The 72089-nt window shown below is 39.4% G+C and overlaps 2 long non-coding RNA genes across 4 annotated transcripts; both read left to right on the top strand.

Moving 5' to 3' along the window:
* Positions 1-29251: 29251 nt before the first annotated feature.
* LOC127106666 (uncharacterized) lies at positions 29252-44267 on the top strand. 3 transcript variants are annotated; one of them, XR_007795441.1, is made up of 4 exons: positions 29252-29448; positions 29644-30483; positions 30593-30976; positions 44046-44267. It is a non-coding gene; the product is annotated as an uncharacterized LOC127106666 (long non-coding RNA). The 3 variants fall into 3 exon arrangements; XR_007795442.1 differs by lacking the exon at positions 44046-44267 and adding an exon at positions 31077-31403 and having other exon boundaries at positions 30650-30976; XR_007795440.1 differs by lacking the exon at positions 44046-44267 and adding an exon at positions 31077-31403.
* On the top strand, positions 41470-41896 carry LOC127106668 (uncharacterized). Its single transcript, XR_007795445.1, has 3 exons — positions 41470-41542; positions 41669-41769; positions 41869-41896. It is a non-coding gene; the product is annotated as an uncharacterized LOC127106668 (long non-coding RNA).
* Positions 44268-72089: the final 27822 nt, after the last annotated feature.

The raw sequence follows: 72089 nt of genomic DNA, 5'->3' as shown, positions 1-72089 counted from the left end.
GAAGAAGGGATATGTAACTTATGGTGACAACAACCGAGGAGCAATACTTGGTAAAGGTAGTGTAGGTAATCCCTCTTCCACTACTATTTCTGACGTATTGCTTGTCGAAGGTCTTAAACATAACCTACTTAGCATCAGTCAGTTATGCGACAAAGGATACAATGTATCATTTTCAAAAGATTGTTGCAAAATTGTGCATACTGATGATAAGAAGAGTATGTTTAATGGGCTTCGTGTGAACAATGTATATATGCTTGACTTAAATGAAGTATCGTTAACAAGTGACAAATGTCTTGTAACAATGAATGAAGATTCATGGTTATGGCATAGACGTTTAGCACATGTTAATTTCGACTTACTTAACAAAATAGTCTCAAAAGATCTAGTCCTAGGTCTCCCCAAAATTAAATTCACCAAGGATCACCTTTGTGATGCTTGTCAAAAAGGGAAGCAAACGAGGATCTCTTTTAAATCCAAAAACATCGTTTCAACAACGAGACCTCTCGAGCTTCTCCACATGGATTTATTTGGGCCATCTAGGATTAAGAGTCTAGGAGGAAACTATTACGGTTTCGTAATAGTGGACGACTACTCTCGATTTTGTTGGACTATTTTCTTAGTAAGTAAGAGTGACACATTCGCCGCCTTTGAACGATTTGCTAAGCTTTCTCAAAATAAACTAAACACAAATATTGTTGCAATTAGAAGCGATCATGGAGGTGAATTTGAAAATCACCTATTTGAAGAATATTGCGGTAACCATGGCATTGATCATAACTTCTCCGCTCCACGTACTCCTCAACAAAATGGGGTTGTGGAGCGTAAAAATCGAATTTTGGAAGAATTGGGAAGAACAATGATCAATGAAAGTGGCTTACCAAAATATTTTTGGGCCGACGCCATTAGTACGGCTTGTTACGTTTTGAATAGGGTGCTCATTCGCCCCATTCTAAACAAAACACCGTATGAACTTTTAAAAGGGCGAAAGCCAAATGTTTCTCACCTTCATGTCTTTGGTTGCAAATGTTTTGTGTTAAACAATGGAAAAGAAAACTTAGGGAAATTCGATTCTAAAGCCGACGAAGGTATCTTCCTCGGATACTCTCAATCTAGCAAAGCATATAGAATTTACAACAAGCGATTACTTACAGTAGAAGAGTCTGTGCATGTTACCTTTGATGAATCCAATCCGAGAAACGTCGGAAAGGATAGTGTTTTTCATGGTGCAGGTACATCTACCAAAGACATACTCAATGATGGCGAGCCGGGGATTGATCAACCCGACACAATCAAAATTGAGGAGGACAAAGATGTACACCATGATGAAACAGAAGTAGATCATCCGCCTTCAAACAATGATCTTCCTCAAGCTTGGAAGTCTTCCAAAGACCATCCAATCGACAACATTATCGGAGATATCTCAAAGGGTGTAACAACTCGGTCTAAGATAAGTAATTTCTGTTATCACTTCGCTTTCGTTTCGCAGATGGAACCTAAAAACCCTAAAGAAGCCCTACTCGATGAACACTGGTTTTTATCAATGCAGGAGGAACTTAATCAGTTCACCAGAAATGAGGTTTGGGACCTTGTCCCTCCTCCGCGAGATCATCGAGTAATCGGCACCCGATGGGTGTTTAGGAACAAGCTGGACGAAAACGGGGTAATAACCCGTAATAAGGCGCGTTTAGTCGCGCAAGGGTATAACCAAGAGGAAGGCATCGACTATGAGGAAACTTATGCGCCGGTTGCCCGACTCGAGGCTATACGCCTCCTCCTTGCCTTCGCTTGTGCAAAGGATTTTAAGCTATTTCAAATGGATGTAAAAAGTGCCTTCCTTAACGGTCACATAAATGAAGAAGTGTATGTCGCACAACCTCCGGGTTTCGAATCCCATGAGTATCCTGATCATGTTTATAAGCTAAAAAGGGCTTTGTACGGCCTCAAACAAGCTCCTAGAGCTTGGTATGAGAGACTAAGCAAGTTCCTATTAGATCAAGGTTACTCAAGAGGAAAGGTTGACACAACCCTCTTCATTAAACGTCAAGGAAAGCACTTGATTTTAGTGCAAATTTATGTAGATGATATCATTTTTTGATCTACTAACATGAAGCTTGTGAGAGAGTTTTCTGACCTTATGCAGGGAGAGTTCGAGATGAGTATGATGGGGGAGCTCACATACTTCCTCGGTCTACAAATCAAACAGCTCAAAGAAGGAACTTTCGTGAGCCAGACAAAGTATTGTTTGGACCTTATCAAGAGATTTGACATGGCAAAAGCTAAGGCCATAGACACCCCCATGCCTACGTGTACCAACTTGAACAAAGACGAAGACGGTAAGGAAGTAGATGTAAAACGGTATAGAGGTATGATTGGTTCACTCCTTTATCTCACTGCTTCTCGTCCCGATATTATGTTTAGCGTTTGCATGTGTGCTAGATACCAATCATGTCCCAAGGAATCCCATTTAAAAGCCGTTAAACGGATACTTCGATATTTATCAGGTACTCCGAAGTACGGACTATGGTATTCCAAAGGTAATGATTGCTCTTTGGTAGGTTTTTCCGATTCCGACTTTGCCGGTTGCAAATCGGATAGGAAAAGTACAAGTGGCACTTGTCATCTTTTTTCAAACTCTTTGGTTAGTTGGCATAGCAAGAAACAAGTTTCTGTTGCCTTGTCAACCGCCGAAGCTGAATACGTTGCAGCCGGTAGTTGCTGTGCCCAAATCTTATGGATCAAGCAACAACTATTGGATTTTAACCTAAAACTGGAACGTATTCCCATATTTTGTGACAACACGAGTGCTATTAACCTAACCAAAAATCCTGTGCTACATTCTCGCACTAAGCATATCGAAATTCGACACCACTTTCTTCGGGATCATGTAGAGAAAGGTGACATCGTGTTTGAACACGTAAACACTGAAAATCAACTAGCGGACATTTTCACTAAGCCGCTAGCAAATGAACCTTTCTTTCATATTCGCCGAGAACTTGGCATCCTCGATATTTCGGAACGGGCAGTCTAAACTGCTGTTTACATATTTCTGTACTTCTAACAAATTTCTGTTGTTGTAAGCACATGTCTAATGTTCACTAAGTCACTGTGGTATTAAGGTGATATCGTTCCTTTCTCTATATCTCTGCTAAAGCTCATGACTTCAAAATTTCATCTCAAAATGATGTTGTTTATATATATATTCCCTTAATATATCCATTTGGTTGTGTATTGCTGTATATACTGTTGCTTATGCATCAAACTAGTCATTGCATGTGGTAAACAGTGGAAAATGAAAATTTGTACAGTATGAGTCGACCGCACCAGGGTTATGGTCGACGCATGAAAATTAATTTCTGCATATTTTCAAAAATCAAACAGTATGCGTCGACGCATACAGGGGTATGGTCGACGCATCGCTCGAAAATTCCGTTTTTCTGCAGAAAAATTTGAATCATCACTCATGCATTTCATCATTAAATGTGCAATTACATTCCATTACCTTTCAAACTACCCACTACTTTGTAACTTGCACCTACCTAGTGGCTTCTGCTCTTTGATCTTCCATCTTCCCAAAACCCTAAACCTTTCCACTATAAATTGAGAAAAACCCCTCTCTTGAAAAATCACTCTCAAAACCCTCATTAAACCCTCTCTATACATTCAAACACTTGGCTTCAAAACCCTCTCAAATGGCTTCTTCATCACGCAGACCTTCCGGCAAGAGACCACGTGAATCATCCGGTGTATCTCTTCCCATATCTGCCGTATCTCTCGTTCCACCTGCTCGTGTCGAAATCTTCAACAAAGACATAGGTAAACGAGGAGTTGTGCCACAACATGCGTTCTACAAGCTTACCGCTGAACGCATGCAACTCGCTCGAATCGTGGGCCTATTGCAGCATCAAGGCTTCATAAATTTCTTGGAGTGCAACTCTCAATACAGTGAAGACCTTGTCCGAGTCTTCTACTCCGGTCTTCATGAGAATTTTCGCGGACACAAACTCTCCTCCAAAGTTGGCTCTGCTAAGGTATCAGTTAAATCAAACTTTTGGAATAGATATTTTGATTTGTCTGTGGATGATGCTGGAAACCCCCTGCCTGAGGTGACTGATTCTCACCACATTGATGGCTATGAGTTTAAGAGTGCATTAAATGACATGTTGGAAGAGCCATATCCTGACGAGTTTGTGCAGAGTGACTTGTTCCCACGAACCGTCACTGCAGGCAAACTGGGCGCCGGGGAAAGGATTCTCCACTGGATTGTCTCACGCATCCTGCGGCCCAAGAAGGGCGGTCTCTCTAGAGTCGAACAGCCCGAAGTTCATTTGCTTTACATTCTGAAAAATAAGATAAAAATTAACTGGCCATACTACATTGCCAGTAGAATGTATGGCCTTCGGGATTCCGGACGAGGAACCGCTCTTACCTACGGATCCTTCATCCAAGAAGTCCTCACATCTGCCAATGTTAGTCATCCATCCTTCCCGCTCAAATCAATCTCACCTGACAAAGAGTTTAGCACAAAAACCATGTCTATGATGGGCTATCTATGGTGCAAGGAGCAGAAGAAATACAAGTTTGTTAGAAGAGGATATGTTTCTCCAAGGGTTGATAGTGATGAAAGTGAAGAACAAGATGATGAAGTGGAAAGAGAACAAGAAGACGAAGACGAAGAAGAAGAAATAAGGCACAATGATGCTTACATTGGTGGAGATGAAAGTCCTTCACCAGTTGGCATGCATGACCACTCTGGCTCTGCTTGGGTACAGCAGACGGATACATATGAAGAAGATGCTCCAAAATGGGGTGGCTGGGGTGAATGGCAACATTCAGGTTGGACAACTCAACGTGAATTTTACCAGCCATATCACCAGGTTGAGGAAGAACTTCCTCCATCCCCTCCACGTCAAGCTGATTCTTCAGAGCTGTTGGAGATGATGCAAAGCATGCAACTTGCCCAACAAACATTCATGCAATCCCAAGATGACCGACTTGCTCAAATCAACAGTCAACTTCAAACCCAAAATGAGCGGCTCGACAATCTCTCCACAAGCCTAAATGAACGGTATGCAGATTTGGATCGGCAAGTCACCGGGAGTCTTAGGCATCTGGAAGGTGTTACTGATTACCTAGAAACTCTGGCTGACCCCAGCAGAAATCCAGGCGTATGCTACCATCCCGGACACCGTCACTTAAGACAATAGCCATTCATATGCACTTTACATGTTGCTTGTTGTTTTTGCATGTATTTTGTTGTTGTTTTGCCTGTTTATGCACCACAACTTCATCATGTATTTTCTTATTCTTAATTAATGACTACTGTTAAGAAATGATATTTGTGTGATATTATTTCGTTGGTATCTACTACTGCCTGTGAATTTATCGTTGCAACCTTGAATAATTACTCTGTCTCTCTTTTTGATGTTGTCAAAGGGGGAGAAAAATGCTGACATTGCTGACAAACTAACAGTCTGACAAACTGCAAATGGCCTTAGATTACAAAAGAAAGGGGGAGTGTGCAAAATGTGTTAATACTGCATGATGTTCGTCACGCTGAGTTATACGGGTTGTCATCATCAAAAAGGGGGAGTATGTAAAGACAAAGTCTCATACAACATACGATGTCAAGTTTCGATGATGACAAAAGACCACCATGCAAGTCTACGAACAAATGCATCACATTACCCACCATATCCTTTTTCACGTTATCCTAAAGCTACTATAATCATTAAAGACATATAAATAAAGCGTGATCATGACCAAATATGTGAAAATCACTAACCACAGCTTTTTTGCAGATTTAAAGGCTTTGAGTCGACCATAGGGGTCAGCTCAAGGCTCACGGGTCGGCGCAAAGACTCTGGCCAAACTGGAGGGAGTCAGCGCAAGAACCCTTTGCGTCGACGCATAGGGTCGACGCTTAACTCACGGGTCGGCGCAAAAATCCCTTGCGTCGACGCATGCAGTCAGCGCATGCCCCACGGGTCAGCGTGCGCTGACCCTATGGTCGACCGTTCGCGCGCAAACTCAGTTTTCTGAGTTATTTCAAAGTTTAAATTTCTGTTCTGTCTGTTTGGTTTTGTCTGTTACTATAAATAGAAGTAAAAACACTTCTATTAACCGACATTTGAATTTTTGAGTACAAGTGTTCAAGGAAACAAGAAAGAGTGAAATAGTTGTCAAAGATTCATCATCTTCATCTTCAACAGTCCAAAATTCATCAACTGCACACAATAACTTTTGATGCGATTTGTGATAGTTTGAAGGTGATAAGGTTCGAGGTAGCGATCGAAGAATCGAGTTCGAGTTGAAGTCTTGACAGGTTCCTTCTTGAATAAAACCATTAGGGTTTTATCCTCCAATACCGGTTTGCGTTTGGGGGTTTTTGGACGGATTGCTTCCTTATCATTCAGCTGAGCGAAGGTAACTGATAAGAGAGAGTCTTCATCAGTTTAGTAGCGGAGTCGGTGATTGAGCAGTGAAGAATCCGGGTTTGATTGTTCTTGTTCGTGATCAGCCGGGCCAAGGGATTGAAGAACGGAAGGTTCATCAACGAGCGGCAGGAAACGGAGGTCAAACATCAACAATCAAAGGTCTTGATTCATCTTGAATCAAGGGGAAAGGAGAAGAAGTATCATTCAACATATTGCGAAATTCTGTTGTTTACATACTCTGCACTCCTTGTAAAAACGATTAAACATCACAGGTTATATCTATTGATCATCTCAATTCTAATTTTAGAATTGAGGGCAGACGTACCCCGAAGCGAGGACGGCGGGGGAACTGCCTCATCAAATCTCTGTCTTCTTTAAATTTTCTGCACAAGTTAATTTTCAGCTTAAAATTTAAGTGATTTTAGTTTAAGCAATTTTCTGACAAACATTGATTTAAGTTGAGAAAGTGTTGCAAACTGTTGTTGGAATACTAAGTACAATAACATATTGTACTAGGATAAATCGAAACACTTACTCAACTCAAAAATCACTCGGAGTGTTTGTGCACACCAAGTGTTTGCAAAATTGCCTAAGCTAAAGTTGCCTTAAGTTTGCATTGTGTTTCAATTTGGTATTTTGACTCATTGGAACTAGGCTTGCAAATAAGTGAACTATATAATTGATTGTGCTTTGTGTGTAGTGAATTGTATCTCTTTTAATCCAATATCCATTAGCTTAACGCATATCCGGTTTTCCAATAACGGTTCGTTTTAGACTAATTTTCCTCGGCCGCTTCCGCATCTAAAAACAATTTTTAAAACCAATTTTTCTTTTAAATTGGTAGCGCCGACTAAAGTTTTTAATTGGGATCTATTCAACCCCCCCTTCTAGATCCGTGCCATAGTCTAACACTTTATTGACCAAAAGTTCTTTCTGCTTATCAACAACTGATACGGTGACTGCAGGTTGTGGTGGTCACAATGTCACAAAACTCAAAGATGTCGGCAAGCACAGATGCAGCAACGAGTCCGCTTATGTGAGCCATATCCATCATAAGGAAGGCACCTATGCTACCTGCAATTTTTTTCTAGAGCGGGGATAATCAATGTCTCGAGGGTGAGCACTAACTCCCGGAGTGTTTGCCGTTTTCTGGCCAACAGCTGCCAAAATGCTACAATTTGGGATAATTGCAACCTGAGAAAGACGCCCATTAACCAAAGCTTGACGAAATCTTGATTGCAATGCCTCGGCAACAGCTTTTACTTCCGTCTCGGGGACAGCAAAGCATACATAATGCTCACTACTAGCCTGGAACACCGGCCATTCCAGTTCCCTCAACATTTACAAGTGCCAAGTTGTCTATTGTTGCAAATCCTTTGACTAAATTTTGCAGGTTTGCCATATCTTCATTATCATGCTGGTTTTACTACTTCTGTTGATTTAAATTGCAAGCTATTGATTTTTTTTGCGACAATTGGTACTCCTGGGATCGCATTTGGCAGGTTGTTATAGCAGAACTTGTTGTGTTTGATGTTGTCTGCTGATGAGGATTGTTGCAGGTTATGGTTAGTCATTTCAGTGTAACAAGCCCCACAAAGCTCCCTGTTACCAGAAGTACCAGGTGGAACACACTTGCACCTCACACAACAAGTTCCACATGATCTATTACACAAGTTAGGCCTTGAATGTACACCGCATCTCGAACCGCACAAACCTCCATAATCTATGTCTTGCATTAGCCTTCTATTGTCGTCTCGCACAGTAAGCAACTCATTAGGTAGCTGAAGTTCTTCTTCATCTTCTTTTTTCATTTCTATCTCATGCTCAGATGAAACCTGCATCAGATTAGAGAGGCATACTAGAAGCAACAAACCCAGCACGAAAAGGTTACACAATGCCAATGCAGGATATTGTAGCAGTTATATGAAATGGATTATTGTTTGATTATTGAACGAATTGTGACTACATTTCCTTGCTTTGTTGTAGATTATGCCAACTTTGCGGTCCTGATTCGGTTGTTACGCATTGCAGACCGGCGCCAGCATACAACTAGCGGGCAATGTTGTTCTGCAGCATGTTGGCTTCCTGAATAAAGCAGAATTTATGATAGGCTCGTGGTTGATTAGATTGATGCATTGCAAACTGGTTTTGGCTCGTAAACGGCTTGTTGAGTATGACCATGGTTAGGATTGGTAGCTCTGAATTTGGTAGGCGGCAAAGTTGCTAGATTTAGGATTATTTGTGTTAGCCTTTTAGATTAACAGTGTACACATTTTGAATAGAAACTTCAGGTTTTTTTTGCCAGAACTTATTGCAGATTGTTTTGATCTATAAAATGATGATTCACTATTAATATCATTATTACTACTATGACAAATGTTGGCCACCAATGCTTCCAAAAGATGCTCTGGAGTTGATTGACTAGTGTTAACTACATCTGGCACATCCGCAATTTTCACATCTTGATTAACCCTTTGTCCAATATCATCCTTATTTTGCAAATCAGTTTCTTCTTTATTCCATGGCAAAAGTGAAAGGCAGCGAACCAACCCGGCAAAAGTATCCTTTAGTTTTTCTTTGTCTTGTAAATGGTATTGGTTCTTCCTTAGGATATCCTCATAATTCTGAAAAATCTTTTCTGTATAAGAAGAAAAGGAAGGAGGATAATACTCAAGAGTAAGGTCTAAGAAATCAAATGCCATGAACCGAATGTCATCTGCCAAATGAGTCATTGCATTAAATATGTAAGCCATCATTAGAGAAGTGATCGGCTCTTGATTATCCTCTTTACAACTAGGTAAAAATCACTAGTTTTAAAAAAATATAATAATTTCCGAACCACTTTATCATCATCACTAATACGCTCTCGGAGTTTTTCTACAACACGGTACTTGTGCGACGTCAGTTCTTCTGGATGTTTACTGAAGAAGTTCTTTTAAAGTCAAACCCTTCTTGTTTTTTTTTTATGATAACGGGCCTTCTAAACCCATTTTGCTTCTTCCTCCTGGTTTGAGACAGATTGTATTGGAGATTAACATCGGCGTCGGAGTCGGAGAAAGACGACGGACAGTTGGAGGTCCTGAGTGAATACTGAATTCATGAATTGAGTGTTGCTGTTTTGTTGCGGGACTGAGATAAACTTTTTTCATTTGAATTGCTCATGATGTATGCCATGAAGTTTGATGTATGTAACATAAAATGTATAGGAATAACCAGTGTTTATATATAAAAAAATGGATTTGGGAATGGATGGTTGCCTTTGGTTATGAATGTATGCAAACGAACCTTAGGCCAAGTGCCAAACAAAAATGAAAAAAAAAAATGGAAAAAATTCAGGATCAAAATCGGGGTATGACAGGGAGGATTTCACTCGTCCTGTGAATTCAGATGCAGTCAAGAGTTACTTTGCCTAAAAAAAAGTATATGCAAATGAAAAACAGAATAGCTCGCTAAGTTGAAAACCCGAAAGGGCGGCATAGGCAAAAATGAGCGTCTCGGTGGAGAACCCGTAAGGGTAATCCAGCAAAAATTAGAGACTTGGAAAAGAAGAAAATATTTGCATCCCGCTAGATTGAGTACCTCACTCTGGGGAAATCTAGGCAAAAATCAGGGATTTGGCAAGTAAACTGCATCCTGACAAGACTTTCTGTTCCACAGTCGTCAGTTCGTCAGAAGATTCTCGATTCGTCGTTAACTGAAGCTTCGGATACATCGAGATTCAAATTGGTAGAGAAAGGATCATTATGTTCAATGTAGCCCTCTTCCAATATATATCACTGATTTCAAATTTGTACAGATCTATGGGGTCTTGCCATTTGCAGGCTACCATTCCATCAAATCAATTTAAGCTTTTTATCCAATTATTTGCACTCTTATTTGTTTCAATTCAACCAATGTTTTGCATGTTTTAAATTGATAAGATGTCATTGTTTTAAACAAATAAATTTTTCAAAAATTGTTGTTTTAGACAAAGTGAAGATTCACAAGGTTGAAAAGATACTTAAGAATATCTCAGTGCTCTCCCGAGGGTGGCATGATCTCCAACAGGTAAGACATTTGTTCATATTCCTGGTTTGGTGGTGTCTTCTTTCTTCAGATCTTTGTTGAGGTTGTTCCTCAAACAAAGTTGTTGGTGGGGTTGCTCCCCAGTATAGTCGCAAGCAGAGTGTTGTTGAAGACTTCGTTTTCTCCAGCAGCAATCTCCCCCAGCATGGTTGATTTTCTTGTAGAAGTTTCGGCAGTTGATGGTTTGTCATCTTGGCGCCCCGTCACTTTCTCCAGAGGGTTGATATCCCCAGACCTTATTCGTCTCCTCAGCACGGTCACGAGTAGAGCTGTTATTGATATCCCCATCGGAGTCGCGAGCAGAGTTGTCTGTTTCCTCAGCACGGTTGCTTTCTTTTGAAGACTCGGTAAGTCAGTGGTTTGAGACCCGGTACTTTACCTTTCCCCCGGCGAAGTCGTCCGCGGATTTGTTGCTATCTCTCCATCAGAGTACTTTTTTTTTCTCCTCAGCAGAGCAGGATTTATTTTCCTACTCAGTGGTTGATTGGGTTGATATCCCAGTTTTTCAACCATCTTTTCCTCAGCGTAGTCTGTAGAACGTTTGTTGTGGCCGTTTTGCTTGTTGAATACTCCTTCAATCCCCAATATGGTCGGATGATGGCTCTATCATCCAGAGAACGGATTGATTTCCTGACTGTTTGTGATCCCCAGTAGAGTGGCTTATATTGCAGAATCTACTTGTTGTGATCAGTTTGTTATGTGTATTCTCCCTAAGTAGAGTGGTTTGTTGCAGAATCTACTTGTGTGATCTGTCCTCCCTCAATGGGTTGTTCCCAAGAGAGTAGCCGACAGTTTTCCCCAGTAGAGTTGCTTATGCAGTTAGATTCTATTTGGATGATGTCATTCTCCCTCAGCGGGTTATCCCCCAGCGGAGTTATGTGAAGTTGCTTCTACAGCAGTTCGTGCTCGTGCAATGCACTTTTTGTTCTCAGTTGACACTGGGATCCCCTGCAGATATTTTGGGACTTCTCTTGTTCTCCTACAGATTCGCCTTGGTGGCTGTTTTGCCCGTTGTGACATTCTGTACCCTGATTGGGTTGTTTCCTGATACCTCTGATCCTCTGCTTCTCCAGCAGTACCCGTAGATCTTTGCTTTACAACATGTAGATCTCCGCAGATTGGCTCTCCAGTTGGTTTTTCCCCTGGAAGTATAATACCAGGCGTTTGACTCCTGGACCTGTTGTGTTAGAATTGTCTATTTTGTCAGCATTCATCAAACATAAATCACGCATATTCATGCATACTCATAAACATTCAGATATTCATGTTGCATTTCTCGCCATATATCTTTTGTTTGTTGTGTCTCCTGCAATGGGTGATATAGATCTCTTTTAGATCTTCCCTAAGCAGATGTCGGGTGTTATAAATCTCTCCATATAGAGTCAGCCCCATAAGCAGAAAATGTCTGTCTTTCCTTCTGCAGTTCCCCACTGAGATATATCCTCGTGGATGACGGTTTCTTCCTTTTCCTTCCAACATATATATTGGAATGGATGTTCCTATTTGAGTTACATCCTCATTAGGACATGTCTTGATTCAGTTTGTCTTTTCGGATTATTCCCGAATTGGCTATTCGTCAAGTGTCTGGTGCTTCCTAGTGGGTTGTTCCCCAGCGGAATTTTTCGGGCCTCTACCCTCATACCGGTAGTTATAAGTCCTATTTCTCCTGGCTTTCTTGGCAGAATTTGTGGTTATACACCTTTTATTCCCCAGCCAGAGTTGTTGGTTTTCTACCTAACAGTCGGTAGTTGTAAATCCTATTTTCCTGCTCTCCAGCAGTTTGTGGTTCGTTTTAAACTCTATTTTGGTTTCCCGTGCGGATTTGTGATTCGTTCTATCCCCACGCGGAGTTGTTGGTTTTCTACCTCGTATTCGGTAGATATAAACCCTAATTTTTGTGGTTATCTCCATCTAATTCTGGATGTTGATTTTTCCTTTGCTTGGATAAGTTGCTCAGATAAGCACTTGTATCCCCAGCAAATCTTTTGTGGATAATTGCCGTATGCTAGCAATTTTATCCCCGGCGGGTCCTTTCACTTTTGTCAGTGATTGTGTTCCCCGGATCATTGATTATCATCAATGCATGCCAGCGAGTCTTCTTTCATTTACCCCCTTTGTTGGTAATGTCTGTTGCTCCCTTTGATCGGTTATCATTATATACCTAGTTTGGTATCCCGATGCCTTTCTTTTCGGTTAATCATCCTTTATTAACCCAGTAACCGGTTGTGGATAATCTTCCATGCGAGTATATTATTCACGGTCTGCCGGTAATGAATAATATATCTCATGCACTCTTCTGTTGAAGCCTTTTGTGTTTTCTTTGTTGAGTAAGATTCGTTATTTCCCTTTGTGGAACCGAATATTTCTTTGTTGTTGGATAATTGCCGGATGCTTGCAATCTATCCCTTTGAGTTGTCTTTCGTTTACCCGGATGCTTGGTATCGATTGTCTCTCTTTTTGGTTAGTCACCTATTATATACTTCGGTATCTCTGGTGTCTTTTCCTTTCGAGTATATTATTCACGGTCTGCCGGTAATGAATAATATATCTCATGCACTCTTTGGTAGGAGTCCTTTGTTGACCTTCCCCAGTCGAGTAAGATTCGTATTCTTTGTAGAATCGAATATCCATCCTTGAACCAATTTGTGTTCTGGATGATGAGTGTTTTGGCATATATACCAATTCACGTTTTCGGTAGATCACCTATTATATGCTTCGGTGTCTCTGGTGTTTTCTACCATGCGAGTTTACTATCTACGTTCTGACGGTAATAGATAATATGTCTCATGAGAGTATTCTATCCACGTTCTGAAGGTAATGGTTATTATATCTCGTTCACTCTTGGGTACATCCTTTGTTGTTTTCCCCGCAGAGTAAGATTCGTATTCTTTGTAGAATCGAATATCCATCCTTGAACCAGTTTGTGTTCTGGATGATGAGTGTTTTGGCATATATACCAACTCACGTTTTCGGTAGATCACCTATTATATGCTTCGGTATCTCTGGTGTTTCTTACCATGCGAGTTTATTATCTACGTTCTGACGGTAATAGATAATATATCTCATGCGAGTTTCTTATCCACGGTCTGCCGGTAATGGATATTGTATCTCATGCACTCTTTGGGTTTGTGTCCCTAGTTGAGTAAGATTCGTTTTCCCGTTGTGGATTCGAATGTCCATCCTGTAAGTCGATTTGCTTTTTTAAGCCCTCCTTTCGGATGATGAGTGTTTTGGCATATATACCAATTCACGTTTCGGTCGGTCACCTATTATATACCTCGGTATCTCTGGTGTTCCTTCCTTTCTGCTCCCTATTATGACTTTGGTCCCTTGTGGAGTCAGATTTTCCTGAGTTTTTGTACCTTTTCCAGGTCTTTCTCAGATGTTTGGTTGATTGATATCTCTCACCCTTATACCGGTCTTAGATATTCATTCTTCCTGAGTTTTTTACCCTTATACCGGTAACACCTCATTTCATTGGTGCTTCCTCAGTGGAGTTTCCTTTTGCTTCTCCCCAGGAGTCAGCTTGTGTCTCTCCAATGGATTTATTTTCCTTTGGAATTCGTTTACCCAGTGTGAGTCCTTCACTCCCCAATGAGGTCTCCAGTCTGATTTTTGTTCTTCTAATCAGAGTCGTGTCTTGTTCGCGCTGTATCAGTTTTGTCTATCCCCAATAAGAGTCTTGTTAGAGTCTCTGTTCCTGGTGAGTGTATTACTCCGACGGATCGTCTTTTCTTCTGTGTGAACTATATTCCCCACAGAATTTGTGTTCTTTGCATGCATACATTTGCATCATGAGGTCTCTTAGGGACCAAAATTTGTCTCATTACTGTTATTTAAGCCCATTCTACCGCGTTGAGATGAAGATTTCTAAACTTCACTTCTCCGGCTAGAATGACCTTAAATAGGGGCATCTGTAAGACCCCAATTTTGGCCCTAAGATCCCTCATGGCCCATATCATATCATATCATGGCCTCAAGGATCATTGCATGCCCTAGCTTCCCTCCTAGTGGGTGGGTCACCTTGTGAGTGTGGTTCTTGATCACCAAGCATGTATTGCATTTGTATATCATTGCTTTTCATATGTTTACTAACCAAAAGTACAAAAATATTGTCATCTAACCATGTTACTTGCAGTTGAAGCAATCAACAGTCAAACAATCAAATCAGTCGTTGAGCAATGGATGGTGGCTATTCTTGAAGAATTTGGGCACCATGATCATTTATCAAGAGTTCATATGAGTTGTGACATCATTTGGAATCAAGATCTCAAGTGATTAGGGTTTGGAATTCATCAGAACATGGTTCAGTCAACCAAAACCCTAGCAAAGTCAATTGTTGGTCAACTGTGCATTTAATCAGTGATTTGATGGTGGGAATTGGTTTGAGAGGTCTCATTCATGTCCATATAAGCCTCATATATCATGTCAAACATCATCATTGAAGGATTTTGAAGTCAAACAAGAAATTTCCAAAAATAGAAAGTTGACTTGTAATTGGAATTTGCCAAAAATGGAAACTTCTTCTCCTCAAACTTACATCATTATACAAGCTTCAAATGAATTTTTGCCCAACATGAAAGTTGAAGATATTGTTCCCCAATTTCCAAAAAGTCCAAGAACACTCAATTCCCATTTATGGTTGGCAAGTTATGATCAAATCATTCTCAAAAAATTTTGAACTTCAAAAGGCCATATCTTCCAAACCATTTGGCCAAATTGGGTGGGGTTTTTTGCTACAAGTCCCGTTTGATGCCCTCTTTCCAAATTTGTCATCACAATTCATCAAAAGTTCACCAATCAAAATGACACTTTTTGAAGTAGCATGAATTAATTCAAGTGAGGTGGAAAAATGACTTTGCAAAATAACCATTTCCAACATTTTTTACCAATTGAGAATGATCAGAAAACACATTTTGGACATGTTTGAGGCCCATTTTGGCAGCTGTAACCACACACCTTGCCATTTGAGTGAAAATTGGTCAATTAGCAAAAACACACTTCATTAGCAATTTGGATTACCATTTCCATTAACCAGCTAATGCAAACCTTAAACATATACATTCATCATTTTCTCTCTGAAAACCCTTGCCACACTATTCACAAACAGACCAAATTGCATTTTTCTCTCAAGCTCTCATTTTGCACATTGGAACTTTCTTCCAAAAACCTTCGAAGAACTCGTCCATTGCTTGTTTGTTTCATCACCTACTAGCCATTTGGGACCTTTTACAAGCATCAAATCCCAGCTGTAAGCAAGGATCCAACTCTGCTACATCAAAGCTCTTCCATGGTCATTTTCGATTTGAGCTGTCTTGAACATTCCTGAGCCAAACTCCCTCCTCCATTCACCTTCTAGAAGCTTGTAGAACCACTGTTTCAGCCATTCACGATCAAACAACAACCGCAACACAACTGTTCTTCAACTTTGGTAAATTTTCGAATCTCTCTATTCACTAAACCATGCTATGCTTCTTATAGATCTCTTTTCCATGATTGCAATGAGCTTTGAACCAAGGAAAATGGTTGTGTATTTTGAAAGTTAGGTTGATTTGAAATTTGATGTTCAAGTATGTTTTTGCATGATGCTTCCCTATTAGCTCGATTTAATGAAATTGGATGTTATAATGTTGATGTATGTGGTCTGACGGTTCGAATGCCATGCTTGTTATTCAATTCTGTGACAAAAAAAATTTCACGATTTGGGATGATGATGAACAGTGAATAAGAACCCTAATTGCCATTTCCAGAATTCACGTTGGCTGCTGAGTTTTCTTGTTTTGCATGTACTTACTGTTCCATTGCCCATGAGCGAATGGCTGAGTGACACGCCTTGAGTCTGTGCGCAGCGTTTCATTAAAAGTTCCACATACTTACCAATATGCCACTCCGTGCCCAATTGTTCCATTAATCCATGTTATTCTTCAATATTTATTTCATTTTGATGCTAATCTTACAAAAATCATAGAGCATTCATTTTTCATCCAAAATTCATGGGACTTTTTGCAAATTGTTCATCTTGATTTCTAGTTTTTAATCATGATTTTTCCAGATTTTTGGCATGAATGGATTTTTAATTGTGCTAGGGTTTTGTTCATGTGTTCATTCTATGTACACTTTTCCAAATCAATTGTGAAATGATGATGCTTTATCCAATGCCTTTGAAATTTTTTGTGCTTAAACTAGACACATTCATGGTGAATTTGGTATAGAGTTCGTGAATTTATCATTGCTGGTTTGTGAGTTATGATTTTTTGAATTAGGGTGTGACAATTTGTGTCACACCATTGATGTCCAACTTCATGATTTTCATTACCATGCTTCTTGAACTCAAATTGGCTTGAATTTTTGCATGAATGTACTTAGGAATGTCTAGTTTACATGTGATTTTTTGTGGAATTATTGATGGCATTTCCTAATTGTTTGGGATTTTTCTCCCCTGTTTGGTCATATGTTGACTTTTTGTGACACATGTTCTCATATTGTTTGTGAAATTCTAATACATTATTGGAAAAACTTGAAATTTGACATATGGAAGCTTCTACCTCTACTCACTACTCAGGTTGACGAAGGTTGATGAGTACCTTGGCTCAGTTCTACGATCCGTTGCATCACTACTTCTTATTTCCGGACTTCCAGCTGTTGCCGACTTTGGAGGAGTATTCTCATCTCATTGGGATTCCGATTCTGGATCAAGTGCCGTTCAGTGCCTAGAGGATATTCCATCTGCTCGAGAGATTACTAGTCTATTGCACATAGATGAGGATCTGATTAGAGCTAATCTGACTACCAAGTCGGAATTCAGGGTTTTCCTTCCGAGTTCCTCATTGCCAAGCTACGTTCTATGGGAAGGCCATGAGTGAGGATGCCTTTGAGGCTCTATTTGTGCTGCTCATCTATGGATTAGTGCTATTTCCCAACTTCGACAAGTTCGTGGACATGAACGCCATTAGGATCTTCTCAGTTCTTAATCCCGTTCCGACTTTGTGGGCGATACATATGTCTCCTTGCACCTGAGGAATACGAAGAATGGAGGAGTCATTGTCTGCTGTCTACCCCTGTTGTACAAGTGGTTTATTTCGTACTTGCCGCAGACAGTTGCTTTCAAGGAGAACCAGGGATGTCTACGGTGGTCTCAGAGACTCATGTCTCTCACCAAAGATGATATCACCTGGTATGATCGCGTGTATGATACCGTCCAGATCATCGACTATTATGGTGAATTCCCTAATGTGCCTCTTCTTGGCACATGTGGTGGGATCAGCTACAATCCCATTCTCGTACGACGTCAGCTTGGGTTCCCCCTAAAGGATAAACCTAATAACATTCTGTTAGAAGGTGTATTCTTTCAGGAGGGTAAAGATCCCCAAGGCCTGAAAGCCAGATTTGTCCGTGCTTGGCGCAGTATTCGCAAGAAAAGTAGGAACGAGTGGGTCCAAAGAACTGCATTGCTTTGGAGCTATACACCTCTTGGGTCCGACAGACGGCTGCCGTCTACTTGATGCCGTACGACTATCCAAGACCTACACCGTTGGATGTGGCTGGGCCATCAACCCTCCCTACCCAACGTGTAGAGGAGTTGAGAGAAGAACCTTTCGCGTGCTTGGATCCGTGAAAGGGAGGAGTTGCTGCAGCAGCTCAAGGAGAAGGACGCTATGATTGAATTCCTCGAGCACCGAGTGATCGACGATCCGAACGACGCTTGGACTTCTCTGCTTCCTCAGTCTTCCAAATTCTGGAAGAGGAAGTACGATCGACTTGCAAAGGAGAAAGCAGACATGGAGGCGGCCTATGAGAGAGAGATCAAGAAGTTGTGCACTTCTCGTCTTCCAGCATCCCGAGCTTCTTGGATCCATAGGATGTCATTTACCTTTTCTCTTTGTAATAATTAAAAATGCTGTATTTCTTTGTCTTGATGTATTGAATGAAATGTTTTTCCAGAAAAAATTAAAATGCTTTAATCCTTCAAATATTGCAAATAATACCCTAAGGGTTCCTTGAACAAAGCATTTGCACAAGCATTTCATGCATCATCTTTGCATAAACAGGTACTCCTTTTCTGGTCTTCTTGTCTTAACCTCTGTTCTTCATTTATTTGAAGACAAGCTGACTCACCGGTATTATACGCGGGTCAATTCTGCAAGAGTCATGGAGCAGTTAGAACAAGAGAACCGAGAATTGAAGGAAGAGGTCGCCAGACTGGGGCTTTGATGGAGCAACTCCTTGCTGCTCAAATCAACCTACTCCGCCGCCTGCAACTCCTGCTCAAAGGACGATCATATCAGAGGTAGCCACTTCAACAGTGCCAGTCATCACTCATGCGCCCAATGCTATGCCACCCGGTTTTCCTTGGGGAATGCCGCAAGGTTTTATGCCTGATCTGCCAGCGCCAACCTTTGCTCACATGCCGGCGCATCTAGCCCGGTCCCTGTCGCCGCTCCTCCTGTCGTGCATACCATGCCCAGGGTAGACGACACATCTACCACTCCGAGCCATCTGAGGGCACGGATGTTCATGAAAAGATGGACGCTATGAACGACCAATTCCATGAGCTGAGAAAGGAATTGAGGACCCTTCGAGGTAAAGACCTATTCGGAAAGTCTGCTGCCGAGCTCTGCTTAGTTCCCGATGTGAAGATACCGATCAAATTCAAGGTCCCGGACTTTGAAAAGTACAAGGGGAACACCTGTCCACTTGCTCACCTGGTCATGTACGCTAGGAAGATGTCAACTCAGACTGATAATGATCAACTTCTGATTCATTATTTCCAAGATAGTCTATCCGTGCCGCGCTCAGATGGTACATGAGCTTGGACAGTGCCAACATCAGATCCTTCAACGACCTTGGCGTAGCTTTCGTCAAGCAATATAAGTACAACGTCGATATGGCGCCTGACCGAGATCAACTCAGGTCCATGTCGCAGAAGAACAAAGAATCGTTCAAGGAGTACGCCCAGAGATGGCGAGAGCTGGCAGCTCAGATCACTCCACCACTAGAAGAGAAGGAAATGACCAAGATCTTTCTGAAGACTCTTGGCTCATTTTATTATGAGCGGATGGTAGCAAGCGCTCCCTCTGATTTCACCGAGATGGTGAACTTGGGGATGCGTCTCGAAGAAGGTGTCCGTGAAGGACGGTTGGCAAAGGATGATAGCTCCTCCTCTAAACGATATGGGGCGTTTAAGAGGAAGGAAGGGAAGCACACGCTGTGCAGTCTCAGCCTAAGCATAGAAGACCCTCTGTTCAGAGGAAGCCTGCACGTCGTGCCGGTCATCAGCACGAGGTGGCTCATATAGCACCTGTTTTTAAGATAATGCTCAACAATATCAACATCAACAATATCAGCATCAGCACAATATCAACAGCCGCACTACCAACAACAACAACAACGTCCACAGCAACAGGATTACCAGCCTCGTGGAAGTACAACCAATCAAGCTAACGTGAATTATGATAGGAAGAGAATCAGCTTCGATCCAATTCCTATGACATATGCAGAGCTTTATCCTTCCTTGTTGAAAAGGAAATTGGTTTCTCCCAGGGATCCTCCTGTCATTCCTGTAAATCCACAATGGTGGTATAAACCAGACCAGCATTGTGTCTACCATTCCGGTGCTCCGGGCCATAATGTAGAAAATTGCTACCCACTCAAGACTAAGGTTCAAGACCTTATGAGATCTGGGATTCTGAGCTTTGAAGATTCAGGCCCGAATGTCACCAAGAACCCATTGCCTGCGCATGGGAAGTCTGTTAATATGATTCAGGAATGCCTTGGGAAGTACAAGGTTAGATATGTAAGCCACATCAGGCAGTCGTTGGTTGAATTACATAGGATGCTGTGTCAGTACAGCTACTTGGAGCATAACCACGACAAGCGTCGCGTCTGCTCGGTTAATCGCTTGGGTTGCGACCAGGTCCGCAGAGAGCTTCAGAAGATGTTGAATGAAGGTACCATTGGGATTCTGCAGAATCGCAATGTTGATGAAGTCGAACCTGAAGTGAATGTGATTTCACCAGTGTTCAAGCTTCCAGAACCGGTTGTTATTCTTTACAATAGCAACAAGCCTAAGGCTTCCCCTTCTCTGGTCATTAAACCTATCGGCCCTGTGCCGTATTCATCTGATAAAGCTGTGCCGTTCAGATACAACCCTGTTGCTGTACAAGATGGGGTCGAAGTGCCTTTACCTTCCACTTCCGTAACCACTATCGCTGATGTCAGTGGATTGACCCGAAGTGGTCGTGTATTTTCTACGCCTCCAAAGGCTATTGCTTCTGATACTGTTGAGCGTCCTGTGGGGACAACTGTGAAAGTTCAGAATCCGGAACTTGATGTTGCCAAACCATCCTCCTCCGTACAAAAGACTCCTGTTTCTTCAGTTGGCCCAAGTGGCATTGTTGATGAAGAATCTGATGAGATGCTGAGGCTCATCAGGAAGAGTGAGTACAACATTGTAGATCAGCTTCTACACACGCCCTCCAAGATTTCCATTCTTTCTCTATTGCTGAATTCAGAACCCCATAGGGAGTCTCTGTAGAAAGTCTTGGATCTGGCGTATGTTGATCACGACGTCACCCTCGAGCAGTTTGATAGCATCGTTGCAAACATCACCGCTTGCAACACTTTGAGCTTTTGTGACGGTGATCTCCCTGAGGAGGGAAGAGACCACAACATGGCTTTACATATCTCCATGAATTGCAAATTTGATGCAATGTCCAATGTGCTGGTGGACACTGGATCATCCCTTAATGTATTGCCAAAATCCACACTCTCTCGATTGTCATATCAAGGTCCTCCTATGAGGCAGAGTGGGGTTGTTGTGAAAGCATTTGATGGGTCGCGCAAGACCGTAATTGGGGAAGTTGATCTCCCAATCAAGATAGGACCAAGTGGTTTCCAGGTTACTTTCCAAGTAATGGATATCCACCCATCTTATAGTTGTCTCTTAGGCAGACCATGGAATCACGAGGCTGGCGCCGTGACATCCACCCTACACCAGAAGCTGAAATTTGTGAAAAACTAAAAACTGGTTGTGGTAGGGGGAGGGGGAAAAAGGCTCTCCTGGTTAGCCATCTGTCTTCTTTCTCGTACATTGACGCTGAGGATGAAGTTGGAACTCCATTCCAAGCTTTATCTATTGATGAACCAATCGAGAAGAAGTCTCCTTCATTCGCTTCCTACCGTGATGCTAAGCTGGCCATTGAATGTGGTGCAGTTGCTGGTTTAGGGAAGGTGATTGAACTTAAAGACAACAAATCTCGGGCTGGCATTGGCTACTGTTCTGGGGAATTCAATGAGCAAGGTCTGTTCACAAGTGGAGGATTCATCCATGCCGATCAACCTGAAGAAGAGGAAGCTGCTGCTATCTTGGAAGAGGATGCAGAGGACCTGAACAATTTTGTTATTCCTGGTGGTGTCTGCCTCAATTGGGTCGCTGTAGATGTTCCTACAGTCATCCATAGATCAGAGTAATTGTTCACCTTGTTTAAACCCTTCTCCCATGCCAAAAGGAGAAGTGATGACATTGTTGGCAAAGCATATATACAATGATGTTTTCATTCAATTTTTGCATTGTTAAACATTTGTTTTTCCTTTGTTTTCACTTTTTGCTTTTCGTCATGAAATCAGTGATCACAAAAAACCCATAAAAACAAAAAAATAAAAGCGATCTTTTTTTCATCTGCATAATGATTTGCTTGTGTAAATTCTAAAGTTTTTTCCTTAACCAAAATCATTATGCAGGTTGATCCTAAAACCCATTGAACATAATGATCCAACGCCATCTCCCAATTTTGAATTCCCTGTATTTGAGGCAGAAGAAGATGACGTTGAGGGGATTCCTGATGAGATTACCCGTCTCCTCGAGCACGAAGAGAAGATCATTCAGCCGCATCTTGAAGACTTGGAAACAGTCAACTTGGGGTCTGAGGATTGTGTTCGCCTGGTGAAGATTGGGGCACTTCTTGAAGGGTCTGTCAAGGAAGATTTGATCAGTTTGCTACGAGAATATTCAGATATCTTTGCTTGGTCCTATGAAGACATGCCGGGTTTAGATACAGATATTGTGCAACATTTCCTGCCTTTGAAGCCTGAGTGCGTGTCTGTGAAGCAGAAGCTCAGAAGAACTCATCCAGATATGGCAGTGAAGATCAAAGAGGAAGTTCAGAAGCAAATTGATGCGGGGTTTTTGGTGACTTCTACATATCCTCAGTGGGTGGCCAATATTGTGCATGTTCCTAAGAAGGACGGAAAAGTCCGCATGTGCGTTGATTACAGAGATTTGAATAAAGCTAGTCCAAAAGATGATTTTCCTCTACCACACATTAACATGTTGGTAGATAATACAGCTAAATTCAAAGTCTTTTCCTTTATGGACGGATTTTCCGGATATAATCAAATCAAGATGGCACCAGAGGATATGGAAAAGACAACATTCATCACACCTTGGGGAACATTCTGTTATCGAGTGATGCCCTTCGGTTTGAAGAACGCCGGAGCCACGTATCAACAAGCTATGACTACCTTGTTCCATGACATGATGCACAAGGAGATAGAAGTCTATGTTGATGATATGATTGCTAAGTCCCGAACAGAAGTTGAACATGTTGAGCATTTGTTGAAGCTTTTTCAGCGTCTGAGGAAGTTCAAACTTCGCCTGAATCCGAACAAATGTACTTTTGGAATGCGTTCCGGCAAGTTGTTGGGTTTTGTGGTAAGCGAAAGAGGTATTGAGGTTGATCCTACAAAGGTCAAAGCAATACAAGAGATGCCCGCACCCAAAACTGAGAAGCAAGTCCGAGGTTTTCTTGGCCGCTTGAACTACATTTCCAGATTTATATCCCACATGACTGCCACATATGCGCCGATATTCAAGCTCCTCCAGAAAGATCAGTCTCATGATTGGACCGAGGACTGCCAGAAAGCTTTCGACAGTATCAAAGAGTATCTGTCTGAACCTCCGATCTTTTCTCCGCCTGTGGAAGGAAGACCTCTGATTATGTACTTAACAGTTCTTGAAGACTCGATGGGTTGTGTACTCGGTCAACAAGATAAATCAGGGAAGAAGGAATTTGCTATCTACTACCTCAGTAAGAAGTTTACTGATTGTGAGTCTCGGTACTCCATGCTTGAGAAGACGTGCTGTGCTTTGGCTTGGGCTGCTAAGCGTTTGCGCCAGTACATGATAAATCATACAACTTGGTTGATATCCAAAATGGATCCAATTAAGTATATCTTCGAGAAGCCTGCTTTAACTGGGAGGATTGCCCGTTGGCAGATGCTGTTGTCTGAGTATGATATTGAGTATCGAGCTCAGAAAGCTATCAAAGGTAGTATCTTGGCTGACCATTTAGCGCACCAGCCGATTGAAGATCATCAGTCTGTTCAGTATGACTTCCCTGACGAGGAATTATGTATCTGAAGATGAAAGATTGCGATGAGCCTACACTTGATGAAGGTCCAGAACCTGGTTCCAGATGGACGATGGTGTTTGATGGCGCTGTTAATCAGTATGGAAATGGAATTGGGGCAGTGATCATTACTCCCCAAGGTTCACACATTCCTATTACAGCAAGGCTAACTTTCAAATGCACGAATAATATGGCAGAGTATGAAGCCTGTATTATGGGACTTGAAGAATGCATTGATTTGAGAATCAAATATCTTGATGTCTATGGTGATTCAGCTTTAGTTGTCAATCAGATCAAGGGTGAATGGGAGACGAATCAGCCAGGTCTCATTCCATACAGAGATTACGCAAGGCGGATTTCAACGTTCTTCACAGAAGTTGAATTTTATCATATTCCTCGAGAGGATAATCGGATGGCAGACGCTCTTGCTACGCTTGCTTCCATGATTGTGGTCAGATGGTGGAATGAAGTCCCCAACATTACTGTGATGCGCTTGGACAGACCAGCTCACACATTTGCAATCGAAGAAGTGAAAGATGACAAGCCTTGGTATTTTGATATCAAGAATTTCCTCCAGAACCAGGTCTACCCGCCTGGGGCATCTGTGAAAGATAGGAAAACTTTGAGAAGGTTGTCAGGCAGTTTCTACCTCAGTGGTGAAGTGTTATATAAGAGAAATTTCGATATGGTTTTGCTCAGATGCGTGGATAGACACGAAGCAAACCTATTGATGACTGAGGTCCATGAGGGTTCATTTGATACTCATTCCAATGGACATGCCATGGCTAAGAAAATGTTGAGAGCAGGCTACTATTGGCTGACAATGGAGTCTGACTGTTGCAAGTATGTGAAGAAATGTCACAAGTGTCAAATTTATGCGGATAAGATTCATATTCCTCCGACACTCCTGAATGTGATTTCATCACCATGGCCTTTCTCTATGTGGGGAATCGACATGATTGGCATGATTGAGCCGAAAGTGTCTAATGGACATCGGTTTATTCTCGTAGCAATTGATTACTTCACCAAATGGGTTGAAGCCGCTTCGTACGCGAATGTAACCAGGCAGGTGGTCGTGAAGTTTATCAAGAGCCAGCTGATTTGCCGTTATGGTGTGCCAGAGAGGATCATTACTGATAATGGATCTAATCTGAACAACAAGATGATGGATGAAATGTGCGCTGAATTCAAGATTGCACACCATAATTCCTCTCCCTACAGACCTAAGATGAATGGGGCTATTGAAGCTGCTAATAAGAATATCAAGAGGATTATCCAGAAGATGACTGTCACGTACAAAGATTGGCATGAGATACTGCCATTTGCTTTGCATGGATATCGTACATCTGTACGCACTTCAACAGGGGCAACCCCTTTCTCTCTTGTTTATGGCATGGAAGCCGTTCTCCCAGTAGAGGTGGAGATCCCATCAATAAGAGTCTTGATGGAAGCCAAGTTGACTGATGCTGAATGGATTCAGAGTCGTTATGACCAGTTGAATTTGATTGAAGAGAAGCGATTAACTGCCATGTGTCATGGTCAGTTATATCAGTAGAGAATGAAGAAAGCATTCGATAAGAAGGTCAAGCCTCGTGTGTTCAGAGAAGGCGACCTCGTGCTCAAGAAAGTCTTGTCTTTCGCGCCCGATTCTAGGGGCAAGTGGACTCCAAACTACGAGGCGGTGCTTTGATGCTTAGAACAATGGATGGGGAGTGTCGCACCTCGAAAAAATGGGGATACGACTACAAAGCGAAGCGCGATCGCACGCTCGCAATGATGGACTGAACAGAGTCGCCACCGAACTTTATTTATTCCTTAAAAGGAAAGGGAAAATATCGATAAAACCCAAGACAAAAGAAAGGATAAGATATGGTCATCGCACCCAATATCAGGGTTCGGGAGTCGATTACGCAAGGGGAAGGTATTAGCACCCCTCACATCTGTTGTACTCAATGGGAACCATTAGGTCGGTTGTGTGCGTTAATGTTAGTTTGAAATGTTAGGCTTTTCGAATTATTGGGTGGGAAAGAAAGAATAGAAGAGAGAAGAAATGTTTTTGGATTTTTTAACGAAGGACTAAACCTAAGTTTTTTATTAGTGGGCCTGACAAGATTTAAAAATCCTGCTCTTACGTATCTCAAAAGAGAAATCAAGGCTTACGTAGTTCTGGGTAGAAAATGTTTGTTGGTTGGTCGATTTTAGCGAAAGTTATACTGTATTAATCGACGAAAACATTGTTTTACCCAAAACAGATGAGGAGTGGACGCATACCACACATCGAACGGATTTATAAATCTACATTCGGAAAAAGCGTCATTTATCTCTACTCAACAATCGTGGCCGAAACATTGTTTTATATCACTTAAGACAAGATACCTTTCGTTTATGAAAAAGGTTTTTGATTAATTGCACGGCGGCGAGAAAGAGTTTGATTGGTTGGATGTATTTTGAGTGATGGCGAGAACTTGGATGAGCGAGATATACATCTCGAATCCTAGCCTCCGGAGTGCATGGTATACACCATGTTCCATTTCCATCTTTATTGAAAGAGGTTAAGATAGGAATTAAGTATTTTGGACTTTGTTGTGAAAATAACTTGACCTAGATCAAGTATTGATGGACGTTTAAGAGAAATTTGAATGAGTGTTTGAGAGAAAATAAAGTAGATAAACTTGGATGATGGCGAGAGCTAGGATTGGCGAGATATACATCTCGAATCCTAGTCTCAGGAGTGCGTGGTATACACCACGTTCCATTTCCACATTTATTGAAAAAGTCTTGAATATGAATTAATATTTTTTGAGTTTTTATTAGAAAAAATGGCTTGACGTTGGATCAAGCATTTGATGAAGTTTGAGAGAAACGGAATAGAAGGGAGGAATGAGTTGATTTGTTTATTGAGAAAAACACTCGACGTTGGATCGAGTCATAATTTTTTGTATTTTTTTGAAATTTGTTGATTTTATTCTTGTGTTAGTAGCTAACTAAACAACCAAACAATAAAGAAATAAAATAGTACAAGATTATTACACATCGGGGGAGTGGGGTACATTTGTCAAATGAGGATAAAAAATTATGAAATAAATAAATCGGACCCAAACAAATAATGCATGAGTGTAAGTGCAAGAGAACCGACTCATTGTAAGAAAGCCCAAGAGTAAGCTATGTGAGGTTGACGGCGATGCTTAAAAAGCAATCGACTTACAAGGGTGTGAAAAATGGGCTCGATATTAAATCGAGAAAAGTATGATTTTTATAGTTTTCAAATGGTTTCGAACACATGATGCAATTAAAAGAAAAACAAATCTATATTATTAAACAATAATAAAAAACAATGAGTAATAAAGCATAAATATAAAAGAAAATGTTAAAAACAAAACTACACATAGAGGAATCAAACCCACTACACTAAACACCTAAACACCACTCCCCACCTCCAGACCACTAACCAACTAATTGTCATTTTAGTACTAACTTAAATATATAAGCTAAGATAAATTAAAAAAGAATTAAAAATAAAATAAAAAACTAATAAATAAGAAACTGTTGGACTACCCTAATTAAACCTAATTAAACTAATCAAAATTAAAAATCCTAATTAATCAGATTAACTCCTAATTATGATCCTAAAAAAATCTAATATTCTAAACTAATATTATTTTACTCTAAACCTAAATCTAATTTTAAATTTTTAATTATATCCTAAAAAATCTAATATTCTAAACTAATATTATTTTATTCTAAACCTAAATCTAATTTTAAATTTCTAATTATATCCTAAAAAATCTAATATTCTAAACCAATATTATTTTACTCTAAACCTAAATCTAATTTTAAATTTCTAATTATATCCTAAAAAATCTAATATTCTAAACTAATATAATTTTATTCTAAACCTAAATCTAATTTTAAATTTCTAATTATATCCTAAAAAATCTAATATTCTAAACCAATATTATTTTACACTAAACCTAAATCTAATTTTAAAATTCTAATTATATCCTAAAAAATCTAATATTCTAAACTAATATTATTTTATTCTAAACCTAAATCTAATTTTAAATTTCTAATTATATCCTAAAAAATCTAATATTCTAAACCAATATTATTTTACTCTAAACCTAAATCTAATTTTAAAATTCTAATTATATCCTAAAAAATCTAATATTCAAATCCCTAATTGATATTCTAAACTAATTACCTAATATTCTTAATTAGCCTATTATATACTTAAGAAAAATTCTAAATTTCAATCAAAAGCTAATTGCAGGGAGTAGTCTGTTTGGGCTTTAGTTCAAACCAAACCCAAACCCCCATGAGTTAGTATTCAATACGATGCCAAAAAAATGCTTATGCAAATAAGTTACGAAAATAACTCAAAGTGAGAAGCGCTTATGCAAATAAGCTATGAAAACAAATCGTGGGTTTACGTTCACAATAGCAAACATCACACTCGTATCAGAGCATCACGCTCTCACTGGCTCAGTATTGCTCTCAGCCTTCACTCTAACTCACCTCTCTCACTCACCGCCGCTCTTCACTTCTCTCATCCTATAACGCAAAGGTCCAAGGTTTAAAGAGAAACAAGAAGAAAAAAAGCCTCACCTTTGGTGAAAACTACGGAGACGATGAAGCTTCAAACCTCCCCCCTTTCGCCTCTTCAAAAGGTTTGTTCTTGATTGATTTTTTTTTTATTTAGGGTTTTCTGTTTGGCCGCCTCCCTCTCTCAATTTTTTCGTTTTTCCTCCCCCCTTACTGATTTCTTCTCTTCCCTTTTATCTCTCCTGATTAGGGTTTGAATAGGTATCTTTGGGTGTTACAAGAAGTTACTCTGCAAAGTTCCTTTTGGTGCTCAGAATTTAAGTGGCCTTTTTGATGCTAGAATCGGAACGGTAATCTGAGCATGAACTTTCTCCTTGAATTTTGTCTTAATTCCAAATTTGGGAATTTTTGCAATTTCTACAGTTTGGTAATTATTTTGTTTACTGCAGTGAAGATTGGAGGTGAGGGAACGTGAAGCTAGTTGATCCGTTGGACTATTGCCTTGTTGGGAAACATTTCTCAGGACATCCATGGCTTTAGCAACTTTAGCCTTGAGAGCATCAGGTGATTCTATCGAATGCAAAACTTCAGGCTGATCCATCTCCAAAAGCATGCCGGTAACCTCCCTGCGGCACCGACGAGCAGATGAACTGGTTGAGGTAAGTGCATTATGTCCTCTTTTAGACTGGTACCTACCTCCTGCTGTAGCCATAACATGGATTTTCAAAATATCCTGATCAATTTTTTTATGCAGGAATGATTTCGGTTATCACAGGGGTGAAGAAAACCTTTTTCTCCAGAGGAAATATTATCTATGATCCTCGCAAACATGCGGGAAAACGCAGAGAGACTTTGGAGACACCTATCAAAAATGCAGTGATTACAGTTCCGGCCTATTTCAAAGATTCTCAGCGAAAAGCCAATATAAATACTGGTGTTATTGCAGGCTTGAATGCAGATGATCAATGAACCAACTGCTGCTACCCTTGCATATGGCCAATGTAAGTATAGCGTTTGATCCTGACCATGGTGTGTTCACGGCTTATGATTTTCTAACTGCATTTGTCACTTCTGGTTTTTTCTCACTTGTCTGCTATAGTCATCTTCTGTTTTTTCTTGATTTGTGAAGTGAAGAATTTGTACGAGCAACACGTTTGTCCTTGAAACAAAACTCATCTGCTCGTAACTTCTTTCAGGTTGCCATCTTAACATGTCGTGAGCAAGTGGTGCTAGCCATTCCAAGTCTAAAATCTGTGGGCTCATCTTCAGTTGAAAGCCAACTGTCCCACCCAACTGCCGATTTGGTTGAAAGCTTACTGTCTCACTTGGTTTCTGATTAGTTAGACGATCCCAGCCCATAATGTGCGGCAATGCAAAACTGCAAGCTGTCTTCATCACAGAAAACTCAGCAGTTGTAACAGGAACACTGAAATTCCTTTTTCAAAACTGCTGTGTCGATCTTTTTGTGGCGGTTAAATCCAAGGGCTTCATAATGATTCAGACTCTTCAATATCCTTCTCATTTCATCAATTTAATTTGTTTGCTCTCTAACAACTTTATTGACCAAAAGTTCTTTCTGCTTATCAACAACTGATACAGTGACTGCAGGTTGTGGTGGTCACAATGTCACAAAACTCAAAGATGTCGGCAAGCACAGATGCAGCAACGAGTCCGCTTATGTGAGCCATATCCATCATAAGGAAGGCACCTATGCTACCTGCAATTTTTTTCTAGAGCGGGGATAATCAATGTCTCGAGGGTGAGCACTAACTCCAGGAGTGTTTGCCGTTTTCTGGCCAACAGCTGCCAAAATGCTACAATTTGGGATAATTGCAACCTGAGAAAGACGCCCATTATCCAAAGCTTAAAGAAATCTTGATTGCAATGCCTCGACAACAGCTTTTACTTTCGTCTCGGGGACAGCAAAGCATACAGAATGCTCACTACTAGCCTGGAACACCGGCCATTCCAGTTCCCTCAACATTTACAAGTGCCAAGTTGTCTATTGTTGCAAATCCTTTGACTAAATTTTGCAGGTTTGCCATATCTTCATTATCATGCTGGTTTTACTACTTCTGTTGATTTAAATTGCAAGCTATTGATTTTTTTTGCGACAATTGGTACTCCTGGGATCGCATTTGGCAGGTTGTTATAGCAGAACTTGTTGTGTTTGATGTTGTCTGCTGATGAGGATTGTTGCAGGTTATGGTTAGTCATTTCAGTGTAACAAGCCCCACAAAGCTCCCTGTTACCAGAAGTACCAGGTGGAACACACTTGCACCTCACACAACAAGTTCCACATGATATGTTACACAAGTTAGGCCTTGAATGTACACCGCATCTCGAACCGCACAAACCTCCACAATCTATGTCTTGCATTAGCCTTCTATTGCCGTCTCGCACAGTAAGCAACTCATTAGGTAGCTGAAGTTCTTCATCATCTTCTTTTTTCATTTCTATCTCATGCTCAGATGAAACCTGCATCAGATTAGAGAGGCATACTAGAAGCAACAAACCCAGCACGAAAAGGTTACACAATGCCAATGCAGGATATTGTAGCAGTTATATGAAATGGATTATTGGTTGATTATTGAATGAATTGTGACTACATTTCCTTGCTTTGTTGCAGATTATGCCAACTTTGCGGTCCTGATCCGGTTGTTACGCATTGCAGACCGGCGCCAGCATACAACTAGCGGGCAATGTTGTTCTGCAGCATGTTGGCTTCCTGAATAAAGCAGAATTTATGATAGGCTCGTGGTTGATTAGATTGATGCATTGCAAACTGGTTTTGGCTCGTAAACGGCTTGTTGAGTATGGCCATGGTTAGGATTGGTAGCTCTGAATTTGGTAGGCGGCAAAGTTGCTAGATTTAGGATTATTTGTGTTAGCTTTTTGGATTAACAGTGTACACATTTTGAATAGAAACTTCAGGTTTTTTTTGCCAGAACTTATTGCAGATTGTTTTGATCTATAAAATGATGATTCACTATTAATATCATTATTACTACTATGACAAATGTTGGCCACCAATGCTTCCAAAAGATGCTCTGGAGTTGATTGACTAGTGTTAACTACATCTGGCACATCCGCAATTTTCACATCTTGATTAACCCTTTGTCCAATATCATCCTTATTTTGCAAATCAGTTTCTTCTTTATTCCATGGCAAAAGTGAAAGGCAGCGAACCAACCCGGCAAAAGTATCCTTTAGTTTTTCTTTGTCTTGTAAATGGTATTGGTTCTTCCTTAGGATATCCTCATAATTCTGAAAAATCTTTTCTGTATAAGAAGAAAAGGAAGGAGGATAATACTCAAGAGTAAGGTCTAAGAAATCAAATGCCATGAACCGAATGTCATCTGCCAAATGAGTCATTGCATTAAATATGTAAGCCATCATTAGAGAAGTGATCGGCTCTTGATTATCCTCTTTACAACTAGGTAAAAATCACTAGTTTTAAAAAAATATAATAATTTCCGAACCACTTTATCATTATCACTAATACGCTCTCGGAGTTTTTCTACAACACGGTACTAGTGCGACGTCAGTTCTTCTGGATGTTTACTGAAGAAGTTCTTTTAAAGTCAAACCTTCTTATTTTTTTTTATGATAACGGGCCTTCTAAACCCATTTTGCTTCTTCCTCCTGGTTTGAGACAGATTGTATTGGAGATTAACACCGGCGTCGGAGTCGGAGAAAGACGACGGACAGTTGGAGGTCCTGAGTGAATACTGAATTCATGAATTGAGTGTTGCTGTTTTGTTGCGGGACTGAGATAAACTTTTTTCATTTGAATTGCTCATGATGTATGCCATGAAGTTTGATGTATGTAACATAAAATGTATAGGAATAACCAGTGTTTATATATAAAAAAATGGATTTGGGAATGGATGGTTGCCTTTGGTTATGAAAGTATGCAAACGAACCTTAGGCCAAGTGCCAAACAAAAATGAAAAAAAAAATGGAAAAAATTCAGGATCAAAATCGGGGTATGACAGTTGCCCCTATTTAAGTATCTTCAACTAGAGAATATGAAGCAGGACACTCTTCATATGATCATAGTGGGAGATGGTTAAATACTAAGAAGACCCGGGTTTTGATCTTGAATCCCTATGACATGATGTGATATGATATGATATGATATGACATGATATGCATGGATGCGTGATTTTTTTTGTAATTTTTTATCTGATAGGGATATGGTGGACCCTTGACAGGATATGCTACTAGATAGACCAATCTGTGGGGAAAGCTAATGATCCACAAGGAGGCAGACAAATGGGGTAAAAAACACCTTGCTGGGGAAACAAAACCTGCTGGAGAATCAGACACAATCGGGGATTATTCAAAGTGAGATTTGATAAATGACACTTAGAATACAAGGGATTTCGGTAGTAAGTTCACACGTGACTTACTAAACCCGAATAAGAAAAAAAAGTCACCGCAGGTTCAGATATGACCTGACAATGCTGGGGAATATCAATAATTTCTGACAGCAGGTTCAGACATGACCTAACAAACTCAGAAAAATTCAAGAAGAGCGTATCAACAGGTTCATATATGACCTGATAATACTGACACAAATCATAGAGAAAGACTCTTCAGAGCAGGTTGAGATATGACCTGACACTAGAATAAGGGTTCAACAACAGGTTCATACATGACCTGAATGGTATTGAACTAACAGAGAAAAGTCTTCAGAGCAGGTTCAAGTATGACCTGACACTGGAATAAGGGTTCAACAACAGGTCCATACATGACCTGAATGGTATTGAACAAATAGGGAAAGAATCTTCAGAACAGGTTCAAGTATGACCTGACACCGGAATAAAAGTTCAACAACAGATTTAGATATGACCTGAATAGTATTGAACAAAACTGGAAAAACTCTTCAGAGCAGGTTCAAGTATGACCTGACCCCGGAATAAAAGTTCAACAACAGGTTCATATATGATTTGAATGGTATTGAACAAAAATGGAAAAACTCTTCAGAGCAGGTTCAAGTATGACCTGACCCCGGAATAAAAGTTCAACAACAGATTCATATATGACCTGAATGGTATTGAACAAAAATTGGAAAGACTCTTCAGAGCAGGTTCAAGTATGACCTGACCCCGGAATAAGGGTTCAACAACAGGTCCATACATGACCTGAATGGTATTGAACAAATAGGGAAAGAATCTTCAGAACAGGTTCAAGTATGACCTGACACCGGAATAAAAGTTCAACAACAGATTTAGATATGACCTGAATAGTATTGAACAAAACTGGAAAAACTCTTCAGAGCAGGTTCAAGTATGACCTGACCCCGGAATAAAAGTTCAACAACAGGTTCATATATGATTTGAATGGTATTGAACAAAAATGGAAAAACTCTTCAGAGCAGGTTCAAGTATGACCTGACCCCGGAATAAAAGTTCAACAACAGATTCATATATGACCTGAATGGTATTGAACAAAAATTGGAAAGACTCTTCAGAGCAGGTTCAAGTATGACCTGACCCCAGAATAAGGGTTCAACAACAGGTCCATACATGACCTGAATGGTATTGAACAAATAGGGAAAGAATCTTCAGAACAGGTTCAAGTATGACCTGACACCGGAATAAAAGTTCAACAACAGATTCAGATATGACCTGAATAGTATTGAACAAAACTGGAAAAACTCTTCAGAGCAGGTTCAAGTATGACCTGACCCCGGAATAAGGGTTGAACGACAGGTTCATATATGACCTGAATGGTATTGAACAAAAATTGGAAAAAACTCTTCAGAGCAGGTTCAAGTATGACCTGACCCCGGAATAAAGCTTAAAAACAGGTTCATACATGACCTGAATAGGATTGAACAAAAATTGGAAAAACTCTTCAGAGCAAGTTCAAGTATGACCTGACCCCGGAATAAAAGTTCAACAACAGGTTCATACATGACCTGAATAGTATTGAACAAAACTTGGATTTGAAAATGACTGCGAAAACCGGATGTGGGTTTAAGGGCACCAAATACAAACTAGAATCAAAGGTCAAAGGATCTAGGATCGACAACAAGACCTGGGTCAATGCAAAATGAGCACGAAGTACATTTCGGCTATGCATGATTTGAATTTCCTTTTTATGCACGATATATGAATGATCATGATTATGAGAATGCTGACACTGGGCAGACTGGGAGTTTGTAAAGGCTTTTTATGGAAGCTCATGATTCCTCAACACCGAGAACTCAACCAAACATTTTATGATAGATGTTGTCAAAGGAGGATTATATCCAGTTTGGTGGCCACAGCTTAGCCAATGGATCCTTTTGGAGGATTAATGAATCGTGCTAGCATAATTTTCGGGCACTCATCTTAAACTCAATAGTTGTTGACATATGGCAGAATTTGTTTGAACAGTTTGAAAGCATTAAGAGAGAAGTTTTGCCCCTCTGTGGCTCATCTTTCCCCAGTTTGTTGGGACTTTGGAAATGTTCACCTTGAAAGTGAGTTTGGAAACAACTTGCCATGAGACTACCTCGAGATGGCTTGCCCCAAGTGTTTGAAACTTGCAGTGGTCTGAACTAGACTAACCAAATGTTGGAATGGTAGACTCTTGATTGACTGTCCTTTGGATAGTTGGACTTATTGAGCTCTAAGGTGGCTTGCCCCAGTCTAATTCTTGAAGCAAATTACTCTTGGTTAACTGAACCATGGAGTGATTGGACTTACTGAGCTCTGAGGTGGCTTATCTCGGTCTGATTCTTGAAGCAGATTACTCTTGGCTAGATGACCCTTAGGGTGATTAGCTCGAATTAACTGATGCTCAAAGTGATTTGCCCCTGAATAGACTTCTTTCACTCCATCATGTTCCTCAACTGTGTATTGAATTTCTTTGATGCCAAGTGTTGAATCACAAATAAGATTGTTCATTTGAAAATGGTAATTTAATTCAATACTTATGCCAAAATTTGAAATCAAAGTTTATTGATATGAATGGGTGAAATACAATGAAAGAGTCGTTGATAAGAACAATGGTGATCGAGTCATTCACAGTATGCAAGTTGGTGCCATCAAATGATTTACAAAAATTGTATGGAGTCAAGTTAACACCACCTTGTTATAATATGCTTTCAAAATAAACCCTGCCTCAATTAGGTCTTTTAAGGGTTGTAACGTGGTCTGGTTCACGGTTTTTTTGAAACAAAAGGATATAAGGCTCAAAATTTATTTTTACCCACCCTTTCTTCTTGATGATCTCTAGTTCCTATGTTCAGTTAATTCGTTACACGCATTCGACTTCCAAGAGGGTTCGAAGGTGTGATGGGGATTCAAGACGGATTTTCTTGAAATGGCAGTCCCCTTATTTTATTTTTGTTAAGGATTTAATGACCTCTTTTGATTGATTTTCTTTATTCCCTATTTTTGCCTGGACCGTTTTTTTGAAGCTTTCGGTCCATCGGGATGCCCTAACTTTTGCCTAAGTCCTTTTGTGGTATTTGACTTAGCGGACTTTTTCTATTTTTTTTACGTGTTGACTGCCACATTATTGGTGGATGAGGATCTACCAAACACTAACTTTAGCTTTTCTCAACTTCTTTGACACTTCAACATGTGCATGAAGGATAGCATGTGGTTGAACCTCATTGGAGTGTGTCCATATGGATGACTTTTGAAAGATCGAATGCACGATCAAAATATCTGAACACAACTACCCTGCCCCAGGTTAAGATTAAGGGTTTTAGATCCGAAATAAACACCAACTTCTAGGCTCAAAGTGGTTGTCTAGGGATTAACTCCTTATCACTCCAGTGTTTAGGGATTTGAAACAATGCCTTACATCATCGACAAGGTTTTACTCAAAAGCATACCAAAACATTTTAGGTGTTTCGTTTTCATCATCCTCCTTCCAATCTTTGTTAACACAACGATTTGATAAACAAAAGTGAATGAGAGGAGAATTTTGTTTTTTAACATAAATGAAAAACGAGTGAATACGAATGGATCAATTCAAAAGATGCATCAACATTTCATTAATCTTACCAATTCAAATAAAACAACAATGTTTAAAAGCAAATAACAACCAACATGCAAAGAAACTACAAAAGAAGTGTTGAAACAACCAAATGATTGCCAGCTTTAGGGAATTGATTTCTTCAAACTTGAAGATTGGGATCAACCAGCTTTTGACATGATGATCTTCAAATTCTTTTCTTTCAATCTCATCGTCGAACGCAACCCTCTTGGATCCACTACTCACTTCTCCTTTTCTTTCATTGGTATGGGTCGTGACATTGGAAATCCAAGATGGTATCTCAATGCTCTTACCAGGAAATAATGATAGCTCATTAGCCACATCCCTGACATCTTCCTTGTGGAACAAAACCTTGAGGGTTTTCTAGGGTCCTTTCGCTTTCTCATTACCTGGCCCAGAAATCAAGGTATATGTACTTGAGCCTTCCTCCTTGAGTGTTAGTGACCCTATGTCAATCAATCTTTGCAGATTGAGCTTAAAACTCTTGCATTCCTCGATAGAGTGCCCCATTGTTCCAGTATGGTATTCGCACTTGATCTTCGGGTGATCTTCTTCAAAGACTAAGCTCTTCTTGTTAATCAGTCCTCGTACCAAGGCTTTTAGCGCACAGCAAGAATCTAGGTCATGTCCCAATGCCCCTTTATGGAATTCACACGTTGCATTTGGATTGTACCATGGTAGGTATGGTGACACAGGCGTGAGAGCTAGAGGGGTCACCAAAGCATTCTGGATCAGTAGCGGGTAGAGCTTGCTATATGGCACCGGAATCGAGTCATTGTGATCCTTGTTCCTCTTGTTCTGATTCTGATTTTTGTTTTGAACCTGGTTTTGGTGACTTTAAGGAGCAATAGCCAGAGGATGTTGATGATGACGCCTTGAGGGAGGTCCATATATTGGTAAATGAGGAGTTGCCACATAACATTTCCCTTGACTTGGGGTAACACCAGATGGATGTGGCGTAGTAGCTCTCTTTGTTGCAGCAGTGTATATTGGGTGACCCTCTTTTCCAACAAGACTTGCAGGGTTTCCAAGACCCATCTCATTTGGATCTTCAAAAGATTAAGTTCCTCATTCAGTGCTTCTTGGCTTTTCCTTAGCTCGTCCATCATCTCCTGAGACATGGTTCTTTATTCTAAACGCGTGTTAGGAATCACTTTGCTGATCACGGACAAAGGATGGATGAGTTTTTTTTGGTATTTTGTCTGGAAAATGACATGCATTATGACGCGATGCAAATGCAATGGAATGCGAATGAATGCAATGCAAGCCATGCACATTTGTTTTTTCTTTTATACACGGGCCAAAAGCCCGAGGTACTGATGAATCTGATTGTTTTCCAAGAATAGGTTCTCACCGGGTAAGATCTAAGGTTTTGTTACAAAGGATCCCCAGAGTCATTGATTCACAAGAATGTTTTAGGCTTACGGAAAATACTTTCCGGTCGTCAACTCCATCAAGGGAATCTATTCTGGGTGAGGTTCTCGTACCGACCCTTACAAAGTATTCACCTCGGGAGTCCGTACTACGCAACCAATCGACTGGGTTCTAGACGGGGTACTCAGAGTCATGGATTCAAAAGACTGTTTGACGCTTACGGAAAATACTTTCCGATCGTCAACTCCATCTAGAGAATCTATTCTGAGCGAGGTTCTCGTATCGATCCTTACGAAGCATCCACCTCGGGAACCCATACTACGCAACCATCACTTCTAGTTGGTCAAAGTTCAATGTTCTAAAGGGTTCTTAGAGTCATTGACCCCTTTGAAACATTGAAGCTTACGAGGTATACACCTCGGGCAACAATATTTGCAAAAGAATCTACTCTAAGTGAGGTTCTCGTACTGACTCTTACGAAGTATTCACCTCGGGAGTCCGTACTACTTAACCATCGTCCTATCTTATGTTTTTTTTCCACTCTAGACTCGGGTGTAGAGTCTTTCCCACATGGTTTGCAATCAAATACCCAAGTACCAACAATCACAATAGAACCAATATACAACATATATCAATATAACAATAAAGATATTAAAAGCAATAAATAAGGGAAAAGCCATAAAATTAAACAAACAAAGGCACACAAACATCCTAACTAGGCTTGACTCGCTTAGGATTTATAATCCCCAGCAGAGTCGCCATCTGTCGCACCTCGAAAAAATGGGGATACGACTACAAAGCGAAGCGCGATCGCACGCTCGCAATGATGGACTGAACAGAGTCGCCACCGAACTTTATTTATTCCTAAAAAGGAAAGGGAAAATATCGATAAAACCCAAGACAAAAGAAAGGATAAGATATGGTCATCGCACCCAATATCAGGGTTCGGGAGTCGATTACGCAAGGGGAAGGTATTAGCACCCCTCACGTCCGTTGTACTCAACGGGAACCATTAGGTCGGTTGTGTGCGTTAATGTTAGTTTGAAATGTTAGGCTTTTCGAATTATTGGGTGGGAAAGAAAGAATAAAAGAGAGAAGAAATGTTTTTGGATTTTTTAACGAAGGACTAAACCTAAGTTTTTTATTAGTGGGCCTGACAAGATTTAAAAATCCTGCTCTTACGTATCTCAAAAGAGAAATCAAGGCTTACGTAGTTCTGGGTAGAAAATGTTTGTTGGTTGGTCGATTTTAGCGAAAGTTATACTGTATTAATCGACGAAAACATTGTTTTACCCAAAACAGATGAGGAGTGGACGCATACCACACATCGAACGGATTTATAAATCTACATTCGGAAAAAGCGTCATTTATCTCTACTCAACAATCGTGGCCGAAACATTGTTTTATATCACTTAAGACAAGATACCTTTCGTTTATGAAAAAGGTTTTTGATTAATTGCACGGCGGCGAGAAAGAGTTTGATTGGTTGGATGTATTTTGAGTGATGGCGAGAACTTGGATGAGCGAGATATACATCTCGAATCCTAGCCTCCGGAGTGCATGGTATACACCATGTTCCATTTCCATCTTTATTGAAAGAGGTTAAGATAGGAATTAAGTATTTTGGACTTTGTTGTGAAAATAACTTGACCTAGATCAAGTATTGATGGACGTTTAAGAGAAATTTGAATGAGTGTTTGAGAGAAAATAAAGTAGATAAACTTGGATGATGGCGAGAGCTAGGATTGGCGAGATATACATCTCGAATCCTAGTCTCAGGAGTGCGTGGTATACACCACGTTCCATTTCCACATTTATTGAAAAAGTCTTGAATATGAATTAATATTTTTTGAGTTTTTATTAGAAAAATGGCTTGACGTTGGATCAAGCATTTGATGAAGTTTGAGAGAAACGGAATATAAGGGAGGAATGAGTTGATTTGTTTATTGAGAAAAACACTCGACGTTGGATCGAGTCATAATTTTTTGTATTTTTTTGAAATTTGTTGATTTTATTCTTGTGTTAGTAGCTAACTAAACAACCAAACAATAAAGAAATAAAATAGTACAAGATTATTACACATCGGGGTAGTGGGATACATTTTGTCAAATGAGGATAAAAAAATTATGAAATAAATAAATCGGACCCAAACAAATAATGCATGAGTGTAAGTGCAAGAGAACCGACTCATTGTAAGAAAGCCCAAGAGTAAGCTATGTGAGGTTGACGGCGATGCTTAAAAAAGCAATCGACTTACAAGGGTGTGAAAAATGGGCTCGATATTAAATCGAGAAAAGTATGATTTTTATAGTTTTCAAATGGTTTCGAACACATGATGCAATTAAAAGAAAAACAAATCTATATTATTAAACAATAATAAAAAACAATGAGTAATAAAGCATAAATATAAAAGAAAATGTTCAAAACAAAACTACCAATAGAGGAATCGAACCCACTACACTAAACACCTAAACACCACTCCCCTCCACCAGACAACTAACCAACTAATTGTCATTTTAGTACTAACTTAAATATATAAGCTAAGATAAATTAAAAAAGAATTAAAAATAAAAAAAAAACTAATAAATAAGAAACTGTTGGACTACCCTAATTAAACCTAATTAAACTAATCAAAATTAAAAATCCTAATTAATCAGATTAACTCCTAATTATGATCCTAAAAAAATCTAATATTCTAAACTAATATTATTTTACTCTAAACCTAAATCTAATTTTAAATTTGTAATTATATCCTAAAAAATCTAATATTCTAAACTAATATTATTTTATTCTAAACCTAAATCTAATTTTAAATTTCTAATTATATCCTAAAAAATCTAATATTCTAAACCAATATTATTTTACACTAAACCTAAATCTAATTTTAAATTTCTAATTATATCCTAAAAAATCTAATATTCTAAACTAATATAATTTTATTCTAAACCTAAATCTAATTTTAAATTTCTAATTATATCCTAAAAAATCTAATATTCTAAACCAATATTATTTTACACTAAACCTAAATCTAATTTTAAAATTCTAATTATATCCTAAAAAATCTAATATTCTAAACTAATATTATTTTATTCTAAACCTAAATCTAATTTTAAATTTCTAATTATATCCTAAAAAATCTAATATTCTAAACCAATATTATTTTACTCTAAACCTAAATCTAATTTTAAAATTCTATTTATATCCTAAAAAATCTAATATTCAAATCCCTAATTGATATTCTAAACTAATTACCTAATATTCTTAATTAGCCTATTATATACTTAAGAAAAATTCTAAATTTCAATCAAAAGCTAATTGCAGGGAGTAGTCTGTTTGGGCTTTAGTTCAAACCAAACCCAAACCCCCATGAGTCAGTATTCAATACGATGCCAAAAAAATGCTTATGCAAATAAGTTACGAAAATAACTCAAAGTGAGAAGCGCTTATGCAAATAAGCTATGAAAACAAATCGTGGGTTTACGTTCACAATAGCAAACATCACACTCGTATCAGAGCATCACGCTCTCACTGGCTCAGTATTGCTCTCAGCCTTCACTCTAACTCACCTCTCTCACTCACCGCCGCTCTTCACTTCTCTCATCCTATAACGCAAAGGTCCAAGGTTTAAAGAGAAACAAGAAAAAAAAAGCCTCACCTTTGGTGAAAACTACGGAGACGATGAAGCTTCAAACCTCCCCCCTTTCGCCTCTTCAAAAGGTTTGTTCTTGATTGATTTTTTATTTATTTAGGGTTTTCTGTTTGGCCGCCTACCTCTCTCAATTTTTTCGTTTTTCCTCCCCCCTTACTGATTTCTTCTCTTCCCCTTTTATCTCTCCTGATTAGGGTTTGAATAGGTATCTTTGGGTGTTACAAGAAGTTACTCTGCAAAGTTCCTTTTGGTGCTCAGAAATTTAAGTGGCCTTTTTGATGCTAGAATCGGAACGGTAATCTGAGCATGAACTTTCTCCTTGAATTTTGTCTTAATTCCAAATTTGGGAATTTTTGCAATTTCTACAGTTTGGTAATTATTTTGTTTACTGCAGTGAAGATTGGAGGTGAGGGAACGTGAAGTTAGTTGATCCGTTGGACTATTGCCTTGTTGGGAAACATTTCTCAGGACATCCATGGCTTTAGCAACTTTAGCCTTGAGAGCATCAAGTGATTCTATCGAATTCAAAACTTCAGGCTGATCCATCTCCAAAAGCATGCCGGTAACCTCCCTGCGGCACCGACGAGCAGATCAACTGGTTGAGGTAAGTGCATTATGTCCTCTTTTAGACTGGTACCTCCTGCTGTAGCCATAACATGGATTTTCAAAATATCCTGATCAATTTTTTTTTGCAGGAATGATTTCGGTTATCACAGGGGTGAAGAAAAACCTTTTTCTCCAGAGGAAATATTATCTATGATCCTCGCAAACATGCGGGAAAACGCAGAGAGACTTTGGAGACACCTATCAAAAATGCAGTGATTACAGTTCCGGCCTATTTCAAAGATTCTCAGCGAAAAGCCAATATAAATACTGGTGTTATTGCAGGCTTGAATGCAGATGATCAATGAACCAACTGCTGCTACCCTTGCATATGGCCAATGTAAGTATAGCGTTTGATCCTGACCATGGTGTGTTCACGGCTTATGATTTTCTAACTGCATTTGTCACTTCTGGTTTTTTCTCACTTGTCTGCTATAGTCATCTTCTGTTTTTTCTTGATTTGTGAAGTGAAGAATTTGTACGAGCAACACGTTTGTCCTTGAAACAAAACTCATCTGCTCGTAACTTCTTTCAGGTTGCCATCTTAACATGTCGTGAGCAAGTGGTGCTAGCCATTCCAAGTCTAAAATCTGTGGGCTCATCTTCAGTTGAAAGCCAACTGTCCCACCCAACTGCCGATTTGGTTGAAAGCTTACTGTCTCACTTGGTTTCTGATTAGTTAGACGATCCCAACCCATAATGTGCGGCAATGCAAAACTGCAAGGTGTCTTCATCACAGAAAACTCAGCAGTTGTAACAGGAACACTGAAATTCCTTTTTCAAAACTGTTGTGTCGATCTTTTTGTGGCGGTTAAATCCAAGGGCTTCATAATGATTCAGACTCTTCAATATCCTTCTCATTTCATCAATTTAATTTGTTTGCTCTCTAACAACTTTATTGACCAAAAGTTCTTTCTGCTTATCAACAACTGATACGGTTACTGCAGGTTGTGGTGGTCACAATGTCACAAAACTCAAAGATGTCGGCAAGCACAGATGCAGCAACGAGTCCGCTTATGTGAGCCATATCCATCATAAGGAAGGCACCTATGCTACCTGCAATTTTTTTCTAGAGCGGGGATAATCAATGTCTCGAGGGTGAGCACTAACTCCCGGAGTGTTTGCCGTTTTCTGGCCAACAGCTGCCAAAATGCTACAATTTGGGATAATTGCAACCTGAGAAAGACGCCCATTAACCAAAGCTTGACGAAATCTTGATTGCAATGCCTCGGCAACAGCTTTTACTTCCGTCTCGGGGACAGCAAAGCATACATAATGCTCACTACTAGCCTGGAACACCGGCCATTCCAGTTCCCTCAACATTTACAAGTGCCAAGTTGTCTATTGTTGCAAATCCTTTGACTAAATTTTGCAGGTTTGCCATATCTTCATTATCATGCTGGTTTTACTACTTCTGTTGATTTAAATTGCAAGCTATTGATTTTTTTTGCGACAATTGGTACTCCTGGGATCGCATTTGGCAGGTTGTTATAGCAGAACTTGTTGTGTTTGATGTTGTCTGCTGATGAGGATTGTTGCAGGTTATGGTTAGTCATTTCAGTGTAACAAGCCCCACAAAGCTCCCTGTTACCAGAAGTACCAGGTGGAACACACTTGCACCTCACACAACAAGTTCCACATGATCTATTACACAAGTTAGGCCTTGAATGTACACCGCATCTCGAACCGCACAAACCTCCATAATCTATGTCTTGCATTAGCCTTCTATTGCCGTCTCGCACAGTAAGCAACTCATTAGGTAGCTGAAGTTCTTCTTCATCTTCTTTTTTCATTTCTATCTCATGCTCAGATGAAACCTGCATCAGATTAGAGAGGCATACTAGAAGCAACAAACCCAGCACGAAAAGGTTACACAATGCCAATGCAGGATATTGTAGCAGTTATATGAAATGGATTATTGTTTGATTATTGAACGAATTGTGACTACATTTCCTTGCTTTGTTGTAGATTATGCCAACTTTGCGGTCCTGATCCGGTTGTTACGCATTGCAGACCGGCGCCAGCATACAACTAGCGGGCAATGTTGTTCTGCAGCATGTTGGCTTCCTGAATAAAGCAGAATTTATGATAGGCTCGTGGTTGATTAGATTGATGCATTGCAAACTGGTTTTGGCTCGTAAACGGCTTGTTGAGTATGACCATGGTTAGGATTGGTAGCTCTGAATTTGGTAGGCGGCAAAGTTGCTAGATTTAGGATTATTTGTGTTAGCTTTTTAGATTAACAGTGTACACATTTTGAATAGAAACTTCAGGTTTTTTTTGCCAGAACTTATTGCAGATTGTTTTGATCTATAAAATGATGATTCACTATTAATATCATTATTACTACTATGACAAATGTTGGCCACCAATGCTTCCAAAAGATGCTCTGGAGTTGATTGACTAGTGTTAACTACATCTGGCACATCCGCAATTTTCACATCTTGATTAACCCTTTGTCCAATATCATCCTTATTTTGCAAATCAGTTTCTTCTTTATTCCATGGCAAAAGTGAAAGGCAGCGAACCAACCCGGCAAAAGTATCCTTTAGTTTTTCTTTGTCTTGTAAATGGTATTGGTTCTTCCTTAGGATATCCTCATAATTCTGAAAAATCTTTTCTGTATAAGAAGAAAAGGAAGGAGGATAATACTCAAGAGTAAGGTCTAAGAAATCAAATGCCATGAACCGAATGTCATCTGCCAAATGAGTCATTGCATTAAATATGTAAGCCATCATTAGAGAAGTGATCGGCTCTTGATTATCCTCTTTACAACTAGGTAAAAATCACTAGTTTTAAAAAAATATAATAATTTCCGAACCACTTTATCATCATCACTAATACGCTCTCGGAGTTTTTCTACAACACGGTACTTGTGCGACGTCAGTCTCTTGAAATGGCAGTCCCCTTATTTTATTTTTGTTAAGGATTTAATGACCTCTTTTGATTGATTTTCTTTATTCCCTATTTTTGCCTGGACCGTTTTTTTGAAGCTTTCGGTCCATCGGGATGCCCTAACTTTTGCCTAAGTCCTTTTGTGGTATTTGACTTAGCGGACTTTTTCTATTTTTTTTACGTGTTGACTGCCACATTATTGGTGGATGAGGATCTACCAAACACTAACTTTAGCTTTTCTCAACTTCTTTGACACTTCAACATGTGCATGAAGGATAGCATGTGGTTGAACCTCATTGGAGTGTGTCCATATGGATGACTTTTGAAAGATCGAATGCACGATCAAAATATCTGAACACAACTACCCTGCCCCAGGTTAAGATTAAGGGTTTTAGATCCGAAATAAACACCAACTTCTAGGCTCAAAGTGGTTGTCTAGGGATTAACTCCTTATCACTCCAGTGTTTAGGGATTTGAAACAATGCCTTACATCATCGACAAGGTTTTACTCAAAAGCATACCAAAACAATTTTAGGTGTTTCGTTTTCATCATCCTCCTTCCAATCTTTGTTAACACAACGATTTGATAAACAAAAGTGAATGAGAGGAGAATTTTGTTTTTTAACATAAATGAAAAACGAGTGAATACGAATGGATCAATTCAAAAGATGCATCAACATTTCATTAATCTTACCAATTCAAATAAAACAACAATGTTTAAAAGCAAATAACAACCAACATGCAAAGAAACTACAAAAGAAGTGTTGAAACAACCAAATGATTGCCAGCTTTAGGGAATTGATTTCTTCAAACTTGAAGATTGGGATCAACCAGCTTTTTGACATGATGATCTTCAAATTCTTTCTTTCAATCTCATCGTCGAACGCAACCCTCTTGGATCCACTACTCACTTCTCCTTTTCTTTCATTGGTATGGGTCGTGACATTGGAAATCCAAGATGGTATCTCAATGCTCTTACCAGGAAATAATGATAGCTCATTAGCCACATCCCTGACATCTTCCTTGTGGAACAAAACCTTGAGGGTTTTCTAGGGTCCTTTCCCTTTCTCATTACCTGGCCCAGAAATCAAGGTATATGTACTTGAGCCTTCCTCCTTGAGTGTTAGTGACCCTATGTCAATCAATCTTTGCAGATTGAGCTTAAAACTCTTGCATTCCTCGATAGAGTGCCCCATTGTTCCAGTATGGTATTCGCACTTGATCTTCGGGTGATCTTCTTCAAAGACTAAGCTCTTCTTGTTAATCAGTCCTCGTACCAAGGCTTTTAGCGCACAGCAAGAATCTAGGTCATGTCCCAATGCCCCTTTATGGAATTCACACGTTGCATTTGGATTGTACCATGGTAGGTATGGTGACACAGGCGTGAGAGCTAGAGGGGTCACCAAAGCATTCTGGATCAGTAGCGGGTAGAGCTTGCTATATGGCACCGGAATCGAGTCATTGTGATCCTTGTTCCTCTTGTTCTGATTCTGATTTTTATTTTGAACCTGGTTTTGGTGACTTTAAGGAGCAATAGCCAGAGGATGTTGATGATGACGCCTTGAGGGAGGTCCATATATTGGTAAATGAGGAGTTGCCACATAACATTTCCCTTGACTTGGGGTAACACCAGATGGATGTGGCGTAGTAGCTCTCTTTGTTGCAGCAGTGTATATTGGGTGACCCTCTTTTCCCAACAAGACTTGCAGGGTTTCCAAGACCCATCTCATTTGGATCTTCAAAAGATTAAGTTCCTCATTCAGTGCTTCTTGGCTTTTCCTTAGCTCGTCCATCATCTCCTGAGACATGGTTCTTTATTCTAAACGCGTGTTAGGAATCACTTTGCTGATCACGGACAAAGGATGGATGAGTTTTTTTTGGTATTTTGTCTGGAAAATGACATGCATTATGATGCGATGCAAATGCAATGGAATGCGAATGAATGCAATGCAAGCCATGCACATTTGTTTTTTCTTTTATACACGGGCCAAAAGCCCGAGGTACTGATGAATCTGATTGTTTTCCAAGAATAGGTTCTCACCGGGTAAGATCTAAGGTTTTGTTACAAAGGATCCCCAGAGTCATTGATTCACAAGAATGTTTTAGGCTTACGGAAAATACTTTCCGGTCGTCAACTCCATCAAGGGAATCTATTCTGGGTGAGGTTCTCGTACCGACCCTTACAAAGTATTCACCTCGGGAGTCCGTACTACGCAACCAATCGACTGGGTTCTAGACGGGGTACTCAGAGTCATGGATTCAAAAGACTGTTTGACCTGATAATACTGACACAAATCATAGAGAAAGACTCTTCAGAGCAGGTTGAGATATGACCTGACACTAGAATAAGGGTTCAACAACAGGTTCATACATGACCTGAATGGTATTGAACAAACAGAGAAAAGTCTTCAGAGCAGGTTCAAGTATGACCTGACCCCGGAATAAGGGTTCAACAACAGGTCCATACATGACCTGAATGGTATTGAACAAATAGGGAAAGAATCTTCAGAACAGGTTCAAGTATGACCTGACACCGGAATAAAAGTTCAACAACAGATTTAGATATGACATGAATAGTATTGAACAAAACTGGAAAAACTCTTCAGAGCAGGTTCAAGTATGACCTGACCCCGGAATAAAAGTTCAACAACAGGTTCATATATGATTTGAATGGTATTGAACAAAAATGGAAAAACTCTTCAGAGCAGGTTCAAGTATGACCTGACCCCGGAATAAAAGTTCAACAACAGATTCATATATGACCTGAATGGTATTGAACAAAAATTGGAAAGACTCTTCAGAGCAGGTTCAAGTATGACCTGACCCCGGAATAAGGGTTCAACAACAGGTCCATACATGACCTGAATGGTATTGAACAAATAGGGAAAGAATCTTCAGAACAGGTTCAAGTATGACCTGACACCGGAATAAAAGTTCAACAACAGATTTAGATATGACCTGAATAGTATTGAACAAAACTGGAAAAACTCTTCAGAGCAGGTTCAAGTATGACCTGACCCCGGAATAAAAGTTCAACAACAGGTTCATATATGATTTGAATGGTATTGAACAAAAATGGAAAAACTCTTCAGAGCAGGTTCAAGTATGACCTGACCCCGGAATAAAAGTTCAACAACAGATTCATATATGACCTGAATGGTATTGAACAAAAATTGGAAAGACTCTTCAGAGCAGGTTCAAGTATGACCTGACCCCGGAATAAGGGTTCAACAACAGGTCCATACATGACCTGAATGGTATTGAACAAATAGGGAAAGAATCTTCAGAACAGGTTCAAGTATGACTTGACACCGGAATAAAAGTTCAACAACAGATTCAGATATGACCTGAATAGTATTGAACAAAACTGGAAAAACTCTTCAGAGCAGGTTCAAGTATGACCTGACCCCGGAATAAGGGTTGAACGACAGGTTCATATATGACCTGAATGGTATTGAACAAAAATTGGAAAAAACTCTTCAGAGCAGGTTCAAGTATGACCTGACCCCGGAATAAAGCTTAAAAACAGGTTCATACATGACCTGAATAGGATTGAACAAAAATTGGAAAAACTCTTCAGAGCAAGTTCAAGTATGACCTGACCCCGGAATAAAAGTTCAACAACAGGTTCATACATGACCTGAATAGTATTGAACAAAACTTGGATTTGAAAATGACTGCGAAAACCGGATGTGGGTTTAAGGGCACCAAATACAAACTAGAATCAAAGGTCAAAGGATCTAGGATCGACAACAAGACCTGGGTCAATGCAAAATGAGCACGAAGTACATTTCGGCTATGCATGATTTGAATTTCCTTTTTATGCACGATATATGAATGATCATGATTATGAGAATGCTGACACTGGGCAGACTGGGAGTTTGTAAAGGCTTTTTATGGAAGCTCATGATTCCTCAACACCGAGAACTCAACCAAACATTTTATGATAGATGTTGTCAAAGGAGGATTATATCCAGTTTGGTGGCCACAGCTTAGCCAATGGATCCTTTTGGAGGATTAATGAATCGTGCTAGCATAATTTTCGGGCACTCATCTTAAACTCAATAGTTGTTGACATATGGCAGAATTTGTTTGAACAGTTTGAAAGCATTAAGAGAGAAGTTTTGCCCCTCTGTGGCTCATCTTTCCCCAGTTTGTTGGGACTTTGGAAATGTTCACCTTGAAAGTGAGTTTGGAAACAACTTGCCATGAGACTACCTCGAGATGGCTTGCCCCAAGTGTTTGAAACTTGCAGTGGTCTGAACTAGACTAACCAAATGTTGGAATGGTAGACTCTTGATTGACTGTCCTTTGGATAGTTGGACTTATTGAGCTCTAAGGTGGCTTGCCCCAGTCTAATTCTTGAAGCAAATTACTCTTGGTTAACTGAACCATGGAGTGATTGGACTTACTGAGCTCTGAGGTGGCTTATCTCGGTCTGATTCTTGAAGCAGATTACTCTTGGCTAGATGACCCTTAGGGTGATTAGCTCGAATTAACTGATGCTCAAAGTGATTTGCCCCTGAATAGACTTCTTTCACTCCATCAAGTTCCTCAACTGTGTATTGAATTTCTTTGATGCCAAGTGTTGAATCACAAATAAGATTGTTCATTTGAAAATGGTAATTTAATTCAATACTTATGCCAAAATTTGAAATCAAAGTTTATTGATATGAATGGGTGAAATACAATGAAAGAGTCGTTGATAAGAACACAATGGTGATCGAGTCATTCACAGTATGCAAGTTGGTGCCATCAAATGATTTACAAAAATTGTATGGAGTCAAGTTAACACCACCTTGTTATAATATGCTTTCAAAATAAACCCTGCCTCAATTAGGTCTTTTAAGGGTTGTAACGTGGTCTGGTTCACGGTTTTTTTGAAACAAAAGGATATAAGGCTCAAAATTTATTTTTACCCACCCTTTCTTCTTGATGATCTCCAGTTCCTATGTTCAGTTAATTCGTTACACGCATTCGACTTCCAAGAGGGTTCGAAGGTGTGATGGGGATTCAAGACGGATTTTCTTGAAATGGCAGTCCCCTTATTTTATTTTTGTTAAGGATTTAATGACCTCTTTTGATTGATTTTCTTTATTCCCTATTTTTGCCTGGACCGTTTTTTTGAAGCTTTCGGTCCATCGGGATGCCCTAACTTTTGCCTAAGTCCTTTTGTGGTATTTGACTTAGCGGACTTTTTCTATTTTTTTTACGTGTTGACTGCCACATTATTGGTGGATGAGGATCTACCAAACACTAACTTTAGCTTTTCTCAACTTCTTTGACACTTCAACATGTGCATGAAGGATAGCATGTGGTTGAACCTCATTGGAGTGTGTCCATATGGATGACTTTTGAAAGATCGAATGCACGATCAAAATATCTGAACACAACTACCCTGCCCCAGGTTAAGATTAAGGGTTTTAGATCCGAAATAAACACCAACTTCTAGGCTCAAAGTGGTTGTCTAGGGATTAACTCCTTATCACTCCAGTGTTTAGGGATTTGAAACAATGCCTTACATCATCGACAAGGTTTTACTCAAAAGCTTACCAAAACAATTTTAGGTGTTTCGTTTTCATCATCCTCCTTCCAATCTTTGTTAACACAACGATTTGATAAACAAAAGTGAATGAGAGGAGAATTTTTGTTTTTTAACATAAATGAAAAACGAGTGAATACGAATGGATCAATTCAAAAGATGCATCAACATTTCATTAATCTTACCAATTCAAATAAAACAACAATGTTTAAAAGCAAATAACAACCAACATGCAAAGAAACTACAAAAGAAGTGTTGAAACAACCAAATGATTGCCAGCTTTAGGGAATTGATTTCTTCAAACTTGAAGATTGGGATCAACCAGCTTTTTGACATGATGATCTTCAAATTCTTTTCTTTCAATCTCATCGTCGAACGCAACCCTCTTGGATCCACTACTCACTTCTCCTTTTCTTTCATTGGTATGGGTCGTGACATTGGAAATCCAAGATGGTATCTCAATGCTCTTACCAGGAAATAATGATAGCTCATTAGCCACATCCCTGACATCTTCCTTGTGGAACAAAACCTTGAGGGTTTTCTAGGGTCCTTTCCCTTTCTCATTACCTGGCCCAGAAATCAAGGTATATGTACTTGAGCCTTCCTCCTTGAGTGTTAGTGACCCTATGTCAATCAATCTTTGCAGATTGAGCTTAAAACTCTTGCATTCCTCGATAGAGTGCCCCATTGTTCCAGTATGGTATTCGCACTTGATCTTCGGGTGATCTTCTTCAAAGACTAAGCTCTTCTTGTTAATCAGTCCTCGTACCAAGGCTTTTAGCGCACAGCAAGAATCTAGGTCATGTCCCAATGCCCCTTTATGGAATTCACACGTTGCATTTGGATTGTACCATGGTAGGTATGGTGACACAGGCGTGAGAGCTAGAGGGGTCACCAAAGCATTCTGGATCAGTAGCGGGTAGAGCTTGCTATATGGCACCGGAATCGAGTCATTGTGATCCTTGTTCCTCTTGTTCTGATTCTGATTTTTGTTTTGAACCTGGTTTTGGTGACTTTAAGGAGCAATAGCCAGAGGATGTTGATGATGACGCCTTGAGGGAGGTCCATATATTGGTAAATGAGGAGTTGCCACATAACATTTCCCTTGACTTGGGGTAACACCAGATGGATGTGGCGTAGTAGCTCTCTTTGTTGCAGCAGTGTATATTGGGTGACCCTCTTTTCCCAACAAGACTTGCAGGGTTTCCAAGACCCATCTCATTTGGATCTTCAAAAGATTAAGTTCCTCATTCAGTGCTTCTTGGCTTTTCCTTAGCTCGTCCATCATCTCCTGAGACATGGTTCTTTATTCTAAACGCGTGTTAGGAATCACTTTGCTGATCACGGACAAAGGATGGATGAGTTTTTTTTGGTATTTTGTCTGGAAAATGACATGCATTATGATGCGATGCAAATGCAATGGAATGCGAATGAATGCAATGCAAGCCATGCACATTTGTTTTTTCTTTTATACACGGGCCAAAAGCCCGAGGTACTGATGAATCTGATTGTTTTCCAAGAATAGGTTCTCACCGGGTAAGATCTAAGGTTTTGTTACAAAGGATCCCCAGAGTCATTGATTCACAAGAATGTTTTAGGCTTACGGAAAATACTTTCCGGTCGTCAACTCCATCAAGGGAATCTATTCTGGGTGAGGTTCTCGTACCGACCCTTACAAAGTATTCACCTCGGGAGTCCGTACTACGCAACCAATCGACTGGGTTCTAGACGGGGTACTCAGAGTCATGGATTCAAAAGACTGTTTGACGCTTACGGAAAATACTTTCCGATCGTCAACTCCATCTAGAGAATCTATTCTGAGCGAGGTTCTCGTATCGATCCTTACGAAGCATCCACCTCGGGAACCCATACTACGCAACCATCACTTCTAGTTGGTCAAAGTTCAATGTTCTAAAGGGTTCTTAGAGTCATTGACCCCTTTGAAACATTGAAGCTTACGAGGTATACACCTCGGGCAACAATATTTGCAAAAGAATCTACTCTAAGTGAGGTTCTCGTACTGACTCTTACGAAGTATTCACCTCGGGAGTCCGTACTACTTAACCATCGTCCTATCTTATGTTTTTTTTCCACTCTAGACTCGGGTGTAGAGTCTTTCCCACATGGTTTGCAATCAAATACCCAAGTACCAACAATCACAATAGAACCAATATACAACATATATCAATATAACAATAAAGATATTAAAAGCAATAAATAAGGGAAAAGCCATAAAATTAAACAAACAAAGGCACACAAACATCCTAACTAGGCTTGACTCGCTTAGGATTTATAATCCCCAGCAGAGTCGCCATCTGTCGCACCTCGAAAAAATGGGGATACGACTACAAAGCGAAGCGCGATCGCACGCTCGCAATGATGGACTGAACAGAGTTGCCACCGAACTTTATTTATTCCTAAAAAGCAAAGGGAAAATATCGATAAAACCCAAGACAAAAGAAAGGATAAGATATGGTCATCGCAACCAATATCAGGGTTTGGGAGTCGATTACGCAAGGGGAAGGTATTAGCACCCCTCACGTCCGTTGTACTCAACGGGAACCATTAGGTCGGTTGTGTGCGTTAATGTTAGTTTGAAATGTTAGGCTTTTCGAATTATTGGGTGGGAAAGAAAGAATAAAAGAGAGAAGAAATGTTTTTGGATTTTTTAACGAAGGACTAAACCTAAGTTTTTTATTAGTGGGCCTGACAAGATTTAAAAATCCTGCTCCTACGTATCTCAAAAGAGAAATCAAGGCTTACGTAGTTCTGGGTAGAAAATGTTTGTTGGTTGGTCGATTTTAGCGAAAGCTATACTGTATTAATCGACGAAAACATTGTTTTACCCAAAACAGATGAGGAGTGGACGCATACCACACATCGAACGGATTTATAAATCTACATTCGGAAAAAGCGTCATTTATCTCTACTCAACAATCGTGACCGAAACATTGTTTTATATCACTTAAGACAAGATACCTTTCGTTTATGAAAAAGGTTTTTGATTAATCGCACGGCGGCGAGAAAGAGTTTGATTGGTTGGATGTATTTTGAGTGATGGCGAGAACTTGGATGAGCGAGATATACATCTCGAATCCTAGCCTCAGGAGTGCATGGTATACACCATGTTCCATTTCCATCTTTATTGAAAGAGGTTAAGATAGGAATTAAGTATTTTGGACTTTGCTGTGAAAATAACTTGACCTAGATCAAGTATTGATGGACGTTTAAGAGAAATTTGAATGAGTGTTTGAGAGAAAATAAAGTAGATGAACTTGGATGATGGCGAGAGCTAGGATTGGCGAGATATACATCTCGAATCCTAGTCTCAGGAGTGCGTGGTATACACCACGTTCCATTTCCACATTTATTGAAAAAGTCTTGAATATGAATTAATATTTTTTGAGTTTTTATTAGAAAAAATGGCTTGACGTTGGATCAAGCATTTGATGAAGTTTGAGAGAAACGGAATATAAGGGAGGAATGAGTTGATTTGTTTATTGAGAAAAACACTCGACGTTGGATCGAGTCATAATTTTTTGTATTTTTTTGAAATTTGTTGATTTTATTCTTGTGTTAGTAGCTAACTAAACAACCAAACAATAAAGAAATAAAATAGTACAAGATTATTACACATCGGGGTAGTGGGGTACATTTTGTCAAATGAGGATAAAAAAATTATGAAATAAATAAATCGGACCCAAACAAATAATGCATGAGTGTAAGTGCAAGAGAACCGACTCATTGTAAGAAAGCCCAAGAGTAAGCTATGTGAGGTTGACGGCGATGCTTAAAAAAGCAATCGACTTACAAGGGTGTGAAAAATGGGCTCGATATTAAATCGAGAAAAGTATGATTTTTATAGTTTTCAAATGGTTTCGAACACATGATGCAATTAAAAGAAAAACAAATCTATATTATTAAACAATAATAAAAAACAATGAGTAATAAAGCATAAATATAAAAGAAAATGTTCAAAACAAATTGTGGGTAGTCTTTAAATTTCTAATTATATCCTAAAAAATCTAATATTCTAAACCAATATTATTTTACTCTAAACCTAAATCTAATTTTAAAATTCTATTTATATCCTAAAAAATCTAATATTCAAATCCCTAATTGATATTCTAAACTAATTACCTAATATTCTTAATTAGCCTATTATATACTTAAGAAAAATTCTAAATTTCAATCAAAAGCTAATTGCAGGGAGTAGTCTGTTTGGGCTTTAGTTCAAACCAAACCCAAACCCCCATGAGTCAGTATTCAATACGATGCCAAAAAAATGCTTATGCAAATAAGTTACGAAAATAACTCAAAGTGAGAAGCGCTTATGCAAATAAGCTATGAAAACAAATTGTGGGTTTACGTTCACAATAGCAAACATCACACTCGTATCAGAGCATCACGCTCTCACTGGCTCAGTATTGCTCTCAGCCTTCACTCTAACTCACCTCTCTCACTCACCGCCGCTCTTCACTTCTCTCATCCTATAACACAAAGGTCCAAGGTTTAAAGAGAAACAAGAAGAAAAAAAGCCTCACCTTTGGTGAAAACTACGGAGACGATGAAGCTTCAAACCTCCCCCCTTTCGCCTCTTCAAAAGGTTTGTTCTTGATTGATTTTTTATTTATTTAGGGTTTTCTGTTTGGCCGCCTACCTCTCTCAATTTTTTCGTTTTTCCTCCCCCCTTACTGATTTCTTCTCTTCCCCTTTTATCTCTCCTGATTAGGGTTTGAATAGGTATCTTTGGGTGTTACAAGAAGTTACTCTGCAAAGTTCCTTTTGGTGCTCAGAAATTTAAGTGGCCTTTTTGATGCTAGAATCGGAACGGTAATCTGAGCATGAACTTTCTCCTTGAATTTTGTCTTAATTCCAAATTTTGGAATTTTTGCAATTTCTACAGTTTGGTAATTATTTTGTTTACTGCAGTGAAGATTAGAGGTGAGGGAACGTGAAGCTAGTTGATCCGTTGAACTATTGCCTTGTTGGGAAACATTTCTCAGGACATCCATGGCTTTAGCAACTTTAGCCTTGAGAGCATCAGGTGATTCTATCGAATGCAAAACTTCAGGCTGATCCATCTCTAAAAGCATGCCGGTAACCTCCCTGCGGCACCGACGAGCAGATGAACTGGTTGAGGTAAGTGCATTATGTCCTCTTTTAGACTGGTACCTCCTGCTGTAGCCATAACTTGGATTTTCAAAATATCCCGATCAATTTGTTTTTATGCAGGAATGATTTCGGTTATCACAGGGGTGAAGAAAAACCTTTTTCTCCAGAGGAAATATTATCTATGATCCTCGCAAACATGCGGGAAAACGCAGAGAGACTTTGGAGACACCTATCAAAAATGCAGTGATTACAGTTCCGGCCTATTTCAAAGATTCTCAGCGAAAAGCCAATATAAATACTGGTGTTATTGAAGGCTTGAATGCAGATGATCAATGAACCAACTGCTACTACCCTTGCATATGGCCAATGTAAGTATAGCGTTTGATCCTGACCATGGTGTGTTCACGGCTTATGATTTTCTAACTGCATTTGTCACTTCTGGTTTTTTCTCACTTGTCTGCTATAGTCATCTTCTGTTTTTTCTTGATTTGTGAAGTGAAGAATTTGTACGAGCAACACGTTTGTCCTTGAAACAAAACTCATCTGCTCGTAACTTCTTTCAGGTTGCCATCTTAACATGTCGTGAGCAAGTGGTGCTAGCCATTCCAAGTCTAAAATCTGTGGGCTCATCTTCAGTTGAAAGCCAACTGTCCCACCCAACTGCCGATTTGGTTGAAAGCTTACTGTCTCACTTGGTTTCTGATTAGTTAGACGATCCCAACCCATAATGTGCGGCAATGCAAAACTGCAAGTTGTCTTCATCACAGAAAACTCAGCAGTTGTAACAGGAACACTGAAATTCCTTTTTCAAAACTGCTGTGTCGATCTTTTTGTGGCGGTTAAATCCAAGGGCTTCATAATGATTCAGACTCTTCAATATCCTTCTCATTTCATCAATTTAATTTGTTTGCTCTCTAACAACTTTATTGACCAAAAGTTCTTTCTACTTATCAACAACTGATACGGTGACTGCAGGTTGTGGTGGTCACAATGTCACAAAACTCAAAGATGTCGGCAAGCACAGATGCAGCAACGAGTCCGCTTATGTGAGCCATTTCCATCATAAGGAAGGCACCTATGCTACCTACAATTTTTTTCTAGAGCGGGGATAATCAATGTCTCGAGGGTGAGCACTAACTCCCGGAGTGTTTGCCGTTTTCTGGCCAACAGCTGCCAAAATGCTACAATTTGGGATAATTGCAACCTGAGAAAGACGCCCATTAACCAAAGCTTGACGAAATCTTGATTGCAATGCCTCGGCAACAGCTTTTACTTCCGTCTCGGGGACAGCAAAGCATACATAATGCTCACTACTAGCCTGGAACACCGGCCATTCCAGTTCCCTCAACATTTACAAGTGCCAAGTTGTCTATTGTTGCAAATCCTTTGACTAAATTTTGCAGGTTTTCCATATCTTCATTATCATGCTGGTTTTACTACTTCTGTTGATTTAAATTGCAAGCTATTGATTTTTTTTGCGACAATTGGTACTCCTGGGATCGCATTTGGCAGGTTGTTATAGCAGAACTTGTTGTGTTTGATGTTGTCTGCTGATGAGGATTGTTGCAGGTTATGGTTAGTCATTTCAGTGTAACAAGCCCCACAAAGCTCCCTGTTACCAGAAGTACCAGGTGGAACACACTTGCACCTCACACAACAAGTTCCACATGATCTATTACACAAGTTAGGCCTTGAATGTACACCGCATCTCGAACCGCACAAACCTCCATAATCTATGTCTTGCATTAGCCTTCTATTGCCGTCTCGCACATTAAGCTACTCATTAGGTAGCTGAAGTTCTTCTTCATCTTCTTTTTTCATTTCTATCTCATGCTCAGATGAAACCTGCATCAGATTAGAGAGGCATACTAGAAGCAACAAACCCAGCACGAAAAGGTTACACAATGCCAATGCAGGATATTGTAGCAGTTATATGAAATGGATTATTGTTTGATTATTGAACGAATTGTGACTACATTTCCTTGCTTTGTTGTAGATTATGCCAACTTTGCGGTCCTGATTCGGTTGTTACGCATTGCAGACCGGCGCCAGCATACAACTAGCGGGCAATGTTGTTCTGCAGCATGTTGGCTTCCTGAATAAAGCAGAATTTATGATAGGCTCGTGGTTGATTAGATTGATGCATTGCAAACTGGTTTTGGCTCGTAAACGGCTTGTTGAGTATGACCATGGTTAGGATTGGTAGCTCTGAATTTGGTAGGCGGCAAAGTTGCTAGATTTAGGATTATTTGTGTTAGCTTTTTAGATTAACAGTGTACACATTTTGAATAGAAACTTCAGGTTTTTTTTGCCAGAACTTATTGCAGATTGTTTTGATCTATAAAATGATGATTCACTATTAATATCATTATTACTACTATGACAAATGTTGGCCACCAATGCTTCCAAAAGATGCTCTGGAGTTGATTGACTAGTGTTAACTACATCTGGCACATCCGCAATTTTCACATCTTGATTAACCCTTTGTCCAATATCATCCTTATTTTGCAAATCAATTTCTTCTTTATTCCATGGCAAAAGTGAAAGGCAGCGAACCAACCCGGCAAAAGTATCCTTTAGTTTTTCTTTGTCTTGTAAATGGTATTGGTTCTTCCTTAGGATATCCTCATAATTCTGAAAAATCTTTTCTGTATAAGAAGAAAAGGAAGGAGGATAATACTCAAGAGTAAGGTCTAAGAAATCAAATGCCATGAACCGAATGTCATCTGCCAAATGAGTCATTGCATTAAATATGTAAGCCATCATTAGAGAAGTGATCGGCTCTTGATTATCCTCTTTACAACTAGGTAAAAATCACTAGTTTTAAAAAAATATAATAATTTCCGAACCACTTTATCATCATCACTAATACGCTCTCGGAGTTTTTCTACAACACGGTACTTGTGCGACGTCAGTTCTTCTGGATGTTTACTGAAGAAGTTCTTTTAAAGTCAAACCCTTCTTGTTTTTTTTTTTTATGATAACGGGCCTTCTAAACCCATTTTGCTTCTTCCTCCTGGTTTGAGACAGATTGTATTGGAGATTAACATCGGCGTCGGAGTCGGAGAAAGACGACGGACAGTTGGAGGTCCTGAGTGAATACTGAATTCATGAATTGAGTGTTGCTGTTTTGTTGCGGGACTGAGATAAACTTTTTTCATTTGAATTGCTCATGATGTATGCCATGAAGTTTGATGTATGTAACATAAAATGTATAGGAATAACCAGTGTTTATATATAAAAAAATGGATTTGGGAATGGATGGTTGCCTTTGGTTATGAATGTATGCAAACGAACCTTAGGCCAAGTGCCAAACAAAAATGAAAAAAAAAATGGAAAAAATTCAGGATCAAAATCGGGGTATGACAGGGAGGATTTCACTCGTCCTGTGAATTCAGATGCAGTCAAGAGATACTTTGCCTAAAAAAAAGTATATGCAAATGAAAAACAGAATAGCTCGCTAAGTTGAAAACCCGAAAGGGCGGCATAGGCAAAAATGAGCGTCTCGGTGGAGAACCCGTAAGGGTAATCCAGCAAAAATTAGAGACTTGGAAAAGAAGAAAATATTTGCATCCCGCTAGATTGAGTACCTCACTCTGGGGAAATCTAGGCAAAAATCAGGGATTTGGCAAGTAAACTGCATCCTGACAAGACTTTTTGTTCCACAGTCGTCAGTTCGTCAGAAGATTCTCGATTCGTCGTTAACTGAAGCTTCGGATACATCGAGATTCAAATTGGTAGAGAAAGGATCATTATGTTCAATGTAGCCCTCTTCCAATATATATCACTGATTTCAAATTTGTACAGATCTATGGGGTCTTGCCATTTGCAGGCTACCATTCCATCAAATCAATTTAAGCTTTTTATCCAATTATTTGCACTCTTATTTGTTTCAATTCAACCAATGTTTTGCATGTTTTAAATTGATAAGATGTCATTGTTTTAAACAAATAAATTTTTCAAAAATTGTTGTTTTAGACAAAGTGAAGATTCACAAGGTTGAAAAGATACTTAAGAATATCTCAGTGCTCTCCCGAGGGTGGCATGATCTCCAACAGGTAAGACATTTGTTCATATTCCTGGTTTGGTGGTGTCTTCTTTCTTCAGATCTTTGTTGAGGTTGTTCCTCAAACAAAGTTGTTGGTGGGGTTGCTCCCCAGTATAGTCGCAAGCAGAGTGTTGTTGAAGACTTCGTTTTCTCCAGCAGCAATCTCCCCCAGCATGGTTGATTTTCTTGTAGAAGTTTCGGCAGTTGATGGTTTGTCATCTTGGCGCCCCGTCACTTTCTCCAGAGGGTTGATATCCCCAGACCTTATTCGTCTCCTCAGCACGGTCACGAGTAGAGCTGTTATTGATATCCCCATCGGAGTCGCGAGCAGAGTTGTCTGTTTCCTCAGCACGGTTGCTTTCTTTTGAAGACTCGGTAAGTCAGTGGTTTGAGACCCGGTACTTTACCTTTCCCCCGGCGAAGTCGTCCGCGGATTTGTTGCTATCTCTCCATCAGAGTACTTTTTTTTTCTCCTCAGCAGAGCAGGATTTATTTTCCTACTCAGTGGTTGATTGGGTTGATATCCCAGTTTTTCAACCATCTTTTCCTCAGCGTAGTCTGTAGAACGTTTGTTGTGGCCGTTTTGCTTGTTGAATACTCCTTCAATCCCCAATATGGTCGGATGATGGCTCTATCATCCAGAGAACGGATTGATTTCCTGACTGTTTGTGATCCCCAGTAGAGTGGCTTATATTGCAGAATCTACTTGTTGTGATCAGTTTGCTATGTGTATTCTCCCCAAGTAGAGTGGTTTGTTGCAGAATCTACTTGTGTGATCTGTCCTCCCTCAATGGGTTGTTCCCAAGAGAGTAGCCGACAGTTTTCCCCAGTAGAGTTGCTTATGCAGTTAGATTCTATTTGGATGATGTCATTCTCCCTCAGCGGGTTATCCCCCAGCGGAGTTATGTGAAGTTGCTTCTACAGCAGTTCGTGCTCGTGCAATGCACTTTTTGTTCTCAGTTGACACTGGGATCCCCTGCAGATATTTTGGGACTTCTCTTGTTCTCCTACAGATTCGCCTTGGTGGCTGTTTTGCCCGTTGTGACATTCTGTACCCTGATTGGGTTATTTCCTGATACCTCTGATCCTCTGCTTCTCCAGCAGTACCCGTAGATCTTTGCTTTACAACATGTAGATCTCCGCAGATTGGCTCTCCAGTTGGTTTTTCCCCTGGAAGTATAACACCAGGCGTTTGACTCCTGGACCTGTTGTGTTAGAATTGTCTATTTTGTCAGCATTCATCAAACATAAATCACGCATATTCATGCATACTCATAAACATTCAGATATTCATGTTGCATTTCTCGCCATATATCTTTTGTTTGTTGTGTCTCCTGCAATGGGTGATATAGATCTCTTTTAGATCTTCCCTAAGCAGATGTCGGGTGTTATAAATCTCTCCATATAGAGTCAGCCCCATAAGCAGAAAATGTCTGTCTTTCCTTCTGCAGTTCCCCACTGAGATATATCCTCGTGGATGACGGTTTCTTCCGTTTCCTTCCAACATATATATTGGAATGGATGTTCCTATTTGAGTTACATCCTCATTAGGACATGTCTTGATTCAGTTTGTCTTTTCGGATTATTCCCGAATTGGCTATTCGTCAAGTGTCTGGTGCTTCCTAGTGGGTTGTTCCCCAGCGGAATTTTTCGGGCCTCTACCCTCATACCGGTAGTTATAAGTCCTATTTCTCCTGGCTTTCTTGGCAGAATTTGTGGTTATACACCTTTTATTCCCCAGCCAGAGTTGTTGGTTTTCTACCTAACAGTCGGTAGTTGTAAATCCTATTTTCCTGCTCTCCAGCAGTTTGTGGTTCGTTTTAAACTCTATTTCGGTTTCCCGTGCGGATTTGTGATTCGTTCTATCCCCACGCGGAGTTGTTGGTTTTCTACCTCGTATTCGGTAGATATAAACCCTAATTTTTGTGGTTATCTCCATCTAATTCTGGATGTTGATTTTTCCTTTGCTTGGATAAGTTGCTCAGATAAGCACTTGTATCCCCAGCAAATCTTTTGTGGATAATTGCCGTATGCTAGCAATTTTATCCCCGGCGGGTCCTTTCACTTTTGTCAGTGATTGTGTTCCCCGGATCATTGATTATCATCAATGCATGCCAGCGAGTCTTCTTTCATTTACCCCCTTTGTTGGTAATGTCTGTTGCTCCCTTTGATCGGTTATCATTATATACCTAGTTTGGTATCCCGATGCCTTTCTTTTCGGTTAATTCATCCTTTATTAACCCAGTAACCGGTTGTGGATAATCTTCCATGCGAGTATATTATTCACGGTCTGCCGGTAATGAATAATATATCTCATGCACTCTTCTGTTGAAGCCTTTTGTGTTTTCTTTGTTGAGTAAGATTCGTTATTTCCCTTTGTGGAACCGAATATTTCTTTGTTGTTGGATAATTGCCGGATGCTTGCAATCTATCCCTTTGAGTTGTCTTTCGTTTACCCGGATGCTTGGTATCGATTGTCTCTCTTTTTGGTTAGTCACCTATTATATACTTCGGTATCTCTGGTGTCTTTTCCTTTCGAGTATATTATTCACGGTCTACCGGTAATGAATAATATATCTCATGCGCTCTTTGGTAGGAGTCCTTTGTTGACCTTCCCCAGTCGAGTAAGATTCGTATTCTTTGTAGAATCGAATATCCATCCTTGAACCAATTTGTGTTCTGGATGATGAGTGTTTTGGCATATATACCAATTCACGTTTTCGGTAGATCACCTATTATATGCTTCGGTGTCTCTGGTGTTTTCTACCATGCGAGTTTACTATCTACGTTCTGACGGTAATAGATAATATGTCTCATGAGAGTATTCTATCCACGTTCTGAAGGTAATGGATATTATATCTCGTTCACTCTTGGGTAAATCCTTTGTTGTTTTCCCCGCAGAGTAAGATTCGTATTCTTTGTAGAATCGAATATCCATCCTTGAACCAGTTTGTGTTCTGGATGATGAGTGTTTTGGCATATATACCAACTCACGTTTTCGGTAGATCACCTATTATATGCTTCGGTATCTCTGGTGTTTCTTACCATGCGAGTTTATTATCTACGTTCTGACGGTAATAGATAATATATCTCATGCGAGTTTCTTATCCACGGTCTACCGGTAATGGATATTGTATCTCATGCACTCTTTGGGTTTGTGTCCCTAGTTGAGTAAGATTCGTTTTCCCGTTGTGGATTCGAATGTCCATCCTGTAAGTCGATTTGCTTTTTTAAGCCCTCCTTTCGGATGATGAGTGTTTTGGCATATATACCAATTCACGTTTCGGTCGGTCACCTATTATATACCTCGGTATCCCTGGTGTTCCTTCCTTTCTGCTCCCTATTATGACTTTGGTCCCTTGTGGAGTCAGATTTTCCTGAGTTTTTGTACCTTTTCCAGGTCTTTCTCAGATGTTTGGTTGATTGATATCTCTCACCCTTATACCGGTCTTAGATATTCATTCTTCCTGAGTTTGTTACCCTTATACCGGTAACACCTCATTTCTTTGGTGCTTCCTCAATGGAGTTTCCTTTTGCTTCTCCCCAGGAGTCAGCTTGTGTCTCTCCAATGGATTTATTTTCCTTTGGAATTCGTTTACCCAGTGTGAGTCCTTCACTCCCCAATGAGGTCTCCAGTCTGATTTTTGTTCTTCTAATCAGAGTCGTGTCTTGTTCGCGCTGTATCAGTTTTGTCTATCCTCAATAAGAGTCTTGTTAGAGTCTCTGTTCCTGGTGAGTGTATTACTCCGACGGATCGTCTTTTCTTCTGTGTGAACTATATTCCCCACAGAATTTGTGTTCTTTGCATGCATACATTTGCATCATGAGGTCTCTTAGGGACCAAAATTTGTCTCATTACTGTTATTTAAGCCCATTCTACCGCGTTGAGATGAAGATTTCTAAACTTCACTTCTCCGGCTAGAATGACCTTAAATAGGGGCATCTGTAAGACCCCAATTTTGGCCCTAAGATCCCTCATGGCCCATATCATATCATATCATGGCCTCAAGGATCATTGCATGCCCTAGCTTCCCTCCTAGTGGGTGGGTCACCTTGTGAGTGTGGTTCTTGATCACCAAGCATGTATTGCATTTGTATATCATTTCTTTTCATATGTTTACTAACCAAAAGTACAAAAATATTGTCATCTAACCATGTTACTTGCAGTTGAAGCAATCAACAGTCAAACAATCAAATCAGTCGTTGAGCAATGGATGGTGGCTATTCTTGAAGAATTTGGGCACCATGATCATTTATCAAGAGTTCATATGAGTTGTGACATCATTTGGAATCAAGATCTCAAGTGATTAGGGTTTGGAATTCATCAGAACATGGTTCAGTCAACCAAAACCCTAGCAAAGTCAACTGTTGGTCAACTGTGCATTTAATCAGTGATTTGATGGTGGGAATTGGTTTGAGAGGTCTCATTCATGTCCATATAAGCCTCATATATCATGTCAAACATCATCATTGAAGGATTTTGAAGTCAAACAAGAAATTTCCAAAAATAGAAAGTTGACCTGTAATTGGAATTTGCCAAAAATGGAAACTTCTTCTCCTCAAACTTACATCATTATACAAGCTTCAAATGAATTTTTGCCCAACATGAAAGTTGAAGATATTGTTCCCCCATTTCCAAAAAGTCCAAGAACACTCAATTCCCATTTATGGTTGGCAAGTTATGATCAAATCATTCTCAAAAAATTTTGAACTTCAAAAGGCCATATCTTCCAAACCATTTGGCCAAATTGGGTGGGGTTTTTTGCTACAAGTCCCGTTTGATGCCCTCTTTCCAAATTTGTCATCACAATTCATCAAAAGTTCACCAATCAAAATGACACTTTTTGAAGTAGCATGAATTAATTCAAGTGAGGTGGAAAAATGACTTTGCAAAATAACCATTTCCAACAACTTTTACCAATTGAGAATGATCAGAAAACACATTTTGGACATGTTTGAGGCCCATTTTGGCAGCTGTAACCACACACCTTGCCATTTGAGTGAAAATTGGTCAATTAGCAAAAACACACTTCATTAGCAATTTGGATTACCATTTCCATTAACCAGCTAATGCAAACCTTAAACAACATATACATTCATCATTTTCTCTCTGAAAACCCTTGCCACACTATTCACAAACAGACCAAATTGCATTTTTCTCTCAAGCTCTCATTTTGCACATTGGAACTTTCTTCCAAAAACCTTCGAAGAACTCGTCCATTGCTTGTTTGTTTCATCACCTACTAGCCATTTGGGACCTTTTACAAGCATCAAATCCCAGCTGTAAGCAAGGATCCAACTCTGCTACATCAAAGCTCTTCCATGGTCATTTTCGATTTGAGCTGTCTTGAACATTCCTGAGCCAAACTCCCTCCTCCATTCACCTTCTAGAAGCTTGTAGAACCACTGTTTCAGCCATTCACGATCAAACAACAACCGCAACACAACTGTTCTTCAACTTTGGTAAATTTTCGAATATCTCTATTCACTAAACCATGCTATGCTTCTTATAGATCTCTTTTCCATGATTGCAATGAGCTTTGAACCAAGGAAAATGGTTGTGTATTTTGAAAGTTAGGTTGATTTGAAATTTGATGTTCAAGTATGTTTTTGCATGATGCTTCCCTATTAGCTCGATTTAATGAAATTGGATGTTATAATGTTGATGTATGTGGTCTGACGGTTCGAATGCCATGCTTGTTATTCAATTCTGTGACAAAAAAAATTTCACGATTTGGGATGATGATGAACAGTGAATAAGAACCCTAATTGCCATTTCCAGAATTCACGTTGGCTGCTGAGTTTTCTTGTTTTGCATGTACTTACTGTTCCATTGCCCATGAGCGAATGGCTGAGTGACACGCCTTGAGTCTGTGCGCAGCGTTTCATTAAAAGTTCCACATACTTACAAATATGCCACTCCGTGCCCAATTGTTCCATTAATCCATGTTATTCTTCAATATTTATTTCATTTTGATGCTAATCTTACAAAAATCATAGAGCATTCATTTTTCATCCAAAATTCATGGGACTTTTTGCAAATTGTTCATCTTGATTTCTAGTTTTTAATCATGATTTTTCCAGATTTTTGGCATGAATGGATTTTTAATTGTGCTAGGGTTTTGTTCATGTGTTCATTCTATGTACACTTTGCCAAATCAATTGTGAAATGATGATGCTTTATCCAATGCCTTTGAAATTTTTTGTGCTTAAACTAGACACATTCGTGGTGAATTTGGTATAGAGTTTGTGAATTTATCATTGCTGGTTTGTGAGTTATGATTTTTTGAATTAGGGTGTGACAATTTGTGTCACACCATTGATGTCCAACTTCATGATTTTCATTACCATGCTTCTTGAACTCAAATTGGCTTGAATTTTTGCATGAATGTACTTATGAATGTCTAGTTTACATGTGATTTTTTGTGGAATTATTGATGGCATTTCCTAATTGTTTGGGATTTTTCTCCCCTGTTTGGTCATATGTTGACTTTTTGTGACACATGTTCTCATATTGTTTGTGAAATTCTCATACATTATTGGAAGAACTTGAAATTTGACATGTGATTAGTAGACATCTTAGGGTTTATCATGGTTTTGATCCCATTCATTTCTCATATGTTGTCACTGATTTATGATTTATTGAAGTTGGTACATGTTTGGTTGACTTCTTTGAGCATGCTTGAAATTGCTTTGACTTTCTGATTTTTATTGACCAACTTCCCTTGATCATGAATTATTTGAGATTTTTTTGAATTGTTTATGATTGGTTTTGAGTTGAGTCTTGCTGTTGACTTCTATGAGCTTCCATTTGCCATGCTTTGACCTAATATGTTTATGAAATCATAATGATGATTGATATGAACATGAAACCAATTGAGTTTGCTTCTTGATTGTTTTATGATTTTGATTGGATTTCACTTGCTGTTTTGACTTTCTTCTCCCCTTTTGACCCTAGGCTTGTCCTAGTGGTCCTGTTGCTCATGTTTGAGTTCATGTTTTCAGGTTAAGCAACAAATACCCAAAGAGATCATTACAAATTGATTGAGCTAGATTGTTTATCATGACTAACTTGTTTGTTTTTGTAGGTTGTTTGGCTCATATGCTTTGAGCCTTGTGCATTGCACACTTAATCAATTGTGTTGACTATTGATCTTTATCTCATTTTGATTTAAACTTTGAGTTGTATAATGATTCTGTTTGACTATTTCAGGTACCTTTAGCTGCTTAGTTCTTTAAGAACTTGCTTTGCTTTGCTTAAATAGCAATTTGCATTGAGGTATAATCCCTTTTCTTCATGTAGTCTGGAAGACCTGGCCTGTTATTTGGCCAGGCAACTGTCTGAAGTCCTCCTTAAGAGGCAATGCTTGTGTGTGTTTACTTTTGTCCCAAGCAGGCAAAGTCCTTTTAATAAGGCAATTGGTAGAACCCAAGAGATAAGCAACCTATCTCCTACTAGTCTATGAGTCTTCTCCTTGCTCCCATTACATGGTTGTAGCATTGAGATCCAAACCCAAGATCTATCGAGTCAATAATCTATGGAGAGAGTTCCTACTTTCTGAACTCCCGCACCTTCTGATATTCAAATGCTCTCCCTGACCAGGGATAAGAGCAATGAGGCACACCCCTCATATCCTTTCATCTGCTTCACCTTGGCTCTCAATGTCAAGGTTAAGAGCACCATTAACCCTATTCCAGTTGGCTTCAATGCCTTACCCTTTGTATGAGCCTAATTGCTTGGTTATAGTGTGTGCTGAATGACTTCATTGATTGATTGCTTACTTCATATACACATGTTTGCTTGTATGCTTTATGCATCTATCATCATTAATTGCTCATTAGTGCATGATCATTCCATTTGTCTTTGTGACATTATCATTGTTGTTTGCCCATTGAGGACAATTGTAAGACCATCCTTTGGCCATTGTTCCTATGATATGGAAGTGATTATAAGACCATTTCATTGGCCACTCATCTTATCTTTGCTTGATGCATTTGTTTGATTGTATGTGAGGATGCAATTATAAGTCCTTGTAAGTTGGCATTTGCTTTCCTATGATCATATGTTGCATTGTTTGATTGTATGTGAGGATGCAATTGTAAGTCCGTGTAATTTGGCATTTGTTTTCCTATGATCATATGTGGGAGTTTAGAGTAAGCCCAAATAAATTGGCATCTGACATCCAAATGTTGTCTTTGTTGTTGGAGATTGGTATAAGCCCAGATAGATTGGCACCCAGTATCCATTTGGTTTGTTTCTTTGATTGAGGAGATTAGTATAAGTCCATAGAGTGGCCTCTGATATCCAGTTCTGTTTTAGGAGATTGGTATAAGCCCAGTGATTGGCATCCGGTATCCGCTTTTGTTAACTTTCATCCTTTGCTTTGATTGTTTGTTATTATTCATTGCTTATTCCAAAGGACACACTTGAATCATCTTCTATATGATTTCAAGAGGTGAACCTTCTAAGAAGTTTTACAATCCATCCTCATCCATTCATCCCCATTATGTCCTAAACCTTTTCACACCTTACTTTCAAATTTGAGATAGGTATTGTGCAAACATCCTCATGCTTTTAAATTAAAAACCCGGACCCTAAGTCCTTGACTTTTTTCTAACTCCATTTCATAATACTTCTTTGAATTAATCTTAATCATACTTTGACTCTACTTTCATAATCATAATCAATTAACTTCACCCATTCAATTGTTTTGGCTTTGTCCATCCTTGCTAAGTTTTCATACATGAGCTATAGGTTTGATTTATCCTAGTTGGTTGATGTCAATCTCACCTATTTGTCCTTAGTTGATTGAATTGTAAGTCTTCCTTGCTTATTATAGGGTTAACCCCTCACTAGCAAGTTGAAGCTTTTCTCACATGGTGGACTTGTTGTTTGTATAAGGTTGAGTTTTCTCCCGTGGATAACGTAAGACCTTAGGGCTTGTGTTTAAAATTGAATCCACTAACTTTTGGAAATCTTTTGGCCGAACTACGGCGTTTTGATCCTTACCTTTGATGGAAGGTACTTAGGCAACGGGTTCATCCGTTCGAACACAAAAATAATAAAATTGTATATTCTTTTCTCATCATCCCAATCATGTTTGCACAATACTTATGTCATAACAAATAACAATTTAATACAACAAGTGTGAAAAGGGCTCCCTAGGAGTACCTAGGACGTGATGGGTGCCTAGCACCTTCCCATTGCGTAATTTACCCCTTACCCAGACTCTCTGATCTTTTTATTAGTTTTCTACGCGTAAAACTTCTTAGGCTTTTGTTCGCTTTTTAGCCAGTCCTTTGGATAAATAAAAGTGCGGTGGCGACTCGAAATCTTTGTATACCTTGCTTATGATTTAATCAATAGATCATATAGCGACGAATACACCGCTACAGAACCTCCTAGTTTTGCACCTAAGGCAGAAACAGATGCTTATAAGAAGCATGTCGATGATGCCAATGAAACTGCATGTCTCATGCTAGCTACCATGAACTCAGAATTGCAAAAGCAACATGAGAACATGTCAGCATTTGATATGATCGAACACCTGAAAATGCTCTATCAAGAGCAAGCAAGGCATGAGAGGTTTGAAGTTTCAAAAGCCCTTTTTCAAGGCAAGTTAGCTGAGGGAGCCCCTGTAGGTCCCCATGTGCTCAAGATGATTGGGTATGTGGAAAACCATGAGAGATTGGGTTTTCCCCTCGAAAAGGAACTTGCGACTGATTTGATCTTGCAATCGTTGCCATATAGTTTCAGTCAATTTGTCCTAAATTTCAATATGATTGATGTGGACAAATCTCTTCCTGAACTGCTCGCCATGTTAAGAACTGCCGAGCAGAATCTGAAGTCAAAAGGGAAGTCCATTCTGATGATCGGAAATGGAAAGAGACAGAACAAAAGGCCTACTAAGCAGGGTGACAAAGGGAAAGGCAAGGAAGTTGCCAAACCCAAACCCACTATTGCTGCTTTGAAGCCTAGTGGAGGCATAGCAAAGGCAGGCACCTGTTTCCATTGCGGTAAGACCGGACACTGGAAGAGAAACTGCCCAAAGTACCTGGAAGATACGAAGAATGGAGTAGAGACTTCAACTTCAGGTATTTTTGTTATTAAAATTAATTTATCTACTTCTGCATCATGGGTATTAGATACTAGATGCGGTTCTCACATTTATACAAATGTGCAAGGGCTGAAAAGAAGTAGAGATTTGGCAAAAGGTGAAGTTGACTTACGAGTTGGCAATGGAGCAAAGGTTGCTGCTGTAGCCGTAGGAACCTATGTATTAACTTTACCTAGTGGTTTAATAATTTAGTTAGAGAACTGTTATTATGTACCTGCAATTAGCAGGAATATTATTTCCATTTCTTATTTGGACAAGTTTGGTTTTTCATTTATAATAAACAACAATTGTTGCTCAATTTATTTGAATGATATATTCTATGCTACTGCACAAATGAGCAATGGACTATATGTCCTTGATCTCGAATGCCTATTAATAACATTAATACTAAAAGGGTGAAACCTAACGAGTTAAAACCAACTAGGTAAGAATATTAAAACTCTTCGATCAGATCGAGGTGGTGAGTATTTCAGCCTAGAGTTTGATGACCATCTGAAAGAGTGTGGGATCCTATCCCAACTTAGTCCCTAGCATTGTGGATCCCATTGGTCTTATGATAACAATGGTGCTTTCGCACAAGCTAAGGAGCCTAGATCTCACCGACGATCCAAACACATACTCAGGCGTTATCATCTCATTCGAGAGATAATAGATAGAGGAGATGTGAAAATATGTAAAGTGCCTACACTTGACAATAGTGCTGACCCACTGACAAAGCCTCTTGCGCATCAGAAGCATGATGGCCATACTAGATCAATGGGCATATGGGGTATGCCCGATTGGCTCTAGTGCTAGTGGGAGATTGTTGGTGTAAGCCCTAGAGGCCAATACTTTTGGTACCTGTATCGAATAATAAAAGGCTTTTTCTTTATTATGGTTGATTAATAAAGTCCCTGGAATAGATGGTCCGTTTAATGTATTAAGTGTGACTTAATCATGAGAACAGATTAAACATAAGGACACTATTCTTACAGTATCCGTAGTCAAGGTTTAGTGTGAAGTGGGATAACATTAAAGCATTAAGACTATTATGTTTGTAGACTGATGATCACATCTCATGGATCATGGATAAATAGTTATCAAGTCTTAAACATAGGTATGAATATTAGGAGTAATATTTATACCGGATTGACCCGTTATGAGAATACTATATAGAAAGTTAGGCAAAGTGTCATAAATTATTCTCATGGTGATAATGGTGTATACCACTCTTCGACCTGAAACCACTATGGACCCTAGATGTAGAGTCGAGTGCTTTATTGCTGATCCAACGTTGTCCGTGACTGGATAACCATAAAGACAGTTAATGGGTACTCTACGAAGCATGCTGAGGGACATAAGTGACCTAGATGGAATTTCCCCATCCTGCATAACAGGATAAATGTGTATGGGGCCAATATTGAACTGGACAAGGATGACACGGTTTATGCCTTGTGTTCAATATAGATATAATGGAAAAAGGGTAATTATACACATAAGTATTATCACAGATGGTTTTGTCAGATCACATGACATTTTCGTGTCTTGGGTAGCAGTGATGTGTTGCTAGATACCGCTCACTATTTATTACGTTAAATGCGTGATTTAATATAATTGTCAACGTCACGAAAACCTACAGGGTCACACACAAACGACGGACTGATGAGAGATAGAGTAACTAAGGAATACCGTAAGGTACGGTGCCCTTAAGTGAATTATAGAACATCGTAAGGTATGGTGTACTTGAGTAGAATACGAAATATGGTAAGGTACCAGGGCTTAAGTGATTTTGGGCATATTATAAGATATGGACCAAAATACACTTAAGTGGGCTTTTAGCTTGAAGCCCACATAAGTGGTTCTATAAATAGAACCCTTGTGCAGAAGCATTGTTTTTTGCGGTTGCATTATTTTCGTTTTCTCTCTCTCTCTCTCTCTCTCTCTCACTCAAAGCCTTCATTCGTACCAGCTAGCACTGAGATTGAAGGAATCCGTTTGTGTGGACTGAGTAGAGACGTTGTTGTAACACCCTTCTAAAATACCCCAAAATTTAATTAAAATAATAAACATATAACAATCAGAGTAATTATGCCATTCAAGGGTGTCACACAATTATTCAAACCATTCACCAATTATAAATGTCATGCTCTTTATTAATTCAAAACATAAGCATTTGCATAAAACGCAACGGATAGAGATCTCATCAATCAGGTACAACATGTAACATTCACATGTAAATTATTCAACAAAATAAAACATCCCATCCCGATGTTACATCTATCAGAGCACGACCCACTAAGGAGACTACACTAGAC

Source organism: Lathyrus oleraceus, chromosome 7, assembly GCF_024323335.1.
Source record: "Lathyrus oleraceus cultivar Zhongwan6 chromosome 7, CAAS_Psat_ZW6_1.0, whole genome shotgun sequence".
Classification (NCBI taxonomy): domain Eukaryota; kingdom Viridiplantae; phylum Streptophyta; class Magnoliopsida; order Fabales; family Fabaceae; genus Lathyrus; species Lathyrus oleraceus.
This window is presented reverse-complemented; position numbering and strand designations above follow the sequence as displayed.